At 37.7% G+C, this 61293-nt stretch overlaps 2 protein-coding genes across 2 annotated transcripts; both read right to left on the bottom strand.

Moving 5' to 3' along the window:
- Positions 1 to 16147: 16147 nt before the first annotated feature.
- On the bottom strand, positions 16148 to 20717 carry mid1ip1l (MID1 interacting protein 1, like). The gene is made up of 2 exons (XM_028815895.2): positions 20561 to 20717; positions 16148 to 17507 (listed from the first exon to the last, which is right to left on the bottom strand). Exon 2 carries the CDS (start codon positions 17465 to 17467, stop codon positions 17006 to 17008), a length of 462 nt encoding a protein of 153 aa, XP_028671728.1. The 5' UTR covers positions 17468 to 17507; positions 20561 to 20717; the 3' UTR covers positions 16148 to 17005.
- Positions 20718 to 28693: 7976 nt separating this feature from the next.
- tspan7 (tetraspanin 7) lies at positions 28694 to 60749 on the bottom strand. Its single transcript, XM_028815894.2, has 8 exons — positions 60312 to 60749; positions 54984 to 55172; positions 47930 to 48004; positions 44628 to 44723; positions 37911 to 38066; positions 35439 to 35522; positions 34924 to 35008; positions 28694 to 30456 (listed from the first exon to the last, which is right to left on the bottom strand). The coding sequence occupies exons 1-7, from the start codon at positions 60396 to 60398 to the stop codon at positions 34940 to 34942; spliced, it is 756 nt and encodes a 251-aa protein (XP_028671727.1). The 5' UTR covers positions 60399 to 60749; the 3' UTR covers positions 28694 to 30456; positions 34924 to 34939.
- Positions 60750 to 61293: the final 544 nt, after the last annotated feature.

Raw genomic sequence — 61293 nt, 5'->3', positions numbered from 1 at the left:
TAAAATATATATGGAAATAGTTGTAAGGTATCCTCATCTTTTGAGTGTAAAGGTTTGTCCAACATGTAATGAATGAGGTGTAGAATATCTTACAATTTAATGTGACACTTTAGTAGCACCTTTTACAGCTTAGTGCAGCTTTAGATAGCATTGAGTTATGATCTAAATCTAAGACCAGGAACTAACAGCATTCTCTTTATTCTTCCATTTGCTGGTTATTCTGATGAAGACACAACACCGATTTGTCACTGCAAAAAATGTATTCAGCAATACCAAGCCACCCATTTTTTACATTGTTACCCCTTGGTCTTGAAGATAATATTTATTTCCTTCATTCGTTTAATTTATAGTAATTCAGGTTTCTGCAATAAACTTGCACTTCATTGAGTGATAGTCACTGGTCTCAATTAAATTAATTGGATTGAGAATGTTATGTCATGTTCTGTAATTCACATAAGAACTACTGAGTTCACCTCCTAGGAATATGAATCTTGATGGGCTACTGAGGGCTTCTTCTAATAAAACTGATCATCATTTAAACTTGCAACTTACAGGCTGACTACTCAGACAAACTATATACCTCAAGTGACCTTGTATTTAGCACATGAGATATTTCTAAGGCCTGCCCAGTGTTTTTGTGTCTAACACCATGAGTGCTGTGGTTTCCTTACTCTGTGTGCTCACTTCAATTTCAGTTCCTGCTTTTTTTTGCACTTTTTTCTGTCCACACCCTTTCTACTGCAAAAATAACAGGAAGCCTTCAGAAGCACCTCCCCCATGAACACAGTGGAGGTCCTTTGAGGCAAAAAGTACTGTAAGAAGTACGACAGACACCAGGCAGAACAGTGTCTGCTGCTGCACGAAGGGAGGCTGCAACAAATTATGGCAGATTTGATCATTTGTTACGTTGTTTTTTACTACTACCGAAGCAAAGTTAACTACTACCTAGGCAAAGTTAATTATTTTTAGACATAATTTAAAATAAAACAATCTAAAAATTTAGCCATCTGAAACTTCTGCTGCAGTACCAATACGCTCACATACACCTAAGTAGGCCCAACACACTATAAATTGATAAAGAAAGAAAGAAAGATTGAACTGTCTTGGCCTATCTCTGTTTGATTTTTTTATTCTTAATTTTAAATTATGTCCCACTTATTTAGTTGTGTAATACTGTTTTTTAACTTAGTGATTTCAATGAAAGGTCAGTCCTTTCATCTTCTGCACATACTACTTCCATTTTTCCAGTAGCATTTTATGACTTCTGCTAAAGCTACATAACAAAAAATGCAATGATGTTTATCTGAATAATGGTGGTCGAAAATGCCTAAAAATATGTTTTTATTTGCAAATCTAATGTCTGTAGAATACATCTTATCTATAAAATCTATACATGTCATCTGTTGACCCAAAGACTGAGCAGATTTGAGGAACATAAATCCCCAAACAAAATAAGACATTGTACTTTAACTGGTCTTGGCACAAAGTGAGGTGTCAGGGCCTTCTTGTGCCAAGATTTGTAAAATCCAGGTCGATATTCTGAATGAAAGCCATTTTCCTGAGCTGCATACACCTATGTTGCTCAAGCTAAGCTCTTGGAGAGCCACTTTCAGCTCCATTAACTTACTGGGAAGCTTGCCCTGCCAGTACGTATGAGGACGCTTTTGCACAAAAAGAGCTCCTTGTTAGCAAATCTTCTTTGCAGCTGATTACAAAAGATTTCGGCCTGCTGTATGTTTAATGTCAGCCTAATGCTCTTTGTCCTGCCTGCTGGATATTTCACATTTATCCCCATTTTCCAGCCACAGAATCCTACTTCTGGATTAACATATGTAAATCAATTGCTGCTAAACATGTGTGTCAAGGCTTATTTATTTGTTTATGTATTATTTTTGTACCATAGATTTGGAAAACTGAAATCTGTTATTTCTTGACCTCTTAAAATTATTTGTGTCAACAAAGTGCTGCTTGTCACCCAGACATTGTAGCATTGCTCAGTTGTCACTGTTTAGTTATTATTTAGACCTAATTCCCACATTACATATCTGGGTCAAGAGTATAAAGGTTACATTGTGCACTTCCCAGTTGCCCTTTATTTATTACAACCCAAGCCTGTAAACTTTAATTCCTTTGTTGTGTTGATTTATTGCTGGTTAACAGATTCCATGTCTGCTTTTTTGATTACTGTTTAAGATTAATGTTTTGGCTTTGGTTATGTGTGTGACAATTGATTTTTGAATTCCTGGCCTGATTATTTGACTGTTTTTTGTCACATATATTGAGCCTTGTGTATTTGTTTTTTGTCTTCCTGATTACTACCCACCACTTCTTGCTTTGGTTATCATTCATCCCCTGATACGCTTTCTAAATAAATTCTGCTTTTGCCCTGTGCAGTCAGTATAGTTTGTGAAACAACACTTGATTAAATCCTAGAGGTAACCCAAATAGTGAGCTCAACTTGAGAAAAAGACAACTCCTGTTGGTGTGTTTTGATGCAGGGAGTAAATGTTTCCAGCAGTACACTGGATTTCTACTGTATGGCCTTTTAAGCTGCTTTCTTTGATTTACTGCAAGCATACTGTTAGCATGGTTCAAAGTCTCCACTTGAAATATAATCAGAGTTGGATTAGACTGGGGAAGACACAAGTATAGTAGAACAAGGTGCTAAAAATAAATGATAATGGTCTTGGTTGAAAGAAAAGGGGGGAGTGAAGAACAACACCATGACACTTTGTGTTAGAAATTACACAAGCCCAGTGCTTCTTCTTTCTTGTACTGTGTGTTCCAAGACGTTATAGCATGACACAATTGGAAGAAGGTTCTGTTGCTTCATGGCTTGTATCAAATGCACATTTGTTGCCCATTTTACATTACCATTGGCTTGGATGACGGTCAATCTAGGTAGCCAGACCACTTATGCAGCCATTGTTGATCAGGACCTGCCATTCATAATGACTCAGCCACTCAATGACTTGGGTAAAAAGCTGTCAGAGAACCAAAATGCACTTTCAAGTTTGACTATTCAAAACACACATACCAGGTACTTAAATACACGTGGCATTGCTCCATGGTTCAAACACTGCTTAGCACACAAAATTCCTTCTTGTTGCACTTTCAATTGTTTATTTTCATACAGTGAAGAAAAAAGGAAGCATTTTAAAGTTGTTCACTGTTTACAAATGTATTTAACACTAGCCACTATGTAATGGAATACATTTAAAAATATTTGATATCTCTTGCCCTACGTGTACCTTGAGCGCCTTTCATCTGCATCACTATATGTCTGAACCTTTCTTAGCTGGTGCTCCCTCTCTTAAATGCGTTCCCATAAAGCCTGCCTCTTAGTCTGTCATTTTGAGGCCCCTTGCTCACCTCCTATCCTATCCACATTTATACTTTTTGTCTTTGAAGGCAACACTCAGCATTTCTCCTGTGTCTTTATTCCCCCTTGTGTGTCTCACAATTACACTTCCTCTTTGAATCGTGTCAACAAATGCAAAGTAACCAATCACACCAAAACCAAAATGACTAATCACGTTGCTCACAGGGCCTGGACACACACAAGACCTTCATGTTTCATTATATAGAAGATAACATATTGCAGTTTTCTTTTTCATTTCAGCTATTTAAAATGCACCCTTCACTGCAAAAGGAAACACTTGAAACATTATCATTGCTGATATTATTTATACAATACAGAATACATAATACATTGTTTTGATTACTGTAGTTTTTTAAATAACCATATTTTCAGGCTCAATAGTTTTTCCTTGATTTAACCCCTTAAGGATATGCCAACTTTTAATTTTCAGACAGCTGCTCTGATCTGAAACTAAATGCTAAATGTCTACAGAACCTTCTCTTTGAATCGCACATTATTCATAAATAAGTTCCATGTGTGTACACATATTTGTTCAGGAGTGTAACTGGTACCAGAACATCTTGGGCCACTTCATAGTTGTATCATGTGTTCTTGATAACCAAAACACTTAGAGGTGTTGACCTGTCAACTGATACATATGGAGGTGGTTTGACAGAGACAGCCAGGACATCAATTAGCTAGACCTGAAAGACCACAAGGGAATAGTAGTCTTATCCTGGGGCTTTGTTGTAGAAGTAGCCACAACCTTAGGACCCATCAGTTGACATCACCAGAAACGGAAGTAGTCTATGTAAATAAAGACATTACATTCAGTTTTAGCAGGGCGGCCTAAGAGGTATATACCCTTCATGTTAGTTTCTCTGATAATCTAAATGATTTCAGCTGTTTTCACATAATATAGGAGTTTATATTGCTGCTGCTGACACTGAGATTGTCTTCTCCTTGGGGGTACTCAGCATAAAGCATATGTTTAAAAGTTGTGTGTCAGGAAAGCTCACTTTTTAGAATTTTAGACCCAAAAAAGCATTGAGCACATGTATTTTCCACTGTAATCTGTGCCTCATTTTTTACTTTTTTTGTTTGGGAAAAATCACTCACTGAAAGAATCTGATGCACACTGTGGTGTTAGACTCCTAATTAATTTTTATTTCATGTATTAGGTACCATTATTAAATGCACACTAGAGCAGATGGTGATAGAGTAGGTAATTGAAGCAACTGCTGATTTAAGTCACTGCATTTTCCAGTCCAGTAGCTCTACTGTATCTTTATATTTTCACATTTATCTTTCGGTTATTTGATTTCCATAGCCAAGACCTTTATTTACTTATGATAGGAAAGTTTGGTGAGTTCTGCTCTGCCTGTTCCCATCTGAGCATCTACCAGGACAAGCAGAATGAAAAAGAGAAGGCAACATGAGAATGTGTGTGTGGTTCAGTTTCTGTCTGGTACTCGTGTGGGTTTCACGTGTAAAATCTGCTTGCCTTCAATATTCCAAATGACCTGGGACTGATGGATAACCCATGATTTGAGAAAGCACTTGGATTGCTTGAAATTAAGTTTGTTTTAATTGGAAAGCATGCTTTAATTGGGTATTGAGGTGAACACTAACTAGAAGGTAAGGTAAAAATAGAATTTTAAGAAACCATAAAGAGAACCATAAAGCTTGCTTCTTGCCAGCAATGTTTTTCACACTTCCTGTGTTTTATTTAGGGTCAGTGAAAAGGAGGGACCTGCCCAGTACAGTTATGAGAAGAAGACACGGTCTTAATCATGGTGGGGCAAGTAAAAATCAGCAGTTAACATAAGTGTTTCTGTGGAATGGTGCTGGGAGAAAAAGCATTTCAACCCCGAAATCAAACAAAAAGTTATAATGTATTGATACGGTTGGGATTATGATACTTGTGATAGAGTGCTGCTGCATTAGAACTTAATACTTTCAGCTTCAAATACTGTATTAGGCATACCTATGAGGAGTTTTCACAGTTTTCCCATGTGCACATTCATTTTATCTAGGCAGTCTGGGTTCCTCTCAAATTTAAAATGTGTTCAGGTTAGGTTGATCAGCAACTCTAAGATAATTCTGGTATGGGTAACTATGTGTGTGCATGAGTTTGTCCGAAAGTGGACTGCCATGAGGCGAAGGTGCGGAAACGGTTGTTAGTCCTGCGGACTTTCCTGGCAGCAGGTCTGTGAATTAGCACACGCCCACCTCCTTGGAGGCCATTTGGGCACGAATAAAACCTTGGAGAGGATTAAGCTCAATTTTTATTGGCCAGGAATTAATGAGGAGGTTTGTTGCTTTTGCACATCCTGTCCGGAGTGTCAGTTGTGTCAGATTCCTAGGAGGGACAGTGCTCCTCTAGTTCCCATTCCCTTGAATTATGTCCCATTTGAAAGAATCAGGGTCAATCTAGTAGGACCCCTGTAACCCTCAGTTAGAGGACACAAATATATCTTAGTCCTCGTTGACTATACTATCCAATATCCTGAAGCTGTTCCATTGCGCTCAGCCACTTCTAAAGCCATCACATGGGAGGGGTCTTTGCACAAGTTGGCATCCCTAAAGACGTCCCGACGGACCAAGGGACGCCTTTTACCTCAGAGACATTCAGGGAAACAGCCAATTTACTTAAGATAAAACATTTAAAGACCACGGTGTATCATCCTCAAACCGGTTTAATCAGACTCTCAAGCAAATAGTTCATAAGGTGGTCAGCAAGGATGGGAGGAACTGGGATCAGCTCCTTTTCACAGGGATCAGCTCCTATTGTGAAGTCCCACAAACCTCAATGGGTTTCTTCCCTTTTGAATTATTATATGAACAACAACTCCAAGGCATACTGGATATCTTAAAAGAAGGGTGGGAGGAAGAGGCACTCCCTTCCACAAATATATTACAATATATCACACAATTACGTAATAGATTTGGAAAGACTCATCCTAGTTTAAAACATCACATGGAAGAAGTACAAGCTGCACAGGCCCGGTATAACGGCCGGGGCATGTCGCTGAGGGAGTACCGCCTGGGAGATCGTGTCATGGTCTTGATCTCTACTTCACACTCCAAATTGCTGGCCCATTGGCAAGGCCTTTATGAAGTTAAGGTGAGGAAAGTGCTCATCAATTATTTGGTGAAACAACCCAATCGTCGACCGAGTGAGCAGGTTTATCATGTCAACCTACTGAAACCATGGAAGGACAGGGAACCGAATCCCTCCTCTGGTCAGCCCCGCTCATTCTTTGCTCACAAAAATAACCTTAAATTTTGACCCAATTTGAGCCCCAAACAATGACGGGAACTGGAATCAGTTATCCTGTCTGTTTCAGAGGTAGTGAGTGAGAAACCTGGACGGACCTCTCTGATTGTGCACAATAATGTGATGGAGCCTGGGGTTATAGTTCGAGAACCCCTATATCAGCTTCCTGAGGCAAAAAGAGCAGAAGTGGAAGTTGAGATCAAGCGTATGCTAGAGCTAGGAGTAATAGAGGAAAGTCATAGTCCTTGGGCCAGTCCTATTGTCTTGGTCACTAAGCCCGACAGGAGTCTGAGGTTTTGCAATGACTTCCATCAGCTTAATCAAGTCTCACAATTTGACGCCTATCTGATGCCGAGTGGACGACCTTGTTGAGAGGCTTGGACAGGCTGAATACTTGACTACCCTTGACATGATTATGGGGTACTGGCAGGTTCCCTTAACAGACTCCGCAAAAGCTAAGACAGTGTTTAGCACCCCTAGCAGGCATTGGCAGTATCGTGTCCTTCTATATGGGTTACATGGGGAAGCAGCAACCTTCCAGCAAGTGGTGGATAAAGTGCTCCGTCCTCATAACTCATATAGTACTGCCTACTTGGATGATGTAGTCATCTATTCCAGTACATGGGAGAAACACCTACAGCAGGTCCAAGTGGTATTGCGGGCACTAGGTGAGGTCAGACTTTGAATTACTCCAATGCAGTGTTTCTTTGGATTAAATGAAGCCAAATATTTAGGCTACCTGGTGGGCCAGGGTACCATGCGGCCACAGTGTTCCAAAATTGATGCCATATTGAAATGGCCCTGTCTGAGGACCAACTGGCAAGTCCAAGCCTCTCTCAGCTTAGCAGGTTACTACCACCAGTTCGTACCTTGGTTTTCTGAGAAAGCGGTGCCCTTGACTGATTTGGCAAAGAAGAGGGCCCTGAACAATGTGGAATGGAATGATAAGGCAGAAGCTGGATTTAGTGACTTGAAACAGGCCCTTACATCAGCAACGGTCTTGAAAGCTAACTTTTCTCTACCTTTCATCCTCCAGACGCACGCTTCGGACACAGGTCTAGGTGCCATGCTGAGCCAAAGTGTCGATGGTGTTGAACACCCCGCCATGTTCCTGAGCCAGAAACTGCTGGAACAGGAAACCAGGTATGCAGCGGTGGAGCGGGAGGCCTTGGCGATTAAATGGGCGATTACACAGCTGAGGTACTACCTCCTGGACCACATGTTCACTCTTGTTACAGACCATTCTCCTCTACAGTGGATGTCCTTACACAAGGAATTGAACCCACATGTCACAGTGGTTGGTTTCCTGACCTACAGCCTTCTATGTTCTCGCTTATTCATCACCGGGGCTCTTTCTCAGGCTCACGACCTATCGGTCAGGAATGTCTGACCCAACGGGTCTGGGCTGAGGGAGGGACTGTCTCACACACGTGTGCATGGGAGGCAGCTAAAGGGCTTGAATATGGGAAATTCCGTGCCAAACCAGAGGGGGGCGGGTGGTATGCATTAACCCTTTCTTTTCTTCTCCTGCAGACCATTCTCAGCAAATTCCACCTGGCCCCAATAATGTCACTTCCGGTTCGGGCCCCAATGACGTCACTTCCTCTGCCTCTCCTTAACTATACCTCCATTTTCTACCTGTGCATCTGTTCCATTTTAAACTCCATAATACCAGTTGCTTTTCTGTGTTTCAATGACCTACAATATATGTGGCAGCTACCCCAAAACCTTTTGTGGCTCCTTGGTGTTCTTGTTGTGACTCACTCCTAGCAGCTTTACTTCAAAGTCACAGATGCCTGGAAATTTTGTAAACTTATAAAAACATCTGTTTTGAGTACTTTCATTGGCTTGTGCTATAGAATGCAATCAATGACACTTTACAGTATGTACTTTAAAAACAACATAACATTCTCAAACCTGCTTAATCTAATTCAGGGTTATGGTGGGTCTGAAACTATTCAGTGTTTACATATACTCATCATATGCAAAGGCACTTTTCCATAAGGACAGAACCATATGAAACTTTAGCCCTAAAACTGGGAAGCTCATGAAAACAGCTCTGCCACAAGTAAATGTTTCCCCAGTTTAACATTCGACAGCAGGGAGCTCCGAGAACTATGAGTATCTCTCTCTTTCTGGTATGTTTTCATCAAGATGCACCTTCACCTCTTCCTAAGTAAAAATTGGGATCTGGACGTGCAGATATACCTAGGGAAGTGCTAGGAGGAATGACCCTGAAAATGATTTTTAGTGAGTTCCCAAAAGCAATCCCCGACTAAGGATTAGAAACCCCTTCTGGTCAGTCAGTAATTCAATGTAAGAACAAGAGGTGAGCAGCTAGGATTCAGCTGGTTTAAGGAAGACAGATAAGGGTATTGAGAGGGAGAGACAGACAGGATGAATCGGGAGATGTAAGATAAATGGGAGTGATTTAGTGTGGTATTTTATGATGGGCAAGTGAGTAAGCTACCAAACTCAGACACAGGTACCAACCTGCGCAGGATGACTCAAAGAGGCTAGTGAATTTAGTTTGTTCATATTAGTTTGTGCTCCTGTATCTCCCCCTTTGTTTATCCTTTCATTATGTTTGTTTTTATAAAACTAAAACACCTTTATTTTTGTACTTTACCTACATTCTGAAACAGATCAAACACACTTCCAATCTCTCTCTCTCTCTCTCTTTATGTAAGTATTAGGGAATCCATTCCCAGGAATTCGGGAATCCCGGGGATGACACAGTGCACGGGCATCTCACATGTGAATGGTTTTAGAACGACCGACACTTAATTTTAATAAAACTACTGCAATATGTTGACACAAATAAAAGACTAACCTTATCTACATAGAAGTACATGCTGTCATAGAAGTACATGTATGTATCTTTAGTTGTGGTAATAAGACCATAGAAAGCACAACGTCCTCACAGGTGGCGCAGTGGTAGTGCTGCTGCTTTGCAGTAAGGAGACTGTGGAAGATTGTGAGTTCGCTTCCTGGTTCCTCCCTGTATGGATAGCACTTTGAGTACTGAGAAAAGCGCTATATAAATGTAAAAAATTATTATTATTAACGTGTCCAGCGTGCGGTCATCCATGCGAGAGCGCACCTTCGTGCAGAAGTACGCCAGCCTCTGAGAAAGCACGCTCTGCCTCCACTGAAGTAGGCGGCACAATCATCAGATACTGATACACTTGTTCTAAACAGCTCCCGCGCTTGCCGTTGCTCTGAAACACCGCCATTTCAGCTTTCACTGATGCATCCAGTTTCTTGTCATCATTCTGTGATGGCAAGTTTCTTGGCACAGATAATGCGGATACAACAGACTGACGCATTGCAATTTCAAGTTGCTGTTCAAAGCTGTTGTCTGATGAAGTGCAAGCTGCAGCAATGGCGCCACCTTAATTATTTTCAACTATAACTCTGTTACTTCTTGATCGATTTTTACACTTTTACATGCTATACATGCAAGCTTGGCCGTTCCCGTTTTCCCGGGAATTACAGCAGTTTCATTCCCGGGAATGTGGGAATGAAAAATGTCCAGGAATCCGGGAGCCTGGGAATGGATTCCCCAGTAAGTATATGCAGGTTGTGGTGGACGGCCAGGGTTCATGCCCGGCCAGGACGCCCCTTCCTTATATGTTCAGGGGGAGCAGCCATGGACTGTGCAATACCTCCCCCTGGACACTAGATGGCCAACCCCCCTGGGTTGGAACGGTGCCTCTGTTACCTGCAGGGCTCCATGGGAATTGGAATTGGGTGCAGCTCTGTTGGGTCCCGCAGGCGCTGCCGGGGGTGCTGCAGCTGGGACTCCTGAGCCCGTATGGACAGCGTATTCGCTACACCCGGAAGTGCAGCCAGAACTCGGCAATCAACCACCTGGAGCACTTCTGGGTGGACTATAAAAGGGCCCAGCAACCACCACTCAGCGGCCAGAGTGGAAAGGAGGTGGACAAAGCTTGATGGAGGATGAGGGGGTGCAAAAGAGGACTGTGTGTGTTGGTGTTTTGCTGTACTTGGGACTGTGTTGTGCCTGTGGGGGTCACGGGGAAGACATGCCCCACAGGTGAAGAAAAATAAAAAGCTTATTTATTTTACATGTGCCTCACGATGTCAGTCTATGTCGGGTTGGCGCCCATATAGCACCTTTGTTACAAGGTATATATACTGCATATATGAATTTAAGGATTGTGCATTCTGTTCCTTCTACTGAATGTCAATCATCAGCAAAGTGCTTAAAGAAAAGAAAAAAAAAAGAGCTGGGATTGTTCTCCCCATTGGGAGCCCTGCATCCCACTTTCTTTATGCCCACTGCATTCCGCTAAAAAGGAGGCCTGAGAATCTTACAATGTGCCAGCTGTCCATTTGCCAGCACTATTCTGCTGAGCCTGGAACATGTCCACTATTCTCCACACACCCAAGCGTTACTCTCTGCTCTTTAGAGGGATAGCAATGCAATCAAATGCCTCCTTCTGATTGGTCAAAATCGTTGCCTTGTTGCTATGGAAGGAAAATGGGAAGGTAACTCAAGGGCAGTGAGCAGAAGAAGAAAGCTAAGTGTGTTCTCATAGGCTACCGAGACAAAGAAAAGGGCAGATCACAATTCTTTGACAAAAAAGTCAAAAAGTGATGATATATCCAGCATGTAGAAGATGTTAACTACACCTCTAACCCCCTGCCAAACCTTAATTTACACTTTCTTTTGGGGTGAAATATCAATGCATAATTAGGAGTAAAACTTGATGTTAAAGACAAAAAAAAAAATGAGTAAGTGTCTTCCATTAATGAATAGCACCCCAAGCAGCCTCATGAGTGCAGAATTATGGTAGATTTGTTTTCATATTACTTTACTTGCTAAGAGTTACACAGCATGTCACTGGTGTAAAACAAACTTCACATAGTAATTTTCAAAGCGAATACCATGTCAAAGCACATTCTTTCATATTTTATATATATATATATTTATATTAGTGGCAAATGCAAGAATGATTGCATTAAGGAGGTTGAGTTTTTTTTTTTTTTTTGTATATAAAACTATATACAGTACAATGCCATTGATTACTACAGCACATGCTGATGAGAGGAGTCTTATACAGGAAGGGAGGCAGAATTTGAATCTGCACAGTTTTTCTCTGTAGGATCTGCAGGCCCCACTCTGTTGCTTCAGACTAAATTCCTTCTTAGGTAACTTAGCTGGCTTTGGATAAGTGCCAAAAGGTGCTACTTTTTTTCTCCTCAAATCTCTAGTCACTTGTTTCAAAAAGGCAGTTTTAAAAAGCAGATTTGTGCTACAAAATTGTATAAATAGCTTAAACAGTACAGTACTAGCATTAATACACTGAACATAGCACACATTTTTTTTCAAATACCTTTTTTCTAAACTGTGTACATCACTTTGAAACATCTTGTATAAACAGATATGTGTTTAAAGTTAACACACTGTCACTGTCTGTAATACATGCAATAAACAAGCGTACAATTAATTCAGCCATAAAGTGATGGTGTCACATACAGTTATGTCTGTCAGCATTTCCGTTTATGTGCTTTCAAAACATCAGCAATAGAAACAACTCTTTTATATCAATCAGCCAGGTAAACATCTATTGTCTAAAAGTTACCCTGTCTTAAAACACAACATATTTTCCACCAGGAGCTACACCAGCAGTGAAATAACCTTTTATGTTTCTGCATCAAAGTAGGTTTTCACACAACCTGTCTGTTTTTTTCGGTGTAATTTCCTTTCCAGGAACTTCTTATTTAAAAAAGTTCCTGATTTATCTATTCAGTGCTCAAAGTATCCAAATCTGCTTTTCAAAGATATTAGCACACATATTTCATACTAGCTGTACACATCGCATTTTTATATCAAATTAGAAATTTGGTGAATAACATTATCTCTGGGCTTGCACACTGCATTTGAACACCTTGACATGCCATACAAAATATGTTAGGATGCTCTTCACTGTCCACAGCTCTACTATCAACCCAGTCATACATCTAAGCTAGTCTTAAAACTATGAGATTTGAGCCTATGTAACTCTATTCATAACTGAATACTGCATTTCTTATTGGGCATAACACAGGTATCAGAATAAATGCAATTAATCACATCTTCACAGCCTGGGAGCCTGCAACTGTACCAGCTCTTTACCCATTGCCAATATATAGGAAAAAGAATTAAAAAAAAAAAAAAAAAAAACATCAATTGAGATGCCACTTCAGAGACTAAAATGATTAAGAAATAGGCCAAACATGGGAATTTTGAGGTAGGTCAATCTTGTCCTTGACATTATGGAGACAAAGGTACTAATTTGCCGCTTTACCACCTGCTCCGGGAAGGTTCATGTTTTATTTGTAGTAGTTTTTTTTTCCCTTTCTGAAACTACTCAAGATTTTTACAGGCTTGCTTGATTCCCTGCTCCTTATGTATTATCTGTGCCAACTGGAATGCCATTAACAAAGTGAAGGTTTTAAATGTCTAGCAAGCATTGTAATTAAAAGCACAGTTTTTAACTCTCATTTTAGTTCATTAGCTCCCAGTAGTTTGTGGTGCTAGGTAAACTGCACCAAGTTTAAACTTCAGAGGATAGAGAGAGAGAGAGAGAAAGAGACAGAGAAAGAGAAATCAATCCAAGTGACCATCAATGGATGGAGCAAAGGCAAAAACTGTCAGGTTGTTCAGATAACTTGGATTACAAGTTACTGATAATCTGGACAGACTCGCAACACTTAAAAAGCCACAAGTACTATCTGAGGCAGATCAGAAAATTCAAATCAAGCACATGAACACTGTGAACCTTATCATTGAACCACTGAAAGTGTCTAGACTGATGCCAGAACTATATTTTACAGTAACATGACCAAAAAAAAGACACAAGGCCTTCTATAGAGTTATGAGAATTGCTCCAAAAATGACCATGGTATGTGTCTCACTTTTACTGATGAAATGATGACTGTGTAACAATGAAGCATCTACTGCAGTGTCATAGTCTAGGCCACCAGACCCAAAAACAGGTTTTATGTCATGAACTGGTGGGCCACCTCGATTGCCAGACGGCAATATTTTTACATTATTTTTTGTCTTGGCTTATTTCACATTTTCTACACATTGCTGTAAGCTTTGTGTTCAGGATTTTACTGCTTTTCTATACGTTGCACCAATAAGTATGTTTTACAATTTGTTTATTTTCCAATTTTACTGTGTTCCAAGAAAAGAAATATGAGTAAGAATTTAAATCTATCGATTACATGACAAATAAAAGCTGACCTTGTCTTAAGTCCAGCATCCACAACCAATTCCTGATGAGAATATATACAAATTACATTGTGTCATGACAAAGAAACAGAGCATACATGTGAAAAAATAAAATAGTCATTAATAAAATAATGAAGTATGCTTGATAAGTAAACTGTTTGGTTAAAATTCTCAAAACATCCTTTTTCTGAACCTGCTTATTCCATGATATGGCCAGAGAGTGAGAGTACAAGTCTGCAGCATCTGATTGTAACACTCTGTAACACACCCTCACTCATACCAACTGAATTTACAAATTCAGAATGATCAGTTAATTTAGTGTGTTTGTCTTTGGGCTGTGTGACTAAACCAGAGAGCCAGTGAGGACATGGGTATAATGTGCGCAATCCATAAAAACAGGGGCTTGGCTGCAAACTAAACCCATGGTACAGCAGCACTAGCCACTGCCACTTCTTTAGCGTCACGGCTTTCCAGCTGGACAAGCCATAATCACTTGGGAGGATACTACTTATTAGTTACTTCGAACAGGCACTCCAATGTGGATTGGTTCTCACTTTATGCTCAACGAAGCTGGCATAGGCAACAGCACCTGAAATAGTAAGAAACTTAAGATAATGAGTTAGTGTATGGATTTTGGAAAATTCATGTTTGTATTTAAACTTTAAAAAAAACAAAAAAACATAGGACTGCTGAAGTTTCATATATCTGATACTGTATTGCAGTCTTGGTGGTCATTCAAATTGTTTTGCGATGTACATGGGTAGTAGCATTACAGTGGCTGGACTGTTTTCATATACCTGTATGTTTCTCATGGTACAGTACACTATTCAAAAACTTTAATCTTGTTAAAACCATCTGAAAGATTAAGATATGCAAAAACACTAACAGTTTTAAGAAAACAAAAAGGTTCTATGTTGTTTTGATCAGTTATTTTAATGGTTTATCATTTAAATTATATCTCCACTTCAAGCTCAGGCAACACATAAGGGGGGGGGGGGGAATGGGTGGGAGAGACAGCAATTGTGTGAGGGTTAGTAAAGTCTAAGACAAAACATGGCTCAGTTTCCTACATCAAAGATGCTATCAATGTTTGTGATCTTCAGTCCTTTAATTTGAAGGCACTGAGCCTTATTGGTGAAGGGAAACTTGAGGAGTTATCGGTTTTCATCCCTCAATGAAAATGATCTGTTATGCCCAAGCCTCGCCTCAATTAGCACGGTCAGATTGCTACAGATCATTCACTGTACTACAATATGTGCTGCTCACTTATAGAGGTAATTTAATAATCATAGGAATAAGTTAGATGAAGATGTTTTTCTCTGAAACCCCACTTCCCTTTTTACCCTTAACTGGATGACAAGGGTGTGAAAACACAATGGAACGTGTCTTTATTTGATCAATGGGGTAAGGCAAAGCTATTTCACTGTACATAATACGGGAAAAAAAATCCAAACTTTTATCCATTTTCATCCTTAATATACAGATAATTAGCACAGTAGTGGATAGCAGATTACTTATTGGCTCCAGAAGATCAGGATCCTATTGTGGCCAGGTTGGTGCCCATGTGTTGCAATTTTTTTTTCTCTTGGTATTATGGAATCCTTGGTTAGATGGATGCTCAAAACTGAGTTAAGTATACTTCATGATGGATAGACACCCCAAGTTTGGCTGCACACAGGCTACATTTCCATTATGTAGTTTCAGTAAATGGGTGGACCTATTGTGTGAGAACATTGCCCAACAGATAGAACAAATTAACACAAGTTCCTCAGATTTATATCTAGATCAAAGCTTGTTCAGTGGTTGAGAATAAAAAAAAATTTTTTTTATAATATTTCTAGAAAAGTCACCACCAAAAATTGATTCATCTACTGCAGTCCATTTCTCACTTGTCAAAAGTACCCCTTTACCACTCCCCCAAATTAATAATAGCTTTGGAAAAAATGCAACACTTAAATGAAAACAAGCAAAAAATTGATTAAGAGATAAAATAGACTTTAAATTTTATTTTAGAAATATGAAAATGTGCAATACAATTAAGAGTAGGTAAAAAAAAAAAAAAAAAAAAAAACAAAAAAAAAACAGAAAAGTGAAAAAAAAAAAAAACAAAATAACACACTATGTTTAAATTCAACTACTACCTCTTATGGAAGTGGAAGCAACCCAAATCTTAATGAACTCTCTGAATCATCCATCTCATCTGACATGTAAATTAAGGAGTTCTTAAAAAAATGCTGGAAATGGACAAAAAAAAAAAAAAAGGCCAATGTTAAACTCATGTCACATTAATCAGTGCACATTCAGATATTCAAAGTTTTAAGGCTTCTTACTGTTATGGAGGAGATAGATGTCAATTATGCAAAGAGAGACTATGGTTAAAGTCACTGGCAAAACAAGTTTCTGTCAGTGGGTAAAGCATTTTCAGGACAATACATCTTTATTTTTCTCAGAACATGTGTAACCACTCATTTGCTTTAATATTTTTTCAAGGGTACTACTGAGGTTGAAAAAGTTTAGGTTATAACTGCCTTATCCTCATTTTTTTTTTTAAAAAACTACTTTAATGTAGAAACAGATGGAGTTTTTTTAATTTTTAAAAAAGCACAAGCTCATAAATAATTATTCATTGAGGCCTTAAAATAACTAGGGACAGGGAGAAAGATGTATTACCCATAGCCATTCCCAACCAATGATGATAACCAAAGGCTGATATTTCCATACCACTCCTAACAGATGGGGAGTAAGTGGGAGTAGTGATGAGAACATTGTGGCATTTACTTCGGACTATGTATTCATTCAAGTATATGCAATTATCATTCTCCCAAAAAAAAAAAAAAAAAAAAAAAAAAAAGATTACTCTTCAGATGTGAATACTGTGCTTCAGTGTTTGTACGTGTTCAAAGCCATCTTTTTCCTGCAAGAGGCAAGTATACTTCCAAAATACCACTGAAACCTTGGCAAAAGTACCTCAACTCCAATTAAAAAAAAAAAAAACCCCACATACACACAAGATTGTACAGGTGCTTCCAGTCCACTGAAAAGATCCGTCCAGTGCACAAACAAAGAAAAAAAAAATATATACCTTGTATACCTTACATATATAGTCTTTTTCAACTCAAATTGTAAAACTTCCACCACCAATCTCCTGCTTGTAGCGAGTGGTAAGGTGGTTAGCCTGAATAGTCAATTTGGAAAGGACTCCAAAGAGCCCGCGAAGGTGGTAATGAAGCTGACTTTCAAGATCTTTGCCTTCTTCTCCTTCTCGGGACTCCAGCTCCCTTAAGCTTATTCCTCCATTCATCTCTCTCTTGAGCAAGCCCCACTCAATGTCGTTCCTGATGGACTTCAGTAAGAGGTAGCGTTCATACATGTCCCGGTGTTTACTCGTTCCTGCACTGCCCACATTGTTGTTGAGTTCTGAGTCACATTCCTCCCCATCTGCTTCTACAGGTACATCTCGCAGGAGAGTGGGGACCATGACGGTTTCATCCATGTTGTTGGTGGCAGCAATAAACTTGTTCATGACATCAAGGAGGGAATGCTTTGGGTTCACGTATTCACTAGTGGACTGCATCATCTTGAGAACTTAATTTGAGGAAGAGAGCAGGTTGCTTTGTCTGTATAAAAAGTTACAAAACTAAAAATTAGAAATGACACCTTGAAGGAAATAGCTTTTAGGATTTCTTAATACTCAATACTCAGAAATGATTCATCAAGGCATACTTTGTAATCTAAGAGAAAGTAAATAAGTTCCTGGAAGGCTAAATTAGCTCAACTCTCCCCCCGCCCCCCCCCCCCCCCCCCCATTACTCTTTCTACAGTCATAGTAGTAACTGACACTCTTGCTTACATTCTTACTCTGTAATCAAAGTATCTGGCATCTGAGTCTCCATTATTTTTCTAAGGAATATCTGCTCTGACTTGTATTGGTTTCCACAGTTTCATATAGGGTTCAATGTCTTTCATCACCAGACAAAGTTTATGAAGATCATAAAAAAGTAAACATTAGGGGTGGACAGTATAACTGGTATAGACAATGTACTGGCCCAAATATATGCCATGATATAGCTTTCTTACAGGAGAAAACAGTAGGAGAATGGATTTTAATGTTTATAAAGATTGCACTGCACACATTGTAAAAATAGGCTATGGACATTTCTGTCATATTTTAAATCCATTATACATGATTCTAATTATGTTTATCTAGTTAACATGAAAATCGAATAAGTTCAAAATTACTGATTTCTGGCCATTTAGATGTCCATTTATCATGTATTGGAGGTTTTATATATAAAAAAACAAACAAAAAAAAAAAAAAACCCGCAACCACACCACACAAACCACACAGATGTCTGGTTTCCTTTTCCAAGAAAGAAAAGTACACATTGACTATTTGCAAAACACAAATATGCCACATTTGCGAGAAGGAAATAAGAGATGAAGTAGTTGAAAAAAAAGATGCTTCAGCTCTTTTTGGATAAGATTTGTAATGGAAAAGTTGGGACCAGAAAACTGGTATATGCATATTATGCTGGGTGACAATATTAGCTAGAGTTGTTTATACACCTAGGGATGGAAACAATATAAGAGAGTACAAACATGTCAAAGCTGTGCATCTTAACTTGAAGACTACAGTGTTTTGTACACAGACTTCACTTTACTATTGTAATGTAAATTCTGATCCAACATGTATTTGAATGCTTGGAGTCAATACATTAATGCTATAAGTTTAAAGTATATTCAAGTTTAAGATTGTTAGTTTGTGTATTACATATTTAATTAAGACTCCTAATTGTACTGTATTGTTTCAATTCTAAAAAAGTTTTTTAAAATGCTCAATGTTTAATTCTATATCAAAGACTAAGAAGAAATAGTTAATAACTTACAGTTAACTCCAGGCATTAAAAACTTCCATTTAAGTCACGTTTTATTGAAATTATGAGACAAATAATCTATAACACAATATAGAATCCCAGTAACACTCAAAATAATAACTATACTGTAATATAAATTTAATATAACCCTGCCCTAAAACATTACAACCCAATTAGTGTACACTTCATGTCTGTGAATCGACTTGACTTTGATAGAGAAGCTGCCACTGTCCTGTCAACCCCAGCCTAACAAGTCAAGCATTGAAAAACAGATACAACTACACCGTAAATCATTCATACTGCCTTTTTGTAAAAGAAGGTAAATTAATCTGTCAAAATACATTTCACTTGTTTTTGAAGGTCTAGATTCCCCACCCACCCAAAATAAAATACAATCCAAATCATATTAAAATGCCAAGACGCTCAATTTGTCGTTATTCCTCACACATTGTTCTCAATTCTATTTCATGGGATGGGATGATACAGATCCTTGCTGGGCAGAAACTAAAGCTTTCGCCTGTGCAGGATTGATTGATTGATTGATAGATAGAGCACTTAAATGACTTACTTTCAGTGAAATTCCTAGTCTTTTCTTGATAATAAAATGCTCAACATCCCTATTCAAACCGAAAGGTTTGAGAAAAAAAAAAAAAAATCACGATGCCGTTTATCTGTTCTTTGTTCAAAATAGCGCTGCTTTTACTAGGTATTTTATGTTAATGATTTCGTTCTTAAGGGAGATGTATGAAATTCCTTCCAAAAAGGAAAAAAGCCTGAGAACTTCTTTGGAGTCTCTAGCCCCGAATCGCTTACCCCACCGACTATCAGCAACGATTATCTGGCTACTAAATGGTTTGACAAGCAGCGGTTTAGCAGGATCAGGTGTGCTAGTGGTTCAAATCAACAAGAATGTGGATAGGTTAGGGCTACCTGTAGGACTTGTTAGAGAAATACTCGTTTATAAGATGTGGTGGACACCCTTGAGATAACCACACAGAACGATAAATGCACTAGGATTACCGATCTATTAAATTAGTACATAATGGTGTACCCTTTCAATAGGGTGCTAAAATGGCCATGCGCTGTCACAGCTTCTAGGGCTACCTGATGACAATCGTGCATACTCAACAGGACGGGCTGACTCCACTTAGCCTACCACGCAACAGTTTTCTGCCTAATTAAATATGCGAAGCCGGAAGATGCACGCCATTTAAAGCGGCGGCTGTTACAACTTTCAAGATATTACCTGAATTACAGAAATCTCAGCCCAGCCGGCGCACAAACAAAATGATCGAGACGCGCTTCTCGGCAGTATCGGCGCTGCAAGTAGCACGCTAGGCTTCGGCGGCGCAGCCTACTGCGTGCTTTGAAATCAACACGTTAACCACTTAGCATTTAGCGACTAAACTACAAGCGACATATGGAACACGTACAGTGCAAACAAGCCGGAAGTTTCAGGACATACTGGCGTTCTAGAGACGGAACTGAAACAGCGAAATGCAAGGCTAAGAAGCTAATCTCCTTTGATGTCTATGGCTTTTGCAAAACACATACTGTACCTATTGGCTATTAAGATGGGGGGCGGGGGACATGAATTGCACCAGACGTGTCGGTATTTAAATACAAGGAACAAAATAATTTCTACTAGATTAAAAAAAGTTAGAATCTAATGCAGTTTTATTATAGACACTACAGGTCTGCGTTGCTCACGCCCATACTCCTCGATGAGCTAGAATATTCCGACTTTACGCCGTGACAGGCGAGTCATACGGTACAAGACAAATAGGTCTACTTACCTGGCAATAGAGACCAAGTCTGCAACTTGTTTCTTCTTAATTCTCCCCGGCCCCCCCTAAACCTCACCCTCTTCCAAACCCGTTTCCAACAGCATACACAGACGCTCCCTGAGCGCTTTATACATCTCCAGGACTCTGCACGAAACACCGCCTTCGCAGCTGTTTCCTTCACGCCACACAGCCTGCAGTTTGACTGACACTTCTTAGAGCCAATAGGAAATTAATTCTGCCCCCTCCCCACAAAACTGTACGATTATAAAGCAGGGGAAGTCTTGGTCTGAAACCCCGCCCATCTGATGAAACTGTTCTTGCAAACTTTTCCTGCGTGTCCTTGCTTATCCAGAACGCGGGCGATCCAATTGGATGACAACTTGCAGGGCAAGTACAGCATTTTAAAGCCGCCTGGATGAGGGCAGATCTTGCATCAGACCTTATACACACTTTAAAATAAAGTCTTGCATCAGACAAGTTCGGGTTATTTCGTGGCTGACCACACACTGTGTAGACGTATAAACGTTTTAATACGTAAACATTCACTTTATGCTGTATTTTAAGTGAAATAGGACAGGAAAATAGTATACAACAACAAATATATTAATGTCAATAAAATCATCCATCCATCCATTTTCCAACCCGCTGAATCCGAACACAGGGTCGCGGGGGTCTGCTGGAGCCAATCCCAGCCAACACAGGGCACAAGGCAGGAAACAATCCCGGGCAGGGTGCCAACCCACCGCAGGACACACACAAACACACCCACACACCAAGCACACACTAGGGCCAATTTAGAATCACCAATCCACCTAACCTGCATGTCTTTGGACTGTGGGAGGAAACCGGAGCGCCCGGAGGAAACCCACGCAGACACGGGGAGAACATGCAAACTCCACGCAGGGAGGACCCGGGAATCGAACCCAGGTCCCCAGATCTCCCAACTGCGAGGCAGCAGCGCTACCCACTGCGCCACCGTGCCGCCCTCAATAAAATCATATACTGTATAAAATAGCTTGTATCACTTTGAAACTGTTAACGTAAACTATGGTTTCTTCACGTTTATGATTGCAATGAATATTTGTCAGAACAAGTAAGCAGTGGCCCATTCGAAAATCGCAATACATAACAGGGAACTTTTAAAAAGCATTTTAAGAGCAAAGTTTGTCCCAACATGGGCGGATGTGTGCTGGTGGTTTGTATCAAAAAACCCGCCATGAGTGACTCTTCAAACAGATACACACAACAGCGTTGAGCCATATAGGCACACAAAAGTACTGCATATGGCAGCACAATGGAGGGTGTGCAGTGGACTGTAGTTGTTGCATAAAAACCTCCTACCCATTTTCTATTGTACCTCAACTATCCAGGGATGAAGACTAATGACACATTGGCATTTGCACACATGGCCATGGACTGTGATGAGATGTAAGCTGTAAGACAGGCGACCCAGCAGTCGAAACATCCTTAGAAGCAATTAAGCAAATCCACTGTTTCTGATGATGGGGCTTCACACCTCAATACTTACTGTCTTCACATTCAAGTCCATCCCCTACGGCAGAAATGGAAATTGTTGCTGACGGTGACCATATATGCCAGTCCAAAGCTGGCCAGGGTGCCAAAGTTGAGACCGTTCCAGATTTAGTCAGCAATGATGAGCAGTTAGGACAGAAGGCCTCATTATCTCTCTTAGCCTTGGCTTCAAGATTGATCAAATAACATGGAATTTGAGAAAGAGCACAACTTCTTTGTAGAGGGTGCAAAATGTAATTCAGGTGCTGTGGGCATCTGATTTTACTGTGTACTTCTCATGTAATCCTTCCTTATAGTCATAAGAGTCTTCAGCCACCACTGTGAAGTACTATAATATGCTGGCCACCCAGCCTAAGGAAGGCCAAAGATTCTGTCCCTGGCCTCATCAGACACAGTAACTGTTCACATGAATGTCAAACACGATATAGTAGCAGTCACAACATTCTGTAGAAGTGCAGACAGCATTGCATTATGGTATGTTTAATTTAGTTGTCAGGCAAGTCTGAGGTAGGCCCTCTAGAGGTAGTCAAGTGCATAACCGAAATGAAACTTTTGCATACCTGGCTGCAATTCTCTGACATACTGGACGACTGCTTGTAGTCTAAAGTGTATATTGTAATAGATATTCCATTTGTAGCCAGGATGCTACAATCATGAAATAGTGTAAAGGCTTAACTAAAGGAAGCATGGAGGACACCATTCTTTCCTTTTGTATTCAGCCCCTTAAACTTTCTCTCTAAGTGCCCCATCTGTTCTCCATAATTAAAGATGTTTCTGCCATGCTGAACATTCTAAATAGGACACAAATGAGCAATAAGGTTCACCTGTGAGGTATCACTGCTAGGACATGTTGTGGGAAAGACATCTTGTGTCTGATGAGTGCAGCATGGACAGCACTTGTGAACCAGCATCTCTTAGAGCACTGATGGTTAAAGCTGGGTAAAAAGAAGTGGTGGACCGCTGGGTGACTGTCAACATTAACTGTATTGTTAAATGGTTGTGATGTGTTTTCATCTGTGAACCCCCCCCCCCTTTGAATACAGTAGTTTCAAGTGTTGCTTACACCAAGCTCTACACCACCTGAGGCCACAGGTTCAACATGCCCTCGACCCTCTGCAGTTCGCATATCAGGAGAAGGTGGGAGCAGAGGATGCCATCATCTATATGCTACATCGATCCCTCTCCCACTTAGACAGAGGCAGTGGTGCTGTAAGAATTATATTTCTAGACTTCTCTAGTGCCTTCAACACAATCCAACCTCTGCTCCTTAGGGACAAGCTGACAGAGATGGGAGTAGATTCATACCTAGTGGCATGGATCGTGGACTATCTTAAAGACAGACCTCAGTATGTGCGTCTTGGGAACTGCAGGTCTGACATTGTGGTCAGCAACACAGGAGCGCAACAAGGGACTGTACTTTCTCCGGTCCTGTTCAGCCTATATACATCGGACTTCCAACACAACTCGGAGTCCTGCCACATGCAAAAGTTCGCTGACGACACTGCTATCGTGGGCTGCATCAGGAATGGGCTGGAGGAGGAGTATAGGGACCTAATCAATGACTTTGTTAAATGGTGCGACTCAAACCACCTACAACTGAACACCAGCAAAACCAAGGAGCTGGTGGTGAATTTTAGGAGGCCCAGACCCCTCATGGACCCCGTGATCATCAGAGGTGACTGTGTGCAGATGGTGCAGACCTATAAATACCTGGGAGTGCAGCTGGATGATAAATTAGACTGGACTGCCAATACTGATGATCTGTGTAAGAAAGGACAGAGCCGACTATACTACCTAAGAAGGCTGGCGTCCTTCAACATCTGCAATAAGATGCTGCAGATGTTCTATCAGACAGTTGTGGCGAGCGCCCTCTTCTACGTGGTGGTGTGCTGGGGAGGCAGCATTAAGAAGAGGGACGCCTCACGCCTGGACAAACTGGTGAGGAAGGCAGGCTCTATTGTAGGCATGGAGCTGGACAGTTTGACATCTGTGGCAGAGCGATGGGCGCTCAGCAGGCTCCTATCAATTATGGAAAATCCACTGCATCCACTAAATAGTATCATCTCCAGACAGAACAGCAGCTTCAGCGACAGACTGCTGTCACTGTCCTGCTCCACTGACAGACTGAGAAGATCGTTCCTCCCCCAAACTATGCGACTTTTCAATTCCACCCGGGGGGGGTAAACGTTAACATTATATAAAGTTATTGTCTGTTTTTACCTGCATTATTATCAATCTTTAATTTAATATTGTGTTTTGTATCAGTAAGGTGCTGCTGGAGTATGTGAATTTCCCCTTGGGATTAATAAAGTATCTATCTATCTATCTATCTATCTATCTATCTATCTATCTATCTATCTATCTATCTATCTATCTATCTATCTATCTATCTATCTACAGCCTTTAACGGTTTATGGGCATCTAGAGATTTAGACGTTACTAAACCTTTAAGTGATACCCTCATGGTTGAAGACAAATGCTTAGCCATGACAAGAAGGAAGGTTAATTCTTCTACTCACGAGTTCATGAGGTGGTGACTGGGATTCATTGTAAAGGGGCAGAAAAAAGACAAAAGCCTTAGACAAGCATTTTTAAATGGGCTCAAATTCCCTTTGATTTAATATAGGCCTAGTGTTGTAGCCACACTTTACTGATTCACTTACTGGGTGGGGTGTATTCTGTGGGCAGTTAGCATGTTGTTCCTGTGTTCAAGTGAGTAAAAAAAGCCACTACCATTATATCAGAAACATTTTTATGTCCATGAAGGATGTGTTTTGATATTAGATCTCTGATCATAAGACAAATGAAAATTGACAGAAATGTGAATGTTTTACAACGTATATGGGGAAAAAAACCAAATGTGACCGGTAGGCCACAAGCCTTGCAATACAAAATAGAAAAAAAAAAATGTGTCACAAACAAATATATTGAGAAGTCGCAGTTCACTTCACACAGCTTGTCTACCAACTCTGTCTAAGTATGAGTATGAGGGGCTGGAGCCTATCATAGCAGCACTTGGGGTTAGTCCTGCAAAAGACACATATTTGACAGGAAGGCTCCATGCCAATTGTTCTTGTAATAAGTGGTAAAATGTGTACTTTAAGATTAATTTATTTGTTTAGAATTTAATAACACCAAATCACATTCTATAGCTACTGTATATGGGTCTCTGGCAAGGCCATGCTGCACACAGACAACCTCCTGGCTAATTTAAAGCCTCATTTAAGGGCTCTTTATTTGTGGGAATATAACTTTGGAATGTCCCTTCTTTATGTGCCAAATGTTTCATGTTTTAAGTATTTATTATCATTGCTGTTTTGACTAAAACTTGCAGAAGAGCACCCTTTTTGTGCTAGAAAGGAGGTTCAGGTCAACTCTATAGAATGCTTTCTTTAGTTGGGCTTCATCCAAAGAAAACATTCAGGCAAATTTGCTGAAATGCAAGAGGATAATCATGAGAGTCTGGCATAATAAAGATCAGACTACTAGTCAGGTAATGTGAAGATCACGTGATCACTCTGGACTGTAAACATAACGACCAAGGCCGCCTTCCAGTTTACAGAAAAATGGAGGCTGATCCTATCCAGAACAACAGTTGTATAGTTAAACACAGCAAAGAACTACCTATGCAACTACAGCAGAAGTTTTCATTACAAAAGAACTGTTCTTTAGGTGCATGCATTATGTAATTACTAATTTGTAAAGTCTAAAATTGCATTTACATGTGAACGGTTACACCGTTCTGAGCTTGCACTCGATCATGAGTGCTATACAAAAACAAACTGGAGGGAGCTGCATTAATATAACACGTCCACTTTACAGGACAGTATGACTACACTGAGGAGGTCTGGAACATCACAGTACAAACAGTACATACAATAAAGATCACAACATCAAAATTACATCTTTTAAACAGTAACTTAGAAATACATCCAGAAAATATAAAAATACCCAATGAATAAGAAATTTAAAAAGAGTAATTCTGAAACATTCCCATAGGGAATGGCAGTTGAAACTCTGTAAATTAAAGCAACACTGGTGACAAACAGCTAGCCACCCATGTATATTTAGTTATTACTTACACTGTATGTCTTGTTATTAGGTAAAATGTTTACTGTGAACTTTTACTTCATACAATAAGTTTATGACAGGCTTGAAGGTGACATTCATACTTTGATGTTGGTATTGTTCAGCCAGCAAAGATGTGGTATAATTATGGTAAACAACCTGATAAATAAATAAAATGTATTATCTCAACTGTTTAAACAGGAATAATGGGATGCTTGTCTATTCAGACCTCTGATTATCAATTATTTACTGCACTACTTTATTGGTCTTTGATATGGTTATCAGGCTTATCTTATTATAGTCTGTAATTTTTATTTTTGAAAAGCAGCAGCAACTGCTGTATAACAAAATAGGGGCCCTTGTAAATTGGCCGCAGTTTCATAGAACAGTTCCCTTTATTGCACAATTTTTATGCAGGAGTGCCACCTTCTGGGCTACTTGTGAATAAGTAACCAGGCTCAAAATGACAGCATGCCCTACTCAAACTTTCATTTTATGCAAGTCCCACTCTCCAAGCCAGCTATCCACAAATATCTAATGTAATCATATATGTATATTTATTTGTACATTTCCTGTTGCATGTCCCTTTATGTAACTGTAATTGTACTGTAATGACTGACTGGCAGGCAGAGAGGGAACCTGAACTGGATTAAGTGAGGCTAAGTATGAAGTTGCATCTGCTGCACACTGTGCTGGGCTTATTAAACAGAAGTGTGCTTTGTATGTATAAACAGAACTGAACAAATATATTACTACATACCTTATGAAGGCTAAGCAATACAGATGTAATGTTGTTGCTAACCTTTGATTTTTCACGACAGCAATAACCTTTTACCTATTTTTCCTTTTACTGAAACTCTCTTATGTAGCCCTTTCCTATTACAGGCCCATACATACAGTCATATGAAAAAGTTTGGGAACCCCTCTCAGCCTGCATAATAATTTCAATAAAAAAAGATAACAGTTGTATGTCTTTCATTTCCTAGGAACATCTGAGTACTGGGGTGTTTTCCGAACAAAGATTTTTAGTGAAGCAGTATTTAGTTGTATGAAATTAAATCAAATGTGAAAAACTGGCTGTGCAGAAATTTGGGTCCCCTTGTAATTTTGCTGATTTGAATGCATGAAACTGCTCAATACTGATTACTTGCAACACCAAATTGGTTGGATTAGCTCGTTAAGCCTTGAACTTCATAGACAGGTGTGTCCAATCATGAGAAAAGGTATTTCAGGTGGTCAATTGCAGGTTGTGCTTCCCTTTGACTCTCCTCTGAAGAGTGACAGCAACTCTCAAAAGATCTGAAAACAAAGATTGTTCAGTATCATGGTTTAGGGGAAGGCTACAAAAAGTTCTCAGAGGTTTAAACTGTCAGTTTCAACTGTAAGGAATGTAATCAGGAAATGGAAGGCCACAGGCACAGTTGCTGTTAAACCCAGTAGGTCTGGCAGGCCAAAAAAATACAGGAGTGGCATATGCGCAGGATTGTGAGAATGGTTACAGACAACCCACAGATCACCTCCAAAGACCTGCAAGAACATCTTGCTGCAGATGGTGTATCTATACATCGTTCTACAATTCAGCGCAATTTGCACAAAGAACATCTGTATGGCATGGTGATGAGAAAGAAGCCCTTTCTGCACTCACGCCACAAACAAAGTCGCCTGTTGTATGCAAATGCTCACTTAGACGAGCCAGATTCATTTTGGAACAAAGTGCTTTGGACTAATGAGACAAAAATTTAGTTATTTGGTCATAACAAAAAGCGCTTTGCATGGCGGAAGAAGAACAGTGCATTCCAAGAAAAACACCTGCTACCTACTGTCAAATTTGGTGGAGGTTCCATTATGCTGTGGGGCTGTGTGGCCAGTTCAGGGACTGGGGCCCTTGTTAAAGTCGAGGGTCGGATGAATTCAACCCAATATCAACAAATTCTTCAGGATAATGTTCAAGCATCAGTCACAAAGTTGAAGTTACGCAAGGGTTGAATATTCCAACAAGACAATGACCCAAAACACAGTTCGAAATCATGCGGAGGGAGAAGTACAATGTTCTGGAATGGCCATCACAGTCCCCTGACTTGAATATCATCAAAAATCTATGGGATGATTTGAAGCAGGCTGTCCATATGAGATTTTGTATGGAAGAATGGTCAAAAATACCTCCATCCAGAATCCAGACACTCATCAAAGGCTATAGGAGGTGTCTAGAGGCTGTTATATTTGCAAAAGGAGGCTCAACTAAGTATTGTAAGTAATATCTCTGTTGGGGTGCCCAAATTTATGCACCTGTCTAATTCTGTTCTGATGCATATTGCATATTTTCTGTTAATCCAACAAACTTAATGTCACTGCTGAAATTCTACTGTTTCCATAAGGCATGTCATATATTAAAAGGAAGTTGCTACTTTGAAAGCTCAGCCAATGATAAACAAAAATCCAAAGAATTAAGAGGGTTTCCCAAACTTTTTCATATGACTGAAAGCAGTATTTCATGTCAAGTAACATACATCTAGCATAGATAAAAAGACACAAAATCGGAAAGAAATTGAAAAGTACTTTTATTTCAAGTATAATTCATTACATACTGTTTCCGTTAACTGGTAGCATTTAACACTGATAGCTCTGCAATTGCAAAGTACATAAACATCCTTTCTATACTTAAATGCACCCACTGCACAAATCTACAGTTGTCTGCGAAATGGACTAAAGTGGAACACATCTACTGGCAAAGAACATTTAAAAAGGAAAAATTTGTGAGGTATTTATAGTCACTGCCGATAAGAATGCAGGACAATCCATTCACTGCAAATGTGTCTAAATGATCAAACAGATCATTTGATTTGATTATGAGCCAACAAAATCTCTGTAGTGTATTTTTGCAAATTAAATGGGCTAAAATAGCTATACTGTATGTAAACACAGCATAATTTACAATGATACCTACTATAAAAGAACTGTCTTCTTGCTGGGGTTTATAACATGGAGCCTCAAATCGAAGCAACTCTACACTCCAAATAATTCCTGTAATTCCATGAGAACATACAAGATCTAATAATATTGGCCAGGTGTATTCTTCTATTCTGCATAACAAATGATAAATTCCTACTGTGCACGAAATAGGTCAAGTACAGGTGATGTCTATGATACTAAAAGCAGGTAATAAAAACATTAACTAGAAAAATATTACGCAACTATAAACTATACTTTACTCAGGCAGTCTGTAGAATAAATCATCTGATAATATTAGTGTATCAAAATAAAAAAAAAAAACTGGACAAGTGTACATTTCTTTCTTCACAGTCTAAAAGTTATTAGTTTGCTTGCTTTTATAGTACAATACTTTTCTTATAATGCTATTATACAAACAGTAATACAATATCTAATCTAAAAGGGATAAAATGATTAGAGTCCAAAAGCAAATGTGCTTCTTCATTACTAATGCTTCCATAGTGACAATTTACAAAACAAACACAGTTTCATCAAAATTTCATTTTTAAATGTAGCAGAACTCTAGTAAATTCTCTGAACAGTGTAATTTGACCTGGTTATTTCAAGGAACATGTTACAATAGGCCCCCTATCATATTTTGAAACACTAAGTCACTACATCCCTGGCAAGACTTGTCCAATGCCTGCATCTAAAATAGCCACACAAGTGTTAATATTTTTGTGGAGATATTATAAAAGAATATGGCAACTCAAAAATAGCTAACTGTGGCAAGAGGAAATGTTCATTTATACATGACTTGTTAAAATTTCAAAAGTAAAAACTAGTTTTATACAGAAGTATTGCTTTTGAGTGGGAGACTGCTTGGCAAAAATGCATGCTGCACTATTAAATGTACAGTATATGCTCACATTGACAGCAACCAGCTCAAAGTCTCACATGCACCTATTATTTGGCAATTAGGAACGCTCCCATATGAGAAAGAATACAAGGAAGCTTGTGGAATGGGCAGAAATGCGTGTTGTTATATAAGAAACACCCAAGGATCACCATAACTGCTAAAAACTTTCAAAAAAGTAATGCAAAATTAGAGGTATAACTTCCAAACACATAATATACACATTATCACCATGGAGTTAAAATATATCCTCATTTATCAGTAACAGGTAGCTTATTCCAGGTATTAATTTAAAATATTTAGGTAAAAGGCTGTTTTGCTACAATGCTACTGTTTTTTCCTATGGAGTTACAATATCAAAAATACAAAACATACAGTTAAAAAAAAAAAAAGTACAAGTAAAAACCGGTCTTCCCTTCAGGTTATCTTCTTGTAGGTGTTTTAAGAAATCATTAAATCCCTGTAAAAGAAAACATTTAACTTATATAAGTTGGAGTTCATTACTTAAAAAATAATGCACTTTCACAAATTGACACATATGAAGACTTGCATGTACAGTATGACCTACAATACTATGAAGCTATTGTATCGGCCCTAGAGAGGAGACAACTGAAAGAAAGGCAAGGTCAGCATCATTAGGACATTTCAATACCAATGTTGACATGGAATGGAATTTGTAGCACTGCCCAATTATTTATTCTTACGTGATATCTACTTGCCATGAATAATAATGCAATTTAAATTAAACTCCTTCATAGTTCATATTTTATTACCATCAATGTGACAAAATATCAGATTTCTAAAACAATTAGATTACTATTACCTGTTTACGACCTGAATGTAGCAGCACGCTACAAAAGCAGCACCATTTTTTGTACATTACCCTAAATGCAGAGTAAGGAACTGACACAAGACCTCCAAGCAAATTCTGGGCCCACTCACTCCCTTTCCTTGTCATATCAGAGAAGCTTGGTAGACTTAATCCATGGCAACAAATATCCACAATTTTGTCTTGCTTCAGGAACCTCCATGGCAACTAAACAACTGTGCAGATCTTTGTAATTCAGCATCAGTTTGTTTTCCCCTTTACTGTTATGACCAGTTCATTTTTATACTGCTGTAGCATTTTATACCAAAGAGCATGGCCACAGATTCGTTGTGACCGATATAAGGTAGAGCTACAATAATAGGGACATTGTTAACAGCACTGCTGCTTTAGTGTCCTGGAGTAGGCCCTTCTGGTGACGGAGATGTCGGCTGTGCAGACTTCACCTGTTAATTTATTCACATTCACATTTACTAAGTGGTGCCTCTGGCTCAGTCCTGAAAAATCTGAGGCACCCTATCTGGGTGCTTATCCAGCTTTTTTGCTGTGGACATGGTAGACTATTGGGCATTGCTGGTCAAGGAAAAGTCATGTATCCACACAGATGTAGTTTTGTGCAATATAATAATTTATTTTCTAATGTTTTCTCTGAAAATACAGACATATATAATTTTCATGTGTTTGTGTGTATCTAGTTAGCAGTGTATTGGATACGACCACATATTCCTTTTCTAACTCACTTATCCAGTTTAGTGTCACTGGGATAATCTAGCATAACCTTGCTGTGGTAAATCGGTAATTCGAATTTAGCAAAAAAAGTAATTTCACCTAACAAATTACTGTTGATACTTTTAAAATGTCATTATGTATTCTTTGTCTGTGTAACTTAATCACCCTTTCAATACATCAACTGAACTTAATTGATCATGGCCAATACTGGTAGGTATTGATGGCATAAGGGCATAACATAAGAAATTTGACAAATGAGAGGAGACCAATCAGTCCATCAAGCCTGTTTGTTTAGCCGATAGCTAAACTGGCCCAATAAAAGTGATAGCACAGACTGAAGACAAGGTCCTCTGGGACGAGTATCCAGGACTCCTGAGCGCCAGGCAGCTGTGATAGCACTATCCACCAGGCTACGCAGAAAATTAAAACTTTCTTTGCTTGTTTTCCAGGTCTGGGATTGAACCACAGTTCTTAGCTTGGCAACACAGCTTTCAACTGATGTGCAACTGGTCAGTACATGATGCGCCATTGGTCAGTACAGATATACTGCCTATTCAATTTGTTAAAATGCAGGAAAATAACTGTTTAAACTTTTGAAGTCTTTAATGAAATGTTTATATGAGAAAACATAATTCGCCCCTCTTGATTCACTGAGAACTTCCAAAGTTTTCTTGCATCTAGCTATCAAAGTTTGTGGTGAAAGTATGGCTGGCACAAGATCAGCTTTTATTTACATTCAAACATTGTGGTAATTGCTAAAAGGTCAAATAAAAATGGAGTTTTGAAAGTTCATTATTGATATCCACACCCTAGCCTTGGTTGACAAGACGTTCAGTTTTCAAAATGGAAGTACAAACACAAAATAAAAAAAAAATAAAAAAATGGTGCCCTTGTTCATGCAATCAAGAACAAGATGGAAAGTAAACACCTATCCAAAGTGCAGAGCTATAGTACAATTATTTAAATATACAGATTTTAAAAAAGAAGCACAGCTTTATTAAGCAAGTTGTTTTGCGTAACTGGATGAATCAGTGGTGGGGAATGAACTGGCAGCCTTTTGGTTCACAGTCCAGTACCTTTAGTGACCAGTCCATAATGCCTACCTGAACTCTCCAATGAATACACAGTGCATCCGGAAAGTATTCACAGCGCATCACTTTTTCCACATTTTGTTATGTTACAGCCTTATTCCAAAATGGATTAAATTCATTTTTTTCCTCAGAATTTTACACACAACACCCCATAATGACAACATGAAAAAAGTTTGAGGTTTTTGCAAATTTATTAAAAATAAAAAAATTGAGAAAGCACATGTACATAAGTATTCACAGCCTTTGCTATGAAGCTCAAAATTGAGCTCAGGTGCATCCTGTTTCCCCTGATCATCCTTGAGATGTTTCTGCAGCTTAATTGGAGTCCACATGTGGTAAATTCAGTTGATAGGACATGATTTGGATAGACACACACCTGTCTATAAAAGGTCCCTCAGTTGACAGTTCATGTCAGAGCACAAACCAAGCATGAAGTCAAAGGAATTGTCTGTAGACCTCCGAGACAGGATTGTCTCGAGGCACAAATCTGGGGAAGGTTACAGAAAAATTTCTGCTGCTTTGAAGGTCCCAATGAGCACAGTGGCCTCCATCATCCGTAAGTGGAAGAAGTTCGAAATCACCAGGACTCTTCCTAGAGCTGGCCGGCCATCTAAACTGAGCGATCAGGGGAGAAGGGCCTTAGTCAGGGAGGTGACCAAGAACCTGATGGTCACTCTGTCAGAGCTCCAGAGGTCCTCTGTGGAGAGAGGAGAACCTTCCAGAAGGACAACCATCTCTGCAGCAATCCACCAATCAGGCCTGTATGGTTGAGTGGTCAGACGGAAACCACTCCTTAGTAAAAGGCACATGGCAGCCTGGCTGGAGTTTGCCAAAAGGCACCTGAAGGACTCTCAGATCATGAGAAAGAAAATTCTCTGGTCTGATGAGACAAAGATTGAACTCTTTGGTGTGAATGCCAGGCATCACGTTTGGAGGAAACCAGGCACCACTCATCACCAGGCCAATACCATCCCTACAGTGAAGCATGGTGGTGGCAGCATCATGCTGTGGGGATGTTTTTCAGTGGCAGGAACTGGGAGACTAGTCAGGATAAAGGGAAAGATGACTGCAGCAATGTACAGAGACATCCTGGATGAAAACCTGCTCCAGAGCGCTCTTGACCTCAGACCGGGGCGACGGTTCATCTTTCAGCAGGACAACGACCCTAAGCACACAGCCAAGATATCAAAGGAGTGGCTTCAGGACAACTCTGTGAATGTCCTTGAGTGGCCCAGCCAGAGCCCAGACTTGAATCCGATTGAACATCTCTGGAGAGATCTTAAAGTGGCTGTGCTCCGACGCTTCCCATCCAACCTGATGGAGCTTGAGAGGTGCTGCAAAGAGGAATGGGCGAAACTGGCCAAGGATAGGTGTGCCAAGCTTGTGGCATCATATTCAAAAAGACTTGAGGCTGTAATTGCTGCCAAAGGTGCATCGACAAAGTATTGAGAAAAGGCTGTGAATTTCTGTACATGTGATTTCTATTTTTAATAAAATTTGCAAAAACCTCAAACTTCTTTCACGTTGTCATTATGGGGTGTTGTGTGTAGAATTTTGAGGTAAAAAATGAATTTAATCCATTTTGGAATAAGGCTGTAATATAACAAAATGTGGAAAAAGTGATGCGCTGTGAATACTTTCCGGATGCACTGTAGTATATAATGCTTGGAATAATACCATTGAATTTCACAGTCTAATGAAGGATTTAGTTTCCTTATTTTACTATTGTATACAAACAATGTTGATTTGTAACACTTATGATGCTCTAATAACCGTGTGTGCTGTTTAAGCATCAGGGCTACTTACAGACTGTAGTGAGTCTCAATAAGATTATATTTGTATATTCTATTTATGATTTTCTTAAATGATACAGATACATTCATATGTTTTTTATCTTGCTACTAGAATGAAGGATCTGTGTCTCTCACGTGTTACATTTTTCTCTAGACACGCCTTGCTTTGGAGTTCCCCCTATTTATAGAACTTTCTATAGACAGATTACTTGTGTCTACCACATTTATAACACATTAAGGTTCACTGTTAATGAAGATCAGTTCGCAGTGTCTTGCTGAAAGAATGTTTGGCAGCTATAAAGCTTTATTCTTACACATCTTTGCTATCTGTGCTGCAGGGCTTCAAAATGTCTTCATATGGCCTAAAGGAGGAAATAACATCACCCGACTAAAACCTAATGTACCCCACAGTGATGAAAGTCACTGCTTCAAACTGACATTGCATCGTCTCTCTTTGATTCCATGTACAACAAAAAACATAGTCATACCTGACCGTGAAAGTGATCACACCATTTCGTACTGGTTGTTTGTGATATACCGTGAAAGACAGCATGCCAAAAATATTCCAATTAACTAAAAATAAAAAGAAGGCAAAAATTATTTAAACCCAAAATTTAAAACATGACCAGTTAATGTCACAACCAATCTAGACTTTACACGAGACAGCTTTGAGTTCACAAGTTACAAGTGATTTTTAACAGACAAGTAAAACAGTATAAACAGATACAGTATAACATGAAATAATGCACATACTATAATAGCAATGTCTTTTTTTTTGGCTTAATGACTTGCTGTAAAATACACATGACATAACCACCAGGCTTTATAGTATAAGGATCTGGAGAAACACAAACAACTCATATACTTATCTGTGAAAATGGCCTTTAAATGCCCTCAATTCACAAACAGCACACTACTAAAAATAATTTCATCACACTATAGGAAATACAATAAGATGAACTGAATATACAGCATGAAAAAAATTCTTCTTAGCAGTAACTACCTGGAAGAAAGCAATTCCAAAAGAAATTCCAGCAATGACACCAAGGTTGGATTCCATCAGATTGGTTATAAAATTGATACAGCCCTAAGGGAACAAAGGAAGACACCATTAAATCTGTAAATATACTTCTATTAAAATTATATTCTGACCCTATTTATATGTGTTAACTATGTAAGTTGAGTGTTTGAAAACCATGAAAATGGTTGATAAAAATTACATGTCTATCATGGGGAGAGAGGGAAACATTTTAAAATACACAAACTAGTCTCTGACTTACAAGACTATTGTTATGGTAAAATGATGACTGTTGCTCTGGCTAAAGTTTATTTTTTATTTACTTAAATCTTTTTGTTATTAATTAAATCATTTTTCACCTTAGGTTTGTAATTCTGTTTGGTCTTTGTATTTACAGTATGTAATATGATTTTTATTAATACGGGGTGATCTGTTAGTTATATTTCAATTTTATATTATGTTAATTATCCATGCATTACTTTTATGTGCAATCTGCTCTGCTTCTTATATGTGGGACCCAAGGTGATGGGGCTACGTTATAATGCAACTGGGGACTCTACAAAAAGAGAAATTGCATTGCATTGTTTGATGTTGATTCCGGTTATCCCTTTTTGTGCTTTCTTTGGACTTGCTGTCTTCGTTGTCTAAAAGTACTCTTCTCTGTCTTGCAATTTAGTATATTTGTTTGCTTATTTATTTTCTTTGTCTTCAATTATTTTCCCTTTCTTCCTTAAAGGGCACTTTTGAAAGTTTTGCCACTTAAACACCTTATCAATTTTTGGTTCTGTACAGGCCAGACCAGGTATAAGGTTTGTGGTTTCCTGATGCCTGTACCTATTTCTGATCTTAGTATGTGGAAAGAGTCAGAACAATGATGGAAAACAACCCTGACAGGAACAACTATCAGAGGACACCTTCACTAACAATTGGCCAATTTAAATTATTCAGTCGCCAAAATAGGGGAAAAAAATTCTTACTACTGGCATATACTTTTATGATGTGCTTCCCAAAAGTGTACTGTACATATCTCCTAATGGAAGGCAAATATTTAAGAGCACTCCAGCAGAATGTTAACATCTGCTCACAATGTTAGTGGATTCAAGAGAACAGAAATTATGTTGTTTCTACCTGGCTTATTTGTGTCAATTATATATTGTTTCACATGTTAAAAGAAGACCTAAAGTGCAAGTTATACCAAAACAGAGGTATATAATAATTCTAGGAAACTGGAGGGCCTGTGAATATGTTTATATGTGTATATGTTTTTGTTGCATTTGGAGATTGTTGCTTTCTTTTATTCCAAGCCTAGATATCTGGGACCAAAGTGCTAAATAACTGCCACATTCTACATTTTACACTGTTTTATACTATAACTTTTAACTTTTATTACAGAGTCTGTAATGGGAACATGCACACTTTTGACATATGGACCTGTTATAACATTGCCCGAGTATTAATACCATTTTTACACCCATTTCCTGTATTATGTTCATTAATAATTTATATTTTTCCACCAAAACATATTTTTTCATATAGACATTAAATATGCTAAAATTACCTCAGTTTAACAATGTGTTGGGGATAAACTGCACATAAAAAATTAGAACCTACTTCTTGTCAGATTAAGTTTATTATATTGTCCTTAACTTCTTTCTTTCATATGCAATAGAGATGAGAAGAAGCAACAGTTTTAACAATTTGTCAAGAGAGACAAATAATAAACACATCACTAATACATCACAAAAGGGTCCACATGTTAGGAAAACCTGTACAAATCTGATGCTGTTCATTGCATTTCTTTACTTGATGTATTTTTAAATGTAAACAGCTTAATTTTAAACTACTGAAATAAATCATAAGTGCTACCATTCAAGCTATAACAACTATATAAGTGAAGCAGTGCTGGATTATCTGTAAATTATGTCAAATGGGTCTGGACACCAAGTGAGCTTCCACTATAGGTGCAGCTTAAGCTAATTACAGTACATCATGTTGTACAAAAAAAAGTGTTTTTTGATAATGGTACTGGCCCTGTAAGTGTTATAATGAGCCCATTTATGAATGAAAAAAACAATCAGCAGCACAAAGATGGCATTGGTTTTGCTCAGCAACACAGATGGAGCAGTGCTCTAGGCTAATATTTACTTTGGAAAAATAAACAAGTGATACAAAAAAGAGAAGTGATTTTGATTGGAAACGTGCAGATTACTAAAGTCACAAATAAGTGGGTAATTGCCAATGAAATGACATTAACATACACATATTACAAAGAAATAAATACATTAACATTTTTATTCCTGCACTAATTCTAAAGTTAATAAGCAGAAGGGCAAAAAGACAGCAGGATAAACATTGTCATACATGTCATAGAAATAAAAAATTCAATCTGTATTTCTCTATATACAGAAAAAAAAACTGTTCTCATCAGCATTCAAATAAAAATATCAAATACCTCACCTTATTATGGACAACTTTCTCAGCCATGGTAATGTTTTTCAGAGCATCAGAACTACATTGATCTACTTGAATGCAGCAACTCTTTGGAATTCCTGCTTGTAAAAAATATTTAGTTTTTACCCAGTCGGTGAAGTTTTGTGCTCCGCAACACTTTAACTGTAATGACAGAGGAAAAAGGATATTTTTGATTAAGATTCTCATTTTCTCAGTCATTCTAAATAACAGGTGATAATTTGGTACACAAAAGTTTTTTTAATACTCTATTTGTTAAAACAGTATACACACATGTAAATGGTGGTATAGAACCTTAGAAAATAGGTAGAAGGAAAAGAAAATTGAGAAGTTAATGATTTTTTGCAGTAAAAGCAGACCTGTGAAAAGAGCTATTGTAGCATGCTTCCTTAGGATATATCAGAAAACATTTACATTATGACTTAATAAGATACTGGTACTGTTTAAAGGGCTGCTTCTCTCGTCAGCCAGGAGCCGAAGTGTACTTGATTGTTATACACAGATTATCTCATTTCCAGTGCAACACATTCAGGAAGCGTCCTTTACTTGGGGCGGGCCTCAATAGCACAACAAGATCATGCAATGAAAAGCATGCTGGTGAAGAAACAGACTTCACCAGTGGTTGTAAATTTATTTACAAAATTTAATTCACTGGTATTTTATTGTTCTTTTTTGATACCTAACTAACATGCAATTTAAGTAATATTATGTTGTAAATAGCAGCAAATTAATGTATATAATCTATAAGCTAATTAGGTATGTCTACTAGCTGAAATAATTTCACATGTGTAATACTCTTGTAATCCATTTTATCAAAGTTTCCATGGTATTTTATCAAAATGTACTTTAATGCTGTCAGATCAAATGTCACTATTCAAAAATATAATTTGAATTTATTTGAAAAATATCTTATTTGATAGCAAAAGCTGACATTCAGTTGTAAAAACAATGGTTACTTCTTTTATCTTGCACTAGTTTTGTTACATGATACGACACGTAATGCAACAGAACTTTGCACATCACTTCCACTATCTGCCTTTTTGTAATTCTGAATATTTAGCTTGTGTAGCTCCATCTTTTCCTGGTTCCCAAAATCGACCAGCTACTGAGTTGGCAATGTAGGATCCAGCATGAATCAAACATGTAACAAAAAGAAATTTCTCAGTCCAATAAGAGTTCCTTTTAAAAAAAGATTTGGTGAAAATTTAAAAAGTAACAAATCAAAATAAAAAGGAAGTTATTACATACACAGAATAAAAGGCAAAAAAAAAGTTTTTTTCTTTGTTTCATTACAATTATAGCTTTCTTGTGTTAAACTTCAGTTACTTTCTGTATTTAAAGGTTGTGTTATTTTTCCAAAGGCAAACTAAGCACATTCAGTACATTCTCTACATATAGTTTGAAACTGTTTGCCCTCCATGCCTTACCAACTGCAAGGCGGATCATAAACTAATAGTAGTCTATTGTCAGAGAGACAAGAAATAATTAGAATATGCCATTTATAATTTAGCTTGTAGGGGTTAATAGAACCTCCCATTGACTATGCTCTAATATATAGGCATACATTTTAACATAACTAAGTACTAGGGTGTTGTAATTTAACATAACCTAACTAACCAACAAATGGCTCTTACAGCTCGCTATCTTAGTAAGTAAAAGGTATAGCCCACTGTTCACTGTCCCTGCTGATGTAATACTTGCTTGTTTTACAGCACAATTAGATGGTCTCTGTAGTGTGATGCAAACAGAATCAATGCTTTAAATAGTTATACAAAGATATTTGCATTTGTTCAGCTATATTTAATATATATATTTGGTGTAGTCATATGTACATATATACCGTACAAAAGCATTTAGCTTATACCAGGTATAGGGCACTACGTAAGTTGCAGAAAAAGATTCTTTTGAATGTAAACTGGTCAGCAAGATTTACCACTGCAGGTCTAGAAATTGCCAGAATTGCTTTTTCAACCATTAAGAACATCTCCGTCATAAGAGTAGTACTAGAACCCAAAGCAGCATCCCTTGTATTCATTTAAGTATTACAGTTTTTAATTTCAGATTGACACTTTTTTCCCCAAACATCAGTCACATGTTAATTATTGTTCTGTCTGCATACTGATTATCAATCCTTGGATGTTTTTATCTGTTTTAAAATGGCGTTCTTTTAGGCGATTCATTAATTCAGGAAAACAAAAAGCCACATGGGCAAATCTGGTGAACAAGGCAGCAGCAGTACACCTAGAATGTGCTTGGTAGGCACACCCTGGTGAATGGTGTATTGTCAGTGTGGAGGATCTAATTTTTGGTGATTTCAAATGAAAAACGGCTTTATGCCAATGAATAACGTTCACCTGGGACAAAACCTTACTTCCATGAACTACCTTTAACTTACTATATATTTCCGTTGCACTTTCCTGTTCAGTTTGTGTTCAATTTGTAATGAGACTGAAATTATACTGTTAGTTTACGATTTCACAATTACCCGGGCCAGAATAAAAATAATGTAGCTAGTTGTCATATGTTTTCCAGTTTAATACAGCTGGTAGGAAATCTTGGATGTAGTAGTACTGCAACAACATCAATAAATACAATCTGTCTCACTGATTTCATGACAGACATAATAGACTGACAATGTAAAAATCATCAGGACAGGATATCCTTCCTAGAATTCCGAGGACCTACTGACTGAATATACGAAACATCATAATCTCTTTTTTTTGGATGCCATTTCAAGATGTGAAAATTCATAAACTTACTTGTCAAAAATGTATCCTTATATAAAAAGGAGGTTGACTACAGGTTATTCAGTTTAGGTTACATCATCGCCGAATTAGCAGAGGTTAAATGAACAAAAGATTTACAAACTGCTATTCAGTACAAATGTGCTAACACAGTTATTGTGGGTTGTTGTTTTTACAAATTATTATACTGTTATAGTATAGGAAAGCAACAAAGTATAGTAGCAAACGGTATGATATTAAAAACTTTGGGTTTCAAAGGGGCTATTAATAATGTTTCCTGTGAGGCCAATCGTCTAACTATGAGGGACAAAGATTCAGGTTACTGTATGCAGATACTGATATAACTGACTTAGATAATAAAGACTTTCAAAATATCAGGTCTTGCTGGTGCCCCAATTGTTTTATTTTCATATGTGATTTAGATAAAAATACACCAAAAATTATTTAATTTTCCAATTTTCCATTACTAATTTAGACAGAGTTGTAGCAAATACACAACAGCCTGTCCAGAGGCCTTGCGGGTGTAAATAATAAAAAACAGCTTAAAAAAAATCATAATCTATTCAAATAGTTTTTCAGAGGTCATGGGGCCTACTTCTTGCAATTCTGGGGGAAAACTGCTGTGGTGTTAATATAACAATAATGGAACATTATGAGACTCCAGTTTTTTGTTTTTTTTTACTTGTTTTTGTTCAAATACTGCAAATTCATTATTTTCTACCTGGGACTGGACTTGTGGTCAGAGTAGTAATCAGGGAAGTCTCATTGGCTGAACGCTAAAATCTTACTTGGGTACTACAGAATGCATATATAAATTAAATATAGAGATTCTTATCTGTTAGGATATGCATAAACTGGGCATATTGGAATTTTGCATTATATATGGATACGCAGTCTGCAAACAAAAATACTCCAGCATTACATGGAAAACCGCTTTTCATGACATATAGAACTAAAAAGCTACTGTATCTGCTAATGATTGCTGCAGCTTTGCCTGGATCATTTAAATTCCCTCTGAAGTTGAACACCCACTCCTTTAAAACATGTGTTGACCTACCAGTGGCCCCTGTTCACTCCTTACGATTACTGGAAACTGAAATCCCCTTGGTAGCACTGCTACAGGATCACCCTAATAATGGGCTTGTTTACTGATCAAATAAATGCTGGAACACTGTGTCACCTGCATTTGAGTCTGATTGTTCATTTCCTAAGATGACCTCCACCTTCTTCCTTGAATCCTCCAGATTTAAAGGATGCAAATATAAATGACCATATTCTCACTGGTTTTTTAAGCCTAAAATGCATAAAATATTTATTTCTGATTAAAAAAAAATATATTAATTTTTGGAGGTTGGATTTGTGCAGTTCTTACAAGGGGCCATTTTGGGTTTACAGTGCCGGTTGCTGGGACGTCCCCTATGTCAGTGACAGTACAGCATATGAAATTTTACTACAGATGACATCAGTCAAGTTTAAAGAGGTTAGAGTGACTCATTTGTGAAATCATATACTGTATAGAATATTTTGTGCTGTTCTGATCTCCATCTATATCTATATCTATATCTCTATATATATATATATATATATATCTCTATATATATATATATATATATCTCTCTCTATATATATAAGGTCAATGTGTATATGTATGTATGTAAGTATGTTCCAGCATCACTTCCGAACAGCTGGAGCGATTTTCATGAAACTTGGTACACATGTTTCTCATTGGTTGACTAAAAATACTGTAGGGTCAAATCAACCTTAACCCACCCCCATCTGGATAGGGTGGGGAGTGATCTTGCGGTCTTGTATGCATGTTATCATCCAGTTGACACTCGGAACAACCATCAGAGGGTGAACTGGAGGTGACTGCTGGTATTCTTTATGTTTGAGCACCACCACGCCCCTGTTGCATTTGAAATTAAATAGAGTTGGCTGGATTATAACATACATACAAGACCACAAGATAAGCACATTACTGAGTCTTCATTGTTTGTTAATTTATTTTAATTTTTAAAGTTGTGTTTTTTTTTTATTATATTTTTCTCAAACAATTAAAAAAACACTTTATTTTCCTCCCGGGCAGTGCTGGGTATTTCAGCTAGTATTCAATAAAAATAAACAAAAACTTAAGAATCCAACAGGAAGTCCATAAAAGGGTTTGTTACTAGACTTGCCCTAGGACTGACAATTATGAGATACAAGGAGTTGATTTTTTTAAATTAACAAATAAAACAATGCAATGTTGACTGACTGACATTATTTCCCGATTAGTTAGAAAGCTGAAATTTGGCAGAATGATATATTTAGGCCAGTACATATCAGTTAAGAAAGGACATTTTGATATATAAATATTTAGGGGTAAAAGCCCTCATAATACAAAAATTAAATACCCCAAAATCTGAAAAACACTTTGACTGATTTAATTTAAATTTGGTGGAGTTATAGAAAAATGAAAATTAGCTGATACACCTTTTTTGTCTATATTTGTTTATAATAATATTGTATGGAGTACACTATTCTAATGTGCCATACAGCACCGACAGAAGCCCAAAGAGAAAGACTAGGAACCCCTTCTGCATCCTTTTTTTAGGGGTGCCGGTGTATGCACATGAAGGTCTCCATGAACAGGACTGATGGGTGGGGACTGATCAGTGAAGAAAGGCAGGTGTCTTAGACAGGGAAAAGATGACACTGTGAAGAAGAACGAAAGTTCTGCTAGAAAACTTTTGATTCCATTCACAACGCCCTTTTCAAATGTTGTATTACTTTTGATCAGTTAAAACAGAATCTCTTTTGAATGATAATGTACTAATTCCACACTGTATAATATGTGTAAAGGCAGATAGAAATTGTTTATTTTTTTGACTACAATTGTATTAATACGGTAGATATGTATATATTATATTTGGAAATTTGGCAACAAATTGTCCTGTTATGTAGTGAGACAGGGCACATGATATGAAATTTTCTCATATAACACAAACAACGACAATTAGGATGATGTTGTAATGTATATTAATAATGTGCTAAATACCTCAACATACAGTATGCTAGCACTTGTGAATTGTTAGCTGCATCACTCTGCAGCTGGAGTGAGTTGCTGGACATGTCACATAATGTGATTGGCTTGACAGAAGCGTGCCACTGATTACCTTCATCTCACTAAAGATTATGTAAATGAAGGCAACAACTGAAAATTATTGGAAAAGTAATCAAAAGTGACATGGCCTTTAGGAGCATTCCAAAATTTCAGGTCAAGGTCATAGTGAGGGGGTTTCCAGATTTTGAAACCTTTTCTAGAGGAGGGGGCTTCTGGAGTTTTCCAGGTTTTCCTCCAGCTAACCTCTCAGTGTTTCTGTTTTTGCTTCTAGGTTGGGGTACTCTTATACTCCAGCACATATTTCCAAGATGTAGCATACCTGAACTGCACTCTTTGCCCTGACAGCACAGCATTCCTTTGCTCAATTTCCTGAAAAAAAGTGCACTTGACCAGTCCACAATTATGAATCTGGGCTCAGCCAGAGCCCAGCTTTGAACACAATTGATAATATGGTATAGCAGCCAAAAATTGCTATCAAACAATTTTATCTATCTAATTTGGTAGAGTTTGAGCAATCTTGTAACTTACAGTTGGAAATACAGAAAGTAAAATAAATAAATAAATAAAACAAAAAAACAGCAGTAATGCACTACAGGGTGACAACAGCCAGGAGCAGTTTAATACTGTACATATACAGTAAGTCAATATGTAAAAACAATCAAAACATAAATCTTGGTTTTCAAACCAAGATTATGTAATCTCTTTTATTTGTAGAGTGGCATATTTGCCAGTACTGTACCATGTATATATAGGATATCTAGAATATCAGAATCTGCTGTAATTCCTTTTAACATTTCAGACAAAAAAATGACATTGCAAAGATTGAACATAAGTATGAAAATAAATGCAGTTCCTTACATTGAACTGAATATTGTCAACGGCATTGCTCTGACGGCTGGAGGCATTATAGTTTTCCAAAGCTTCACCATACTTGTTGGTTACAACTGCCTTTATCTGAAATGGAAAACAAACCATAGTTTAGTTTTGCATTCTTCACTCTACAATAGGCACAATTTAGAATTTAAGTGAGGCTCATTTTAAAAATCAAATGATGACTGTAATTTTATAACTGAAATGACAATCTATGTTCATAAAAAGTTTAGTTCAATGTGCAATTAGGTAATAAATTCTAGAATTTGTCTGATAAACCTAAATGTCAAACTAAACTACTACATTAAGTAGCTACAAAATGCACCAAGATTATCTTTTAAGGAAAAATGTAAATTAGAAGAATACAAAATTTATATTATCAGAAACATTCCAAAGTAACTTTTTGTTGGATTGTTTTGTTATGTGAGATTAGTAAATTTCATCCTTCTATTCATCCACATAAGGGCTGCACTGAGCTTGAGCTCCAAGGCAGAAACCAGCTCTGAGCAGGGTGTACATGCACACCAATTTAAAGATGTACAAAAAACATAATTAGGACATCTTTGAAGAAAGCCAGAGTTCCCATAGAAAAATCCACTCAGATTCAAGGAAAACGGACAAACTCCATACAGACTCTGCCCGAGCTGGGACTTGACAGCAGGAGCTTTAACATCTTAGCGCTAAACTCATGGTTATTACTAAACATTCATAATAAAGGTCAGTATTTAGCTTCCATTTGGCATATATGTATGGATGGATGGATGGATGGATACTTTATTAATCCCAAGGGGAAATTCACATACTCCAGCAGCAGCACACTGATAAAGAAAATATTAAATTAAAGAGTGATAACAATGCAGGTATACAGACAGACAATAACTTTGAATAATGTTAACGTTTACCCCCCAGGTGGAATTGAAGAGTTGCATAGTTTGGTGGAGGAACGATCTCCACAATCTGTCAGTGGAGCAGGACAGTGACAGCAGTCTGTCGCTGAAGCTGCTCCTCTGTCTGGAGATGACACTGTTTAGTGGATGCAGTGGATTCTCCATAATTGATAGGAGCCTGCTGAGCGCCCGTCGCTCTGCCATGGATGTCAAACTGTCCAGCTCCATGCCTACAATAGAGCCTGCCTTCCTCACCAGTTTGTCCAGGCATGAGGTGTCCCTTTTCTTTATGCTGCCTCCCCAGCACACCACCGCGTAGAAGAGGGCACTCGCCACAACCGTCTGATAGAACATCTATCTATATATAATCTATTATTATTATTATAATATATACTATATTATATATTATATATATATAAGGTGGCACGGTGGCATAGTGGGTAGCGCTGCTGCCTCGCAGTTGGTAGACCTGGAGACCTGGGTTCGCTTCCTGGGTCCTTCCTGCGTGGAGTTTGCATGTTCTCCCCGTGTCTGCGTGGGTTTCCTCCGGGTGCTCCGGTTTCCTCCCACAGTCCAAAGACATGCTGGTTAGGTGGATTGGCGATTCTAAATTGGCCCTAGTGTGTGCTTGGTGTGTGGGTGTGTTTGTGTGTGTCCTGCGGTGGGTTGGCACCCTGCCCAGGATTGGTCCCCTGCCTTGTGCCCTGTGTTGGCTGGGATTGGCTCCAGCAGACCCCCGTGACCCTGTGTTCAGATTCAGCGGGTTGGAAAATGGATGGATGGATGGATATATATATAATGAATGCGTAACAAGGATATATAATACTTTAAAAGCATAACCATTTTAAAAAAAGCTCTGATGAGCACACACAATTCAGTACAACATAGCTATTAAGCTTCTAATAATTCTTTTACCCATTAATTTTCTGAACTTGCTTATTTCAAAAGGCTGAAAGAAAGACAGATTCAAAGTAGGACTTCAGTCCTGGATGGGACACCACTTCTTCACAGGTCATATTTACTTACAATCCCACATTCACTCAAAAGAAGCCAACTGAAAGTCATAAGGCAACAAGCACAACATTAGGATGTGGAAAAAAACAGGAGTAATAGAGAACTCTGTGATCAGAGGAAAAATGTCAAAGCTATACACAGATTTGAACCCAGGATACAAATTTTTTTAAAGGCCCTAACTTTGAATATAGAGTGGGTAAATATATTTACAGTTGTAGATTAAAGATTCCGAATTCAGTCATTTCAACAATGCAACAGTTCTTTATGTCTACAGTTCCATGTGTGAAGAAATGTTTTTGTAATGTTTGTGCAGTATTTACACTTAGGTGGATTCTGTTTCTTTTTCAGTGTGAGTAATTTGCAGAACTTTATAAAAGTTTAAAGGTCAAAGAATCAGTAACTCTAAAAGGCAATAAAGAAAATATAATAACATAGGCTAGGATGGCAAAGTGATGCAGTGGCTAACACTGTTGCCTCATGGATCCATTACCAATGGCTTAGATCTATCTAAATCCTGTACCTGGTCATTGCCTGTGTGGAGTTTACATCCTCAAGAATGTTAAAAAATTTAAGAAGCCTACATCAGCCTCATGCAAATGTGAATGTGTACACAAGAGAGCTCTCTGACAAACTGGCACCTTATCCAGTGTTGCTCCTGAAACTACTAGGATACATTTTGGTCCTCCACAACCCTTAAGTGGATTAGGTAAATTTGAGAAACATCAATTCAATCTGGCTGCCAAACACATTCTGTATGTGGAAAGGATCTACCTTTCTGCCTCCATCACATATGTTAAAAATGCATAATTATCATGCGAAATGCAAAATTAAAATGTTGATAAGTTTACTCATGAACCTGTTTCCCTTCACATACAGAAAAAAAAGAAAAACAAACTGTGGGGGGAAAATTAAAGCATATCACATTTTCACAGCAGAAAAAAAATCTTTCAACTGGTATAATTTGCCACAATTAGTATATCAACATGAAGGAAAAGTAAAAGATCAACAGCTATTACAATACAGTCACCTGAAATCCAGCCTACCTGTACATGGAACAAGGAGTTCAGATAGTGCCTAGATCTGGAGGCGAGTCTAATATCCCTCTGAAACATTCTCAGAGCCTCCTTCTGCTCCAGTTTAACATTTTGAATCCAGTATGTTGTATACAAATGTTAAATAACATGCTTAACAGATAAAAGTGAAAAAAACTACTTGTAGACATTAAAGACAGTTTTGTTTAAGTTGAAATGTCTGAGAAGCCCACGTAGACCAATAAATAGCAGCACATATAACAACAGAAAACAGTGCAATACAATTTCACTATCATGAAGCAATCCAGTGCTTATAACGTGGGAACCATGAAAAACATTTCTGTAAAGATTTACCTACCTCATGTCTGAAGAGGAAGCCTGAAATACCAGCCACAAGCTCAGAAAGGAAGACAAGGGAAAGGAACATGGCATACTGAGGACAGAGAGAAAGAGAGAAAGGGAGACAAGGCAATAATGTTATCAGTAGTAGCAACATCTTATTAACAACGACTTTACATAAGCACCCCATAAAAGCAATGCCAATTAACCTGCAAATGAAACTTCAACAGTTAAGTACACACATGCATATTATTTTATTTTTAGCCAATTTTCAAACTCTTTTGGTGATGGATACTGATTTGAGGTTAGACGTGTTAGGACTTTACAGCAGCACCTGTACAACAGCATTCATTAGGGCAGCGTTTCTCAATCTTTAAGTATTTGCCACCCGAGTTTTCATAACAGTTTTAATCATGCCCCCCTAACGTTTTTTTGAAACCCTAATAAAATTTATTCCTATATTTTTTGCTGCCGATACACCGCTACAAGTTTAAAATTTTCCTACGAATAGAGAAATTACGCCACATATGGCAACATTCGCGCCCCCTTTTTCGTTACTTCCCCACAGTTTGAGAACCGCTGCATTAGGGCATCTATAAAAACAGAAGGTTTGTGTGGTCTAATATTGCCTGGCTGGAGTCAGGTTGTAGTCCGTCACACAGGGAATGATGACTACTGTGCAATCTCATCCTTATAAAGCACCTTGCACTTGATGAAGTGGTGTTCTGTCTGACCTGTTTAGTGAATGCCAGCCCACACCATTACATTTGTTTCTTTTGACACAAGCATACCTTTTTCTTTTCCTCCTTCTCAACACTCTGGCATCACCCTCTGCATTGAACATACTGAACTCATCCAAGAAGTGGACTTGATGCCACTGCTGATGAGTCCATTATAGCCTTGGTATGGCCAAAGAGAGCCAGGTGTGAAGTCTAGGTTGTGTGAAAAAAGGCCCTCTGATGTGTCACCTTTCCCGAAAGCCAGCAGCACAATGCCCGTCATGTCAATGATGCGGGCATTGTTTCCTCTAGCTCTTTCAGGAGCTGTGTGGATGGCAGATCTGAAATGATCCTTCACATGGATCAGTCTGATGTGCTGGTTCTGCTCAGGTATGGTAACTTAAGGGCAACCACATCTTGGATGGTCCTCTGTCATGCCAGCCTGCTGAAACCTTACCTGTAGTTGAGACATAATACATCCACTTAATTCATCATGTCTGGCAATGCTGGCAAATGGCATATCTTGGGTTTATGCTTAGATTTTTTTTATTAATATTTTTCCACAAAAACGTTCACTTTTAAAGTGAGCTGAAACGCTCTGTTAATGCTCATTCTGTTTCTACTTACTACAAAAAGTAAACAACCTTACTATATCTCACACTATTCATTTTTGAAAGCACTCTAAATATCTACAGTATAAACATACTCAAATAATTTGCCAAACAGCTTTACAATCAAGCTCCCTAGCTCAAGATCATAGTCAGATAGTCATCTTTTGATTTATAGATGAATTCTTGATGTGCATAAATATAAAACTATACAAATTCAGAAAATGGGCGGCATGGTGGCGCAGTGGGTAGAGCTGCTGCCTCGCAGTTAGGAGACCCGGGTTCGCTTCCCGGGTCCTTCCTGCGTGGAGTTTGCATGTTCTCCCCGTGTCTGCGTGGGTTTCCTCTGGGTGCTCCGGTTTCCTCCCACAGTCCAAAGACATGCAAGTTAGGTGCATTGGCGATCCTAAATTGTCCCAAGTGTGTGCTTGGTGTGTGGGTGTGTGAGCCCTGCGGTGGGCTGGCGCCCTGCCTGGGGTTTGTTTCCTGCCTTGCGCCCTATGTTGGCTGGGATTGGCTCCAGCAGACCCCCATGACCCTGTAGTTAGGATATAGCGGGTTGGATAATGGATGGATGGATGGAAATTCAGAAAACAGATTCTGGATATAGTTTAGGATGCAAATTTTGTATTAGAAATATTAATATTATTTTATATATAAAATGTATGTCAAATTTGCATTTCTTTTTGGAGAATAGTTTACTTTTGACAAGAATTAAACTCTGTACTGTAATAATAAAGAAGACTTATGTTTATTTTTCGATTAGCAATTACAATATGGATTGAAAGATGCATTGCCTCTACCTAAAAAAAGGCTACACATGAAATATGGCCTAAATCAGAGTGGCTACATTCACAGAATGTATAACTCAAACTACATCACATTTAAGGCTTTGCTTGGAGGAAGCCATGCATTTATTTGGTCTGACTTCATTAATGCCGATACAGTATACCTACTGAAGATTTGCTTTTGAAATCTATTCAACATAATTAAATTTATAAATCTTAAAATGATAATTTACAGAAGTATTCATGTGTATTTTCCCAAATGCTTAAACATGTAAATGGATGCTTTAAGGCATTTTCCCTGAACTAAAAGATAACACCATGCCTAGCCCTCTAAAAACCTTTGCGTTACCTCAGAAATTTGCAACTCAATGAGGAATACTCATGAATCCAGAAAAAAAAACAGGATTTTCTTTTATTTTTACACTGCATATCCATCAATTTTTTATGACTTAAAAGTAAAACAAAAAAAAAATCATAAAAGCTGTATTGACCAAAAAAAGATTGTTTTTTTCTTTTTTTTTCTTTTAAGACCAGTACCTCAATCTTACCTGAAAACATATAATCACAATATCCAAATAAGATATGTTCCTTTTACTTAGTTTTCTGAGCACCACTGAGACACTGTTATAATTTTCTATAATTGTAACATTTGTCTAAGAATAACCTGTTAGTTCATTCAATGGCAGTCCCCCTTAGAGACAGAAAAGGTCACCAAGTTTTGAAAGATTTTCAAAAGGAAATGCACTTCAGGCAGAGGTGGGGAGATTTAGTTGCACATTATATATTAAAGTATCGCATGTTATACTAAAGTAGTCCTAGATAAACAAGTTTTTGTTTCTGAAGAGAGACATATAGATGGGTAGACAAGTGTTTATAAAACAGAAGACAGGCAACATCTAAATGGCACATTAAATTAATCGTATAACTCAAGTACTTACTCCACCATAGCATAACATAAATGAGTATTTCATAGTGGAGACAGTTGTTTTTTGAAATTGCTGTGAAAACCAAAATGTTAAGAAAATGCCACAGGGAGCTCAACGATATAACCTGGTAGAGTGTTTATAATCATTTATTCACCATATACAATTTCTTGTATTAACAATTTGCCATTTTTCGCATACCCCAAATTACTCTCCAGAGAGTTTTGGGGTCAGAGCGCAGAGTCAGCTATTTGTACAGCACCCCTGGAGCAATTGCAGGTTAAGAACCATGCTCAAGAGCCCAATGGGGTAGCATTCCTCCTATCACTGCCAGGATTTGAACTGGCAGCCTTTGAGTGACCAGCCCAGATCCTTTAGCCAGAGAGCCACCACCGTCTTAATGTTCAGTCCTCTGTCTAAATGTTCCTTCCTGTGTGAAATGTGCCAGAAATTAATTTGGTTTGGTTCATAAACTATTTGACTTTTCTTTTCAGCTTTAGTGTAATTAGAAATATTAAAATTGTTCATCAGCCATCATGAAGTGTATTGATACATGACCAAAGTGTTTAAATATGAATACAGTATATGATAAATAATATAACATGCGATATAAAATGTGATTGCCAAAACCTTTTTAGGTCAACTGAAGATTGCAAACAGTAGACAACGTAAATTACAATGAAAAATTTTTCTCAATATTGTAACATAATATATTAATTAATCTCATTGGTTTAAAAGTAGTATTTTAGATTTGTTATATTCATTTTGAAAAATATATTCCATTTGCATCATAACAACAAAGGGCCAGATTGCACATTTTATTTAATTTTTCTTACTTTGAACCTTTAACCTAAAGATTTAATTGCTTAACATATGCAGCCACATAAATGCCATTTTAAAACACTGGGGACTCCGTTATTTCTTAAAGACAAACTTTTGCCATAATATTGTAAGAAATGCTTTTGTGCATAAACCAACTGGAAGTGCACACTGAGTCGTATGCTGGCTGATTGGTTGGTTGGATTTTCCTAATTAACATAATGAAGCATTAAAAGTTAACTCAGCTGTGTAATACGTATGTGTTTGTTAGCTGAAAACACTCTGTTTTTTGCATTGATCCTCTATATTTGCAAAGCCTGGCTTTTAACAAATAATAAAATAGCATACATACATAACATCTGGTATGGAAGGGGTGTTTCTTCTACTGAGATATAATAGATTTCAAACAGGATCAAGAGATAGCAGGATCAAGTATCTGTAGTATGTGATTGGGAGAGCAGATCCCAAAATGCCAAGTAAAATTTAGGAGGAAGGCCATCCATTCCCCAGGGATTTTCAGGAGTTCAGATCCCCTTAACATTATCTGAACTAAAAGATGGTTTAACAGATCATCTAATCTAGAAGCATCTTCATCAGATAATTTAAGGGTGTTTAATCTTGACAGAAAAATAATCTACATGGCCAGGAGCAGGATGTAGAGGTTTGGAGAATAAAGAAGTAAAAAAATGCAAAATTCTTTAAAATAAAAAAACTTAAAGGTTAGTTTGAGTGCTAACTTCGAGAGAAATTTGATCTGGAGTTCAAACGATGCTTCAACATTCAAACTGTATGCGCAGTGAAAAAAATGTAGCAGCAAATGGCGCTAATGCAGCAAGCATAAATGGCATATATAAAACCCCTGTCTATTAACTATGGCATCCATAAACAGTGTGGAAGCAGTGAAGCCTAAAAGAAAGGCTGTAGTATTGATGATTGAGGTGAAAAAGGAACTTACCGCGAAGTACAGTTATGGAAGGTGACTACCCTTTCAAACAGTAACACAAATCACTACGGTACAGTTAATGTAAATTTAATTTTATTATATGGTATTTACATATTGTATTTATTGTTTTCATATTTTAATTTACTATTTAGGGCATTTAATTGTGTTATTTTTACCTTAGATTGTGTGTATTTGATGCTTAAGTTTATCAATATGAGTATTGTTTAGGGTCTGGGAAGAGTTTAATTCACATTTCAAATTATTTCTAATTGGGAAAATTGATTTGGACTTTAAACAATTCACGATTCAAACACCCTCCTTAACAAAATAAGTTTGAATTACAAAGCACCACTGTATGTATGTGTGTATACATATATTACAGTTTTAGTGTACAAATAAAACCACATGAATGTAGGAACATCCATGCTGTGAGAAATAAATAACATGAATGCCTTAATTCTTTTCTGTATGTTGTTCACAGTACTGTACATTATCCATCTGAATAGTAATGAAATGGCATCTGTAAGCAGAGATTTAGGTGTTACAGGGCCCTCAACTTAGCAAATACAGCTTTTGTAATCAAGACAAGTGGGAAATGCTCAAAGTTCCCAACTCACTACCTAGTATCAGCTCTCACTGAAGCAAACAGACAAACAGAAGCTGTCCTCAATTCCCAGCACCCAAACTCCTCCTGTTGTCCTTAGTAACTGCTTCCATTAATTTATCCATGATGCACATTAAGCTTACTTGCATTTAATATTTTGAAATGATTCAGTTGCCTGTTGATTTGAAAAGACAACAGAAAACTACACAGGGGAAGCTTCAGTGTTGTGGCATAAAGTAGAAATTGATGGAAGCTACTTTCTCTTGCCCCATAAATGGCCAGATTTATTGCCTATTTTTTGGGAGACATCTCCATGCTCAAGTCTGAGACATAATAAAATGCTAAAAATGCAGGATTTTGATGAGAATAACTATTCAGAAAAGACCTCATTTGATCATTCAATTTTAAGGGTGACACTACTCAGTGCTGGAAACTATTTGGCCAGGCCTTGGCCAAAAAGGAGATTGTCACGTTTTCTAATCAGTTCCATACTTCTTAATTTTCTCCTGATCATCTAGCCTTATTTTGAGTGCTATAATTTCTTTAAGCATGCCCCAAACTCCTCATCATAACAAGAAACACTAGACTATACAAAACTATGTTTTTGGTAGTCTGACTTGCCCTGATTAAGTGATAATTATTTCTCTCCCTCAATTCAGAAAAATAAGTCAATACAGTAGCATTCAGACAATTAATTTGTTCCAAAAAGATATTTAATCAAATCCCAATATGATGGGCCCAAATCTGTATCTGGTACAGACCTTGATGACCTCTTAGGTGACTTGAAGGAATCAGAACAGCTTCAGTGACAGTTCGCCATCATGGACAAAGACTAGGTAAAAGCAGTCACACAAATGTATTAAAACGTCTGGAAGGGGTTAGTATTAAAGTGGATCGGAGCTCCCATACTCACAGAAAAGGCATCACATGATTCCCCTGTGGGTCATGACATGTCAAAACCATGAAAAGCCATTATGTGATCCCATAGTGCCAGAGTTTACCCCAAATGAAACAACAGTTGATCACAGGGCACATTCGTTCAATACACATACATAGCAACACAGGACCAATTAACTCATCTGCCAATATTTTCATCTTTGAAACTGCTTCTCCTTAAGTATACACATTTTTTAAATATTGAAAATAACTTTGCATTAACTTGTCTTTAGGAATAGCAAAGACGTGCAACTTTCCCATGACAATAAAAAAGTATAAAATACTTTAAAATGGACATACAGGTGAGTAATAAACACAGGAACCTACAGTGATTGATTGATAGATAGATAGATAGATAGATAGATAGATAGATAGATAGATAGATAGATAGATAGATACTTTATTAATCCCAATGGGAAATTCACATTCTTCAGCAGCAGCATACTGATACAATAAATAATATTAAATTAAAGAATGATAACAATGCAGGTGAAAAACAGAAAAACAGACAATAACTATGTATAATGTTGAATGTTAACGTTTACCCCTCTGGGTGGAATTAAAGAGTCGCATAGTTTGGGGGAAAAACGATCTCCTCAATCTGTCAGCAATACTATAGTGCACTGTTATTCTGTATTGTATTGTACATTTTATTCTAAAATACAGGTAGCAACTATCTATAAATATCAACTCATACAAGCAGACAAATAAAAGTATAAAAGTTTATACCTACCAACTTTAGCATCCAAGGGCTGCCTCGGCATGTTGCAAAGCATCCAAACAAGCCAAAAATGACAATGATCGCGCCAGTTCCAATCAGAACATAAGGCGCATTGGTGCTCTGATCTGTGACCAGGGAGAAGTAGCCTTCCAGGCTCACCTTTCCCCAAACACCAACAGCAAGTAGAATAACTCCTGTAAACTGAGGAAAAAATTAAATCAGATGAAAAACTGTCACTTTACTAAAGAGCAAAATATTATACAGTTAACATTTTACTACCACATGCTGTAACAAATTGAAATGAGTTATATCAGAAATAAGTGAAAAAGTCAAACAAGTAACAACACATGGCAAAGACTCTTCTTAAATAAATAATCCACACAAAAATTGTATTTTTTTATATGTTACTTATCCCATGTACTTTGTAGGTGTGACCGAGAAAGAATTTTAATTTCATGTTTTTATGCAGAGTGGAGAAAAATAAGTTTATGATATAATTGAAGTCAATAGTGACCAGTGCTGAACAACAAAAATGTTTTTTTAAAAAGGTCAAAAAAAAAACAAAAAAAAAAAAACCTCCCCTTACTTGGGTTGCATAATCTACATGTCTGTTATCCAGTTGTTTGCTCAAAACATGCAAAACAAATGCTTTTTTGCTAAAATACTGTTAAGCAAGTACTTTCAGAATTAGCAGTACATATATGAACACAAAATCTACAGGCTCAAGGGAAGGACTTTTTGACTTGAAGATCCGCCTCTCCCTGTCATTCATTGGTCAAGAGTCCTGTCTCCCATTCAAAAAGTCTCTCCTGTGAGTCTTTTAAGTTTCCTGTTTACAGACATGCTGATAATTCTGGAAGTGCTTAATTAACAATATTTTAGCAAACAAACATTCATTTTGCATGTTTTGGGCAAACAACTGGATAACAGACATGTAGATTATGCAACACTAGTGATGTAGGATTTTTTTCTTTTACCCCATGGATGTTTTTCACTTCATTTGCTGTTGAACAGCACTGGTTACTATTGACTCCTGTTGTACTGTTAACAACTTTATTTGCATTCTTTATGAAAACATGACATTACTATTTTTCCTCCACTACCACTATAAAGTACATGTGATAATATATAAAAAAAATTTTCAGTTGAGTATTTCTTTAAATAAATAAATACAAATAAATAAAATATTCTTGATATATTACAATGAACATTAAAGTGTTAAACGTGGGGGGTTAAGGGGTTTGCGCTTCTCCAGCATTAAAACTGTTCCCACCAAGCCTTGCTGCGTGCTGTACAACTGTTTATGTGCTTTCCATTACATATTCAATGATAGCTTTGTTGCCAGTGTTTTGTTCAGTTGTCCAACATCAATCTCAAATAAAATGATGATAAAATAAAGTAATAATATTAATTGAATTCTTTACTAATATTACCATGTAAGACATTTAAGTAACCACCTAAAAACCATAAAGTTGGTGAGGTGGTCTTCCTTTATGCCTGTGGTGAACTGAACTTCATTTATGGTCTGTTACCACCTTGTGCCTAATGCTTGCCAAGTACATTTTTGGAAGTGAACCTCTGTTTTCGAGAATGAATGAATGAGTGAATGAATGTTTGAATGCTTTAGTTACTTCATGTGATCTCTTACAAATATTCTTTGTGCGACTTGATTGGACATGCAAGTAAGAATGTCACTGTACTACTACTACCATCACTCTGTACTTTTAAAGCCATGACTTTTTTCTATTAAATCACAGTAAAATGGGCTGTTTCTGTTACACATTCATCTGTTTTCTGTAACTGCTGTATCACTATCCACAACTGAATATATTTATCTTTATTATTACATGTTTTGTTACTATTATATAAATGGATGCATGTTGATTATTTAGCCAGTGTCAGTAACATACATTTTAAACTTTATTTGAAACAAATGTGATAAAGGAAAAACACAGTGTACAAGCATCAATACAATGCTTGATTACTTCTGAATTTTTATCACTTTGACAATATGCTCACCATGGCAGCTATTCTAAAGATGGATTTAAAAGGAGATACAACATCCATCCATCCATCCATTTTCCAACCCGCTGAATCCGAACACAGTGTCACGGGGGTCTGCTGGAGCCAATCCCAGCCAACACAGGGCACAAGGCAGGAAACAATCCTGGGCAGGGTGCCAACCCACCGCAGGACACACACAAACACACCCACACACCAAGCACACACCAGGGCCAATTTAGAATCGTCAATCCACCTAACCTGCATGTCTTTGGACTGTGGGAGGAAACCGGAGCGCCCGGAGGAAACCCACGCAGACACGGGGAGAACATGCAAACTCCACGCAGGGAGGACCCGGGAAGCGAACCCAGGTCCCCAGGTCTCCCAACTGCGAGGCAGCAGCGCTACCCACTGTGCCACTAAACCTAAAACAACATCTCTACTGCAAATGAAAAACATTAAAAAAAATGAAACCATCACATGTTCTAGCTCAGTTTCACTGCTGGTGCCAACATGTCCTCAACAGGCTCTGAAACATTAGCAAGATAAGGCCTACCATTGAGTGAAAATGTTTGCCAGCTTTTACCTGCTATCACCAGTAAGGAACAATTAATAAGTAATCAGATGTTATCTGTAAACTCTGAACCTGATTATTTTACGTGGCAGCCACGTTGATAATCTGATTTGAGCAACAGCCATAACTCAAGGGTAGTCTGACTAAGAGGTAAAAAAATGAGAGCAAAACCACCATCAGCTCGTGCCTAAAGACACACTGGTACCTAACAAGATTTGCAAACTGCTGAATGCATACATATGTAAAAGCTCTTAGTTATGTATTTTGACATTTCATTTGAGAAATTGGTATCTCTTATATATACAAATATGCATGTATTTAGTCACTGAAATGTGACAGTACCTAAATACAGTATATAAATATAAGCACTGAAATTCTAGGCTATCTATACACTTCTGTTGTGATTGTCAGTTGCTATTTTATACAGATATTTTTAGTGTGATGACAGCTGTGATTTCAAGACCTTCCTAAATATCCACTGAATAGACTTCAGTTTCTATTGCACCCAAACTTTAGGCTGATGCAACCTGTAAGCAAGTGGCTGACTAACAGATTAAAGATATCTATCTGTTGAACAGCTGGCAATAACCATCTTTAAATGTGTTATAATGGAATACAAAAATGATAAAAATCTAAATTTCTAAAAATTAAATAGCTAAAAATGTTTTTTTTTTTTTTTTAATAAATGGGTAAAGGGTGAATGAAGATGATCATGGCCATATTATTTGGTTTGGAAATAGTTATGTGCTACGGTGTACCCTGCGATGGATGGGCACCTTGCTCAGGACTAGTTCCTGTTCTACACCTAGAACTGCCGGGATATGCCTCACAACTTCTTCCAGAGACTAGGTCCAAACTCCAGCCTGAGCATTGTCACATTCTTCCCCCATTTGTGTGGGTGCTTCAGTTTTCTCTTCTATTCCAAAAATGGCAACTTTAAAGTGGGAGACTGAGTGTGACCAAAGGGTGTGTGCATATGTACCAGATTTGCATTTATGATAACCACTGTAACCTCCACGGTAGGCCGGCATTATAAACAGCAAGATAACTTATTACAGTACTCTAATTATTCTACATACTATTGAGTAATATGACTGGCTCAGTAGTATAGAAATTGTGTGTAATAATCTGGCATGAAACACAATATTAGACAGCAAACAGTAAAACATGTGGTCTGTTTTGTTTGATAAACGATACACTGCAGAATTATTTATTACAGAAAGCAGTTCACTAACTCACATATTCTTTACATTTTCTGTTTGTATATTCCATCTGCCTACAAGTGCTGTAATCACCTAATTTCATTATTGTTGTGACCAGCTGAGAAACATTTTGTATCATAAAGCCAATATGGACTACAGCTAAAATACTGCAACATACACAGTATTTATTACAGAGTGAACTTTGCTCTTTAGTAATACATGATAAAGAGGAAAGGAAAACAAAACAACTTATATTTTTTAAAGACATTTTATAATAAATAAAAAATATAATCTAAGCATACCCTGTCAACAGTGTAATATTAGGAGGAGGCTAGGTGGTGCAGCAGTTAGCACTGCTGGCCTACAGCCCCAAATTTGGATGGAGTTGGTATGTCCTTTCCATTTTCACTTGCTTCACCCTCTTCCCATTTTGTGCCAGTTGGATTCCACATGCCTAAAATGACCAAATTAACCTAAATGGCAACCCAAAGTTTATCTGCTGCAATTGTAAATGTGCACTCTGCTGAACTGGGATCCTTTCTAGAGTTGGTTTCTGCTTTATGCCTTCATGTTTCTGAGCTTCAGCAATTGAAAAAAAGGGGGTTGAGAAATATGACCATATCTGTATACAATTAAAGTCACATTAAAATATAAATTCAAATTATTCATGTAAATTGTTAAAAAATGTTGATTTTTCTTCTTACATTATTAGCCATAACCATCATCAGTAGATTTTATATTAAAAAAAAAAATGAGAGAGCGCGAGTGATAGATAGATACTACTATAGGGTTTTATCTCATAACTGATTTTAAAACTTAACATCAGCACCCCATTGCCCTCCCTTCACTCCTGATGTGCTGGAATCTGTTGCTGAGGAAAGAGAAATCAGTCTAATCTCTTCAGCTGTCTGCCACTGCAGGGTTCACTAAAACATGAATATTAATAAAGGTACAAAACACTATATTAAAAAATGTATAGATTTGCATAATAGAAAAAAAATACACATATATATATATAAACGGTACAGTACGTCAAAACTCGCATATTAATCTTTATATTAGAACCTTCCAGTGTACAACTAGAAAGTGAACTGTTGTGATAAAAAAATCTATACTGTATACAGTAATTTAATATGCAATATATGGATTATACAAAAAGGTTACTCTCACGATGAGTACCTTTATACAGCATACTGAATAATGTGTCCATGGATGACTTATTTGGGAGATGCATGACATGTAATACTAGGTGGGTACACATATTTAAATGTATTCTACAAATATAAAAATACCCAACTTCTTCGTCTCAGCGATATCAAATACGATCATTTTTCTAGCAATGCTGACTGACGTTCTTACTTGTCACCATATTAATTATACGTGTTCATGCGCACACACAGATCACATTATAAATAGCACTTAGAAGTTTTCGCGTCCAGACAAAAGACACACTTAGTTTAGGTCCTCCGAGGTCTCTCAGTCCTGTACACCCTGCACGTATGTAGCGCCCGTTACTTGTCCCAACCCCGTCGAGCCACTATTGTTCGTATCCAATGTACTTACCCAGAAAATGAGACTGTAAGAAATGAGAAAAGTCTTAAGGCAGGTTATAACCGGCTTAGTCTGTAGTCTCCGGGAAGGCGAAGACATCCTGAATATCGATTTCTTTTTAGCCTTTTCGTAATTTTATTGGAATGTTTTTGCTTCTCCTTTCTTTTAACTTTGGGCGCTTTCGACTCAACAACTTTCTCAAACTTCTACTTGTCTTATGTGGCAAAAACTTTCCAAAGTGCTGAGGGCGAAGAAATAAAAAAAAAAAAAGAAGGGAAGTGTCGTCAGTGGTTTTCCGGGGAGAAGACGATACCCCCGACCCGCTTGTTGTCCTTTGTTTTGCTTCGTTTTGTTTGTCTTATTATTTGGAGGAGTGGAGCGCCATGTGGCAGCGTGGCAGACAGCGTCACAGTGACCTCAACAACGACTGTGATCTCCGACCTTGCTCAGCTGCTCCCCCTGTCGGTCCATCGGCTCCAATACAGACTAGTGGCAGACGAGAAATTCTTAAGCCTCAAACACATTCTCAGTAGACTTGGATTTGTAACTCTTAACCTGCAATTCTACTGGTATGAACTCTGAAGCAAGATACAACATCTCAGGTTTGAATTCTCACACCTTAAGTTTATTTTTTAAAGAACTTGACCTTTTAAAACTGTATAGCAGACAGTGTAATAGCTGTTAAGGCACTGGACTTCAAATCCTAAGGTTGCTGGTTAAAATCCTGCTACTGACACTGAGTGACCATGTGCTAGACACTTCACCTACCTGCGTTCTAGTTGGAAAAAAACAAAAAAGAAACGTGAATCAATTGTATTTCAAATGTTGTAAGTCACCTTGGATAAAGGCATCAGCCAAATAAATAAAATAACAGTAAATGTGACTCATATGTTAAATGCTAAGAATAAAATACAAAACTGCCTCTTATTCTGCTCTGTGATGCTACTAAGAAGCCAATAGTTTAGACAGTTTAACTGGCATATTTCTCATCCAT

This window comes from Erpetoichthys calabaricus, chromosome 12 (genome assembly GCF_900747795.2).
Source record: "Erpetoichthys calabaricus chromosome 12, fErpCal1.3, whole genome shotgun sequence".
NCBI classification, from domain to species: Eukaryota; Metazoa; Chordata; class Cladistia; order Polypteriformes; family Polypteridae; genus Erpetoichthys; species Erpetoichthys calabaricus.
The sequence above is the reverse complement of the archived record's forward strand: the minus strand, read 5'-3'. Positions and strand labels throughout refer to the sequence as shown.

What these genes read in the sequence shown, in the direction of transcription:
- mid1ip1l (XM_028815895.2), bottom strand. Translation starts at nt 17,467, where the DNA reads ATGATGCAGTCCACTAGTGAATACGTGAACCCAAAGCATTCCCTCCTT.
- tspan7 (XM_028815894.2), bottom strand. Translation starts at nt 60,398, where the DNA reads ATGTCTTCGCCTTCCCGGAGACTACAGACTAAGCCGGTTATAACCTGC. An exon ending in CTTACAGTCTCATTTTCTGG is followed by an intron (nt 55,173 to 60,311) that starts GTAAGTACATTG and finishes TTTTTTCCTCAG; the next exon opens with TTTACAGGAGTTATTCTACT. An exon ending in GCTTCCTCTTCAGACATGAG is followed by an intron (nt 44,724 to 47,929) that starts GTAGGTAAATCT and finishes TTTCCATTTCAG; the next exon opens with ATAAAGGCAGTTGTAACCAA.